This window comes from Euprymna scolopes, chromosome 12 (genome assembly GCF_053919585.1).
Source record: "Euprymna scolopes isolate OS-2025 chromosome 12, ASM5391958v1, whole genome shotgun sequence".
NCBI lineage: Eukaryota > Metazoa > Mollusca > Cephalopoda > Sepiida > Sepiolidae > Euprymna > Euprymna scolopes.
The window spans coordinates 54,570,608-54,642,696 of NC_136493.1; positions in this window are offsets into that span (position 1 = coordinate 54,570,608).

Here is a 72,089-nt window from a genome sequence, read left to right on the forward strand (position 1 = left end):
TTATCCATAAATCAAGGACTTTATAATGGAAAATAAAAGAATGTCATCAAAACAGCATCACTGCTATTTTAATTAATGGATCTAATAGAGGTTCCACAGTTATCATTCCAAGAATTAAGTTAAACCCAAATGATACAAATGTTCCGTTTACATTTCATCGGATACAGTTTCCAATACGATTAGCATATTCACTGACCATCAATAAGGCACAAGGCCAAACTTTTGATAAGGTTGGTATATATCTTCAACAACCTGCATTTTATCATGGTCATGTGGCAGGTTCAAGAGCTCGATCTAAGCACAGTGTGAAATTTAAGATAATGCAACTGCATAGAAATGATAATCAGGGCAGAAAGCGTGGTGTAACATATACTAGAATATTGTTTACTGTGAAGTGTTATGAAAAGAATCAGGAACAGCTATGGAATCTAAAAATTAACTTGGATGTAAATATGATTTTGGAAAAATATTTTTTAAAAATTGCTTTCCTTATATTTAAAATTCATAATTTGATGAAAAAGTAGTGTACAGTTTGTTTAATTTTACTTAATTATATAACATTGACATAAATTTGATAGTTACAACCTACCTCACATCATTTTGATTATCAAAAAATCCAAATTTAACTGTACTTCGTAAGATTTACAGAAACACTTCATTTTCTATGCATGTAATACACAAGAATCTGAATATTATAACAGATTACAATGTTTTTATGGAAAAAACTTTTGTACAGAAAATTCAAAGTGTTCTATTTATATTATCAGGAAGTTGTGATGCATTAATTGAAATCTATATCAATAATTCGACTTAAAAATATTTGTGAATTTCCAAATCTTCATCGAATAAAATTCAAAATAAATAGAAAAGTCTATTGCATATGTAAAAGTGGACGGTTGCTTATTTAACTTCATTAAAAGCTATCAAAGTCAACCGAGAGCTGCTCAATATTCTGGCTTAATACATCATTTAGCAAGGAATTAAGATGGTTATTCTGGTGTACCAGTTATTCTAGCATCTACATTCACAGGAAGTCCTAGGAATCTACAACAGCTTTATCAAGATGCAATGGCAGTTTTCTGTGACCTATTCATTACGTACACGTGTAATCCAAAATGTCCTGAAATATTAAACAACTTGGGGGTCATCAGAACTTTCACAAAATCGATGTCAACAATGTCACACAGTTTTTTTAAATTCATAGTCTGACTCCCAAGAACCTGCTGACTCACCACTATTCTCACTCCAAGCAGCTAATCGACGTCCCTGTCACCGCCTCAATCATCACCAGCACTTCCTGACAATATCAACAGCATCAGTTACGATCGCATTGACCTTCAATAAAAGTTTAAACTAAAGTTCTTTGTTTGTTCTACTTGCTTCCATACGTTCATTTTTATAATATAACAATAAGGAATTTCTTAGCGATGTGTTTTAAAAGATTTTAACTACCGTGGAATTTTCACGGGTCCTGCTAATAATAATAATAATAATAATAATAATAATAATAATAATAATAATAATAATAATAATAATAACTAAAAGGTGAATACAATTAAGAGGTACAAATAAAGGCAAGGTCAGAATAACACATGCAAATACATAAAAGGGATAAAGGATGAAGAGTGAAGTAAAAAGAACAATAAAAAGGAAAAAGAACAAAATTAAAAATTAAAAAATTAAAAATAAAGTTTCGTTAAATTGGGGCAGAGTTGGATAACTAGTGTGTATGCATACGAGAATGAGGTACAAGGGATTAGAATAGTAGATATGCACACACACACACACACACACACACATATATATATATATATATATATATATATATATATATATATATATATATATATATAGTAATTTATAAAATATATATGGCGATTAAGCTACATTGAATATTCGGCGTTTCATCCACTCTAGGACTCCTCAGGCTTATATATATATATATATATATATATATATATATATATATGAGATTAGCCGGCAAAACAAAAAGTTCGGCAAAAAAATATCCTGGGGGGTTTAAATCTCCTTTACAGGAAAATGTCTGCAAAAGTTCACAATAAAGTCCCGAATTACCCGACTGCAAGGGCCAGCTATCTTTATTATTTATGAATGAGCAAGACATAAGTAGCGGAATACATACATGCTGGTTTTTAAACGAGAAAAAGTTTCTTCCTGAGTGTCGCTTCGTTGAATTGTTTTATTATTCTTAGAGATATGTAGAGGAATTATCTCTGTCCGTTAAAATTTCTGTGTTTGTCTTGCATATTTCTGTTATATGGTTCCGTTGGTATTCCTTAGTTGTGCTGGTGCAATGTAGTCTTTGTTGCTCCTTTGTGCATGAAATGGCAGAATCGGGTTTGGTTCAAAAACTGTGACGGATTATCTTCTAGATAATCCGTCACAGTTTTTGAACCAACTTTATTTAATACTGGAAGCGAAATCTACGATTTGCAAGATTTTTCTACTTATTGATTCTTATCACATCCGGTCTTCTTGCTTGGATGAGTTTATTTGCTGAATTATTTTACGATTTCTTTTTTATTATTATTATTGACTAGTGTATTTTGTCTGTATCATTTGTCTGTCCAATTTACAAAGGTTTGCACGGATTACATTGCCGACGTAGTCACGTCCGTTTTTACTTAACATTTAAAATTGTTTTATGAATTCGCTTACGTGGTTTACTGTTCCGCCCTTTTGTCCAGAAAATCTACATTTACTTTTTTAAAGTGTGCTTTTATGTAGTTTGTTCTAGTTACGTTTTTTTTTGATGAGTAGTAACGATACGGTTTCTCTGCTTTAATGTATTTTTCGTAGTCATGCCCATCTGTTATTGCGTGACATATCTTCAAAATGGAAATAGAAAGTTCGTATGAATGTATATGCAACTCACAACCCGACAGGTGGTGATTAATCACGTAAATAGTGCTATGAATATTCACCATTTCCGTATTGTTCCATGCAACTGCGGCGAATGAAATTCAAAATGGCGACGAATCATCGTGTGTTTTCTTTTTGTTTTGTTTTTTTGTTTGTTTTGTTTTCTTCATAGATCGGTAAAATATTGACGTGTTTCTGTTAGCTAAATTTCAATAAAGCCAGCGAGGCGATTAGTGGAGGCAAAATATAACATTTTTTATATGTTGTGAAAACCAACAACGGGACGTAAACTCGGTCGATTACGGATTTTTCCGCTGACACAAATAGATATTATTGAAAAATAGTAATTCAATGAAATAATGAATATTATGACATAAAAGTATCAATTTGCTAAAAATTGGATTTTTTAACCAAAATCGGAAAATCTTTCTGTTGCTGAAATTTATTTTTTGTTGATGCATCATTCGGCATTTGTAAGTATTTTAAAGTATTTTAAAAGCATTTGACGCATTCTAAAAGCACTTTAAGTATTTTATAAATATTTTTAAGTGTATGCCAAACCCTTCTAAAAAATACTTGTGTGCTTTCTATGAGAAATGACAGAAAAGAATAATGAAAATAGAAAAAATAAGTAAAAACAGTCAGACCTCTACTGCGATAGAAAACTTTTCACGCTTGCCTGTAACATATGCATCTATAAAGCTAGCATCCACCTGTGTATAAAGCTTTATTGCCACATCTGGTATAGTGCCTCTACCACTAGCTTTTCACTCTGTTTAAGCTAATCCATCCTGTATTGTTTGCCAAGCTCTAGCTCCTGTCGCTTCATCATAGTGCTGAATTTGTGTGATTATTTTACAATTACTTTTACATAAAATTCTAGCATGCAAAAATTTAAATCTAGCATAAACAAACATCTTTCTGTTCAACTCCCCAACCGGACTGCCCCTATTACGCTTCATTAGAAATATACCTTGGTTGTGGCGGATAAGTTTGTTTTTTTTTAGTAAAAACAAAACTGCGTACATTTTAAATAATCGAGTGTGAATCCGTTTTAAATTTAACTTGATTGGTTGTAATAAAAGAATGATGTTGGAATAATGCATCAAATACATTTTTAAAAAAATACATATAATTCATGTTGGTAAAAAAAAAACTTTGCTTGTTGGTATTCGCTTTTTAATTCTGAAATTGGCAAGCGGTGTTTATATGAAAAGATCCACTCATCATTTTTTGCACGCTTTGTGTTTAGCAGATTTTTTCATTTTATTAGTTTGAATGAGTAAACTATTTTTAAATACAGGGCGTCCACAAGATCTGGCTACATTATGCAGCCAGACTTTGTGAGCACCGTGTAGATTATGTAGCCAGACTTTGTGGGCACCGTGTAGATTATGTAGCCAGACTTTGTGGGCACCGTGTAGATTATGCAGCCAGACTTTGTGGGCACCGTGTAGATTATGCAGCCAGACTTTGTGGGCACCATGTAGATTATGCAGCCAGACTTTGTGGGCACCGTGTAGATTATGCAGCCAGACTTTGTGGACACCGTGTAGATTATGCAGCCAGACTTTGTGGACACCGTGTAGATTATGCAGCCAGACTTTGTGGGCACCGTGTAGATTATGCAGCCAGACTTTGTGGGCACCGTGTAGATTATGCAGCCAGACTTTGTGGACACCGTGTAGATTATGCAGCCAGACTTTTTGGACACCGTGTAGATTATGTAGCCAAGCTTTGTGGACACCGTGTAGATTATGTAGCCAGACTTTGTGGAAACCATGTAGATTATGTAGCCAGACTTTGTGGACACCGTGTAGATTATGCAGCCAGACTTTGTGGGCACCGCGTAGATTATGCAGCCAGACTTTGTGGGCACCTTGTAGATTATGTAGCCAGACTTTGTGGGCACCGTGTAGATTATGCAGCCAGACTTTGTGGGCACCGTGTAGATTATGTAGCCAGACTTTGTGGACACCGTGTAGATTATGTAGCCAGACTTTGTGGACACCGTGTAGATTATGTAGCCAGACTTTGTGGACACTGTGTAGATTATGCAGCCAGACTTTGTGGGCACCGTGTAGATTATGCAGCCAGACTTTGTGGGCACCGTGTAGATTATTTAGCCAGACTTTGTGGGCACCGTGTAGATTATGCAGCCAGACTTTGTGGGCACCGTGTAGATTATGCAGCCAGACTTTGTGGGCACCATGTAGATTATGCAGCCAGACTTTGTGGGCACCGTGTAGATTATGCAGCCAGACTTTGTGGACACCGTGTAGATTATGCAGCCAGACTTTGTGGACACCGTGTAGATTATGCAGCCAGACTTTGTGGGCACCGTGTAGATTATGCAGCCAGACTTTGTGGGCACCGTGTAGATTATGTAGCCAGACTTTGTGGGCACCGTGTAGATTATGCAGCCAGACTTTGTGGGCACCGTGTAGATTATGCAGCCAGACTTTGTGGACACCGTGTAGATTATGCAGCCAGACTTTTTGGACACCGTGTAGATTATGTAGCCAAGCTTTGTGGACACCGTGTAGATTATGTAGCCAGACTTTGTGGAAACCATGTAGATTATGTAGCCAGACTTTGTGGACACCGTGTAGATTATGCAGCCAGACTTTGTGGGCACCGCGTAGATTATGCAGCCAGACTTTGTGGGCACCTTGTAGATTATGTAGCCAGACTTTGTGGGCACCGTGTAGATTATGCAGCCAGACTTTGTGGGCACCGTGTAGATTATGTAGCCAGACTTTGTGGACACCGTGTAGATTATGTAGCCAGACTTTGTGGACACTGTGTAGATTATGTAGCCAGACTTTGTGGACACTGTGTAGATTATGCAGCCAGACTTTGTGGGCACCGTGTAGATTATGCAGCCAGACTTTGTGGGCACCGTGTAGATTATTTAGCCAGACTTTGTGGGCACCGTGTAGATTATGCAGCCAGACTTTGTGGGCACCGTGTAGATTATGCAGCCAGACTTTGTGGACACCGTGTAGATTATGCAGCCAGACTTTGTGGACACCGTGTAGATTATGTAGCCAGACTTTGTGGACACCGTGTAGATTATGTAGCCAGACTTTGTGGACACCGTGTAGATTATGCAGCCAGACTTTGTGGGAACCGTGTAGATTATGCAGCCAGACTTTGTGGGCACCATGTAGATTATGTAGCCAGACTTTGTGGGCACCGTGTAGATTATGCAGCCAGACTTTGTGGGCACCGTGTAGATTATGCAGCCAGACTTTGTGGACACCGTGTAGATTATGCAGCCAGACTTTGTGGACACCGTGTAGATTATGCAGCCAGACTTTGTGGACACTGTGTAGATTATGTAGCCAGACTTTGTGGGCACCATGTAGATTATGTAGCCAGACTTTGTGGGCACCGTGTAGATTATGCAGCCAGACTTTGTGGGCACCGTGTAGATTATGCAGCCAGACTTTGTGGACACCGTGTAGATTATGCAGCCAGACTTTGTGGACACCGTGTAGATTATGCAGCCAGACTTTTTGGACACCGTGTAGATTATGTAGCCAAGCTTTGTGGACACCGTGTAGATTATGTAGCCAGACTTTGTGGAAACCATGTAGATTATGTAGCCAGACTTTGTGGACACCGTGTAGATTATGCAGCCAGACTTTGTGGGCACCGCGTAGATTATGCAGCCAGACTTTGTGGGCACCTTGTAGATTATGTAGCCAGACTTTGTGGGCACCGTGTAGATTATGCAGCCAGACTTTGTGGGCACCGTGTAGATTATGTAGCCAGACTTTGTGGACACCGTGTAGATTATGTAGCCAGACTTTGTGGGCACCGTGTAGATTATGTAGCCAGACTTTGTGCACACTGTGTAGATTATGCAGCCAGACTTTGTGGGCACCGTGTAGATTATGCAGCCAGACTTTGTGGGCACCGTGTAGATTATTTAGCCAGACTTTGTGGGCACCGTGTAGATTATGCAGCCAGACTTTGTGGGCACCGTGTAGATTATGCAGCCAGACTTTGTGGACACCGTGTAGATTATGCAGCCAGACTTTGTGGACACCGTGTAGATTATGTAGCCAGACTTTGTGGACACCGTGTAGATTATGTAGCCAGACTTTGTGGACACCGTGTAGATTATGCAGCCAGACTTTGTGGGAACCGTGTAGATTATGCAGCCAGACTTTGTGGGCACCATGTAGATTATGTAGCCAGACTTTGTGGGCACCGTGTAGATTATGCAGCCAGACTTTGTGGGCACCGTGTAGATTATGCAGCCAGACTTTGTGGACACCGTGTAGATTATGCAGCCAGACTTTGTGGACACCGTGTAGATTATGCAGCCAGACTTTGTGGACACCGTGTAGATTATGTAGCCAGACTTTGTGGGCACCGTGTAGATTATGCAGCCAGACTTTGTGGACACCGTGTAGATTATGCAGCCAGACTTTGTGGACACCGTGTAGATTATGTAGCCAGACTTTGTGGACACCGTGTAGATTATGCAGCCAGACTTTGTGGGCACCGTGTAGATTATGTAGCCAGACTTTGTGGGCACCGTGTAGATTATGCAGCCAGACTTTGTGGGCACCGTGTAGATTATGCAGCCAGACTTTGTGGACACCGTGTAGATTATGCAGCCAGACTTTGTGGGCACCATGTAGATTATGTAGCTAGACTTTGTGGGCACCGTGTAGATTATGCAGCCAGACTTTGTGGGCACCGTGTAGATTATGCAGCCAGACTTTGTGGACACCGTGTAGATTATGCAGCCAGACTTTGTGGACACCGTGTAGATTATGTAGCCAGACTTTGTGGACACCGTGTAGATTATGCAGCCAGACTTTGTGGACACCATGTAGATTATGCAGCCAGACTTTGTGGGCACCGTGTAGATTATGCAACCAGACTTTGTGGGCACCGTGTAGATTATGCAGCCAGACTTTGTGGACACCGTGTAGATTATGCAGCTAGACTTTGTGGACACCGTGTAGATTATGTAGCCAGACTTTGTGGGCACCGTGTAGATTATGCAGCCAGACTTTGTGGACACCATGTAGATTATGCAGCCAGACTTTGTGGACACCGTGTAGATTATGTAGCCAGACTTTGTGGACACCGTGTAGATTATGCAGCCAGACTTTGTGGGCACCGTGTAGATTATGTAGCCAGACTTTGTGGGCACCGTGTAGATTATGCAGCCAGACTTTGTGGGCACCGTGTAGATTATGCAGCCAGACTTTGTGGACACCGTGTAGATTATGCAGCCAGACTTTGTGGACACCGTGTAGATTATGCAGCCAGACTTTGTGGACACCGTGTAGATTATGTAGCCAGACTTTGTGGACACCGTGTAGATTATGCAGCCAGACTTTGTGGGCACCGTGTAGATTATGCAGCCAGACTTTGTGGGCACCGTGTAGATTATGTAGCCAGACTTTGTGGACACCGTGTAGATTATGCAGCCAGACTTTGTGGACACCGTGTAGATTATGCAGCCAGACTTTGTGGACACCGTGTAGATTATGTAGCCAGACTTTGTGGACACCGTGTAGATTATGCAGCCAGACTTTGTGGACACCGTGTAGATTATGTAGCCAGACTTTGTGGACACCGTGTAGATTATGTAGCCAGACTTTGTGGACACCGTGTAGGTTATGCAGCCCGACTTTGTGGACACCGTGTAGTTTATGCAGCCTGACTTTGTGGACACCGTGTAGATTATGTAGCCAGACTTTGTGGACACCGTGTCGATTATGCAGCCAGACTTTGTGGACACCGTGTAGATTATGCAGCCAGACTTTGTGGGCACCGTGTAGATTATGTAGCCAGACTTTGTGGGCACCGTGTAGATTATGCAGCCAGACTTTGTGGGCACCGTGTAGATTATGTAGCCAGACTTTGTGGGCACCGTGTAGATTATGTAGCCAGACTTTGTGGACACCGTGTAGATTATGCAGCCAGACTTTGTGGGCACCGTGTAGATTATGTAGCCAGACTTTGTGGGCACCGTGTAGATTATGTAGCCAGACTTTGTGGGCACCGTGTAGATTATGCAGCCAGACTTTGTGGGCACCGTGTAGATTATGTAGCCAGACTTTGTGGACACCGTGTAGATTATGTAGCCAGACTTTGTGGACACCGTGTAGATTATGTAGCCAGACTTTGTGGGCACCGTGTAGATTATGTAGCCAGACTTTGTGGACACCATGTAGATTATGCAGCCAGACTTTGTGGGCACCGTGTAGATTATGTAGCCAGACTTTGTGGGCACCGTGTAGATTATGTAGCCAGACTTTGTGGACACCGTGTAGATTATGCAGCCAGACTTTGTGGGCACCGTGTAGATTATGTAGCCAGACTTTGTGGGCACCGTGTAGATTATGCAGCCAGACTTTGTGGGCACCGTGTAGATTATGTAGCCAGACTTTGTGGGCACCGTGTAGATTATGTAGCCAGACTTTGTGGACACCGTGTAGATTATGTAGCCAGACTTTGTGGACACCGTGTAGATTATGCAGCCAGACTTTGTGGGCACCGTGTAGATTATGCAGCCAGACTTTGTGGGCACCGTGTAGATTATGTAGCCAGACTTTGTGGACACCGTGTAGATTATGTAGCCAGACTTTGTGGACACCGTGTAGATTATGTAGCCAGACTTTGTGGACACCGTGTAGATTATGCAGCCAGACTTTGTGGGCACCGTGTAAATTATGTAGCCAGACTTTGTGGACACCGTGTAGATTATGTAGCCAGACTTTGTGGACACCGTGTAGATTATGCAGCCAGACTTTGTGGGCACCGTGTAAATTATGTAGCCAGACTTTGTGGACACCGTGTAGATTATGCAGCCAGACTTTGTGGGCACCGTGTAGATTATGTAGCCAGACTTTGTGGACACCGTGTAGATTATGTAGCCAGACTTTGTGGACACCGTGTAGATTATGTAGCCAGACTTTGTGGACACCGTGTAGATTATGCAGCCAGACTTTGTGGGCACCGTGTAAATTATGTAGCCAGACTTTGTGGACACCGTGTAGATTATGCAGCCAGACTTTGTGGACACCGTGTAGATTATGTAGCCAGACTTTGTGGACACCGTGTAGATTATGTAGCCAGACTTTGTGGACACCCTGTATTTCAAACAAAAACTGTATTTAAATAATAAAGCAAATAAAAAAAACTACTTTAAAATATTTTCACACCAAAAACATTTCAATTATCAAACAAACAGAAAATAAACTACTTAATGTAATTGCAAACAGTAAGCATTCTAATTATAAAACAAACATAAAGTTAACTATTTAAAAATATTTTCAAACCAAAACAAACATTTCAATTGTAAAACAAACAGGGAATGAAATACTTTAAATATTTTCAAACAAAAAACATTTCAGTTATAAAACTAACTAAAAATAAACTACTTTAAATATTTTCAAACAAAAAACATTCTAATCATAAAACAAACAGTAAATAAACGACTTAAGAATATTTTCAAACAAAAAATAACAATCATAAAAAAAACAGAAAATAATTTACTTAAGAATATTTATAAACAATGTACATCTCATTTATAAAGCTAACAGAAATGAAACTACTTAAAAAATATTTTCGAACAAAAACATTTCAATTATAAAACAAACAGAAAATATTTTCAAACCAAAAAATCAATCCAATTATCAAACAAAAAGAATATAAGCTACTTAAAAATATTTTAAAACACAAAAAAAAATCTAATTATCAAACAAACAAAAAATAAATCACTTAAAAATATTTTGAAACAAAAAAACATTACAATTATAAAACAAATAGAAAATAAATAAATTTAAAATATTTTCTAGACCAAAAAATCATTCCACTTATAAAACAAACAGGAAATAAACTACTTTAAATATTTGCAAACTATGAGCATTTCAATTATAAAATAAACAGAAAATAAACCACGTAAAGCATTTACAAACAATAAGCATCATAAATTATAAAACTAACAGAAAAATAACTACTTACAATATACTTTCAAACAATAAACATTCCGATGTAAAATAAACAGAAAATAAACTAGTTTAAATATTTTCAAAAGAAAAGTTGTAATTAAAAAAAAGGTTTAAGTTATTTGCAATTTAAAATAATCCCAATTATAAGACAGTTTTAAAATTGTTTATTAAAAATTACCTATTATAAAAAGCAGTGTGCTTTTTTCTGTATCAAACCATAAATATAATGGTTAACAGTTTTATGATAATCACTGCTTGTCAATTTCTGAATTCAACAACCGGAAACTGTCACCAAATTTATTGGGGGGTTTTATCTACATGTTTTTATGTTACAGTGACGTTCTGTACGTAGATTCCATGAACACAGCTTCTTTCTTAGAACAGCACGCCAGTGGAACTCTATTCCATCTGCCTGTTTCCCACCTGACTACAACTTGGATGTCTTCAAATCCAACGTAAACAAATTCCTGATGAACCGCCCCCTTAAGTAGACACTTTATGAAATCTCACCACTAACGTACAACGTACCGTACACGCAATGACCCTTATCTCTGAGTGGCTTCCGGGCCTTGATAAGTGGTGACCTCCTTGAAAATAAAGTGTTATTTTTGCAATTAAACATACTTTGTATTTTCATCGGTATTTTTCAAACCCAGTATTCAAATAATTTTTGGGGCATATTCCATATTATTGCAACTGACGGATTCATTACAGCTTGTCCAGAAAGTAAAGATATTGTGTATAGTGTTACATTCGCCCACAAATAATAGATTCCCGAAATTACCACTCAGGGAATCGTTAACATGTGACATTATAACGGCTTCAGTCAGTAAAGTCAGAAACTGCACAAATTGACTGCTGTCGGCTGTTTGCTATGAAAAGATGAAAACAGATTAAATGGGGGTCACATCGTAGCTTGCTTAAAGGTTGGTTGGTTAGAATGTTGAGGAAGTGGATGAGTGTGACGTATCTTTCTAAATTGAAGAAAGGCGGTCGCGAGCAAGAATGCATACCAAATGCACATCGTTAGCAAATCATATAATATTACATAGAAAAATGCGAGCATGAAAAGTAGTATGGTTAAGATTAAACTTAGAAAAGTAAAAGGACTAGTTGTTGAAACTGGAAAAGAAAAAGACAAGATATTCTAGTAAAAAATAGAATGAATTTGTATCTTAAAATATTACAACATTAAGATTTTTTTAAATTCAATTTAAAATTATATAATCAATTCTTAATGCTTCAATATTCTAGGTTTTAAATTTATTATATTTTTTACTAGAATATCCTGTCTTTTTCTTTTCCAGTTTTAACAACTAGTGATTTTACTTTTCTAAATTTAATCTTAACCATATTATTTTTCATGCTCGCATTTTTCTATGTAATCCATGATTTTCCAGGCTTTGCTTTGTCAACAATTCATAAAAAAATATAACCAACTTCTTAAATTGACTAAATAAAAAATTCAAAAGACGTAATTAAGTAAATAAATAGTCAGCAGTCAGTTTTGGTCGGTGAGGAAGGCAAAAGGTAGGTTAGCGATTGAGCACAACGGCGGTGAATTATCAGCGACAGTAAAGCTGGGGGACAGATTGGGGCAGCGGTGATTTATTAGCGATAGTAGTAGCTTAATCGACGTAATCGTATCGACAGGGCGAACAACGCGGGCGGACAACGAATGAAAACGTTGTTAGGAGGGCAAAATATAAGAGACAATACACACACACACACCAATATATATATATATATATATATATGTGTGTGTGTGTGTGTGTGTGTGTGTGTGTGTGTGTTGTCTTCGAGAATTGGGTATCCCTATTTTTCCCTACGTTAGTACTTTGCTATAAACCCGGGGAAATATGTTCCCTTTTTACCTTGTTACATCATCCCCGCCGTTCTCAGCCAATTTGAGGAGGTAGCATAACAGATTTGGTTGCTATGGTAACCAATAGCCAATCAGAAAAAAAAACATCTCTCCGTTCCTTACAGATACTGGGAACATTTTAACACCAATAATTTTATTATAACTTTTGTTTTACTGAACGAAAACTGAATTGTTTTTTTTTTAATATAGCTGAGAATGTGACCTATGAACTGTAAAAATTGTTACTAATTTGGTCGCAAAATGAGTGAACGGTGAAGCTTTAAAGCAGTTCTAAATGATTAAAACTAACACTTAACCATATATTTAAACACGGTAGTGTTGGAATGGTAATAAAGTGTATATTTTCAAGACAACCCCATCTTTATTAATTTATATAAACAGACATTTTATCTTTTCGCAAACATACACTCTATAAGACAGAACAGAAGGGCTATTTATTGGATCAAGACAACGTTTATTTAGATAAAAGCAGAGAAGACATGTCCATCGGTGAATAATCCATGTTCCAGAACAGCGGTGCAATGCCAAAGTTTTAAACATCTTCAGAAACATAGTAGACGCAGAGATTTCTACAGATCGACTAATCGGAATGCATGGATAATCCCACAGATAAAACATCTGAGGAATTAACGTCGGATGAGTGAAGCCCAGAGACTTATTGAAGGGCAATAATACCGAGTCATGAGTAAAATTTGGTGGACAAGTAAATCACAGACATGTGTATTATATATAGTCGCATTGCAAACATCATTTTGAATTTTAGTAGCGACTAGCTGGACGCCCGGCGTTGCCTAGTCATACAATACGCTTAAACATGATATTTTAATCTATGTAGGTTGCGTATGTATATGTATTATTATAGAATCACTTCTCTATTGTATATTATATATTACGCGAAATAATTTATCTAGTGGACTAAATCTAAAAAAAAAAAGATAATAAAAACATAATAATAATGTCGTTCATCAAATTCGGTCTGTGTTTGTTTACAATATCACGTCAGCTGATATTTGGCTTGACGATGAATGCCCTAGAAAAGTTACTTTTGATTAACGATTAGTTTTAAAATATGCAAACGAAGAAATGATTTGTGGTTATTTTAAAAGCTACCTCTTCTTTTAACGTAAATTTAATTCATTAATAAAAAAAATTCAAATAGTGAGGTACACCTGAAGAGGGGATCATTCGATCTGTAGTCGAATGATCTACCACTCAGCTATATCTCCAGATGTCAATAATTCTGTTGTTGTTTTTAGCAGAAATGATTTGCTGAGATTTTATTATCTCCCTTGGTCGGTGTAACGTAAACTATTCCCCCGTAAAAATTCTTCTTTTTTATCTATAAGAAAGAAAGACTATTTTAAGATCGGATTTTTTCCATCTTCGATACTTATTAAATGAATTTCTGTACAAAACATATCTAAGAACACTGGCAGACACATAAACTACTTTTGTGTGAAATTTGCAAAAGACAGACTCAGCCGTTTCGGAACCTATGAGGAAGAAGCACACACACACATACACACACAAAGTGGTTTTATATAATAGTAGAGATTACATGAGTAACATTTTGGGGGCCACTCTGTACAAATAAGAATATAATTTATGATTCTCTATATTGTAAAGGTTTTATTAATCGAAGTTAAGTGGCGTGGAACCAACCTGATCAGTTCTGAGATGGGTGACAATTTGGGAATATCAAATCCTGTAAAAATAAAAATAAAACTCCACTCGGGTAGATAAATGAGTACCAGCTCTGCTGAGAATTTTCACTGACGACAGACTAGCTTCCGGTTATAGAGATGTCTTAAGTCATCCGTTCAGCTTAACGATGTAAGACCAGTGATACGCACCGGACCTAGGGATTTTCCATATTTAAAAAGTAGTAGTAGTAGTAGTAGTAGTAGTAGTAGTTTATATTGTTGTTAACACGATAAAGCATTAGTTTCAGAAGTTTCAGTAAGGAAATACGTTTTACTAGCAACAATCGAATAAACTTGTTCTCTCTCCCAATCTCTCTCTCTCTCTCTCTCTCTCTCTCTCTCTCTCTCTCTCTCTCTATCTATCTATCTATCTATCAATCTATTTATCTATCTCTTTTATATATATAATTCCATTTTTAACTTTACACTTTAAAATGCGACATTACTTTCTAGAAACAAACAACATTGCTTTCTTTCAGCTGGAAAGGCTTTCAAAACATATTTTGTTAAAATGCACTTCTCTGCCATTGCATCATATGCTCCATTGATCTGTAAGATATCAACATTTCCTTTTAACACCTCATAATTTTATCCAGTTTGTTGACAGATTGCCTACGGGAGTGTCCATTTTTATTTCAACTTCTCTACATCAATTAAACTAGCAAATACACGTTCTTCCAAGTCGCATATTATAAAAAATAAATAAATAAACATAAAACTCCACTCGGGTAGATAAATGAGTACCAGCTCTGCTGAGAATTTTCACTGACGACAGACTATCTTCCGGTTATAGAGATGGCTTAAGTCATCCGTTCAGCTTAACGATGTAAGACCAGTGATACGCACCGGACCTAGGGATTTTCCATATTTAAAAAGTAGTGGTAGCAGTAGTAGCAGTAGTAGCAGTAGTAGTAGTAGTTTATATTTTTGTTACCACGATAAAGCATTAGTTTCAGAAGTTTCAGTAAGGAGATAAGTTTTACTAGCAACAATCGAATAAACTTGTTCTCTCTCCCAATCTTTCTGTCTCTATCTCTCTCTCTCTCTCTCTCTCTCTCTATCTATCTATCTATCTATCTATCTATCTATCTCTTTTATATATATAATTCCATTTTTAACTTTACACTTTAAAATGCGACATTACTTTCTAGAAACAAACAACATTGCTTTCTTTCAGCTGGAAAGGCTTTCAAAACATATTTTGTTAAAATGCACTTCTCTGCCATTGCATCATATGCTCCATTGATCTGTAAGATATCAACATTTCCTTTTAACACCTCATAATTTTATCCAGTTTGTTGACAAATTGCCTACCGGAGTGTCCATTTTTATTTCAACTTCTCTACATCAATTAAACTAGCAAATACACGTTCTTCCAAGTCGCCTATTATGGCCGGCTTGGAAAGAGAATGTTATCGCGACGAATGAAGATATTACAGAATTTTTCCCAGTTCTCTATGTTTTTGTCCATCTTAGACAAGAACACAGAGAACTTTGTTTAATGAACATAACTTCTTATCAGTCAGGCTCCGCATCCTGGAAATTATCGGATGTCTTACACGGAATTCTTTTGACGATTCTCTTTTGGAGTTATATAGATATTACATTTTGTTATCCGAACATTAATACATTGTTGCAAATTCAGAATACGTGTGTTTATTATTTATAGTGATGAGATCGATTTGCTATATTCCATTTTCGAAAGTACTCCTACACTCTCAACATTATTCAACTCCTCGTTTATTTGACCCAACGAAGCGAAGTGAGTGTTTCTTCATCTTTTGAAAACTGGAGTGGCATATTCTTGTAGTTCAAATATAGCTAATACGGTATCTTCAGACATTTGCCCAGACTTCCATAAAAAACTTCCAATAGATTTTTCTTTTAGCTTTTTTATTTAAAAACAGAGAGTGTATTTTATTGGTAAGACTTCTAATTTGTTTTGCAGAATTAGTTTTTTCGTCTTATCAGTTCCGACTGATTGTTTTTTGTTTTGTTTTTTTCATTACAAAAACGTTCCTTTTTCGAATGTTTCCGTTGAACATAACAGTTGATATTATTTCTCTTCTTACTTTATTTTTTTACTAGCAGGGCTAACCGAAGTTATCCGAGGAAAAGCTATAATATATTTCTACTAAAAGCTACTATCTCTTTACCCTTTCTATCCGTCTATCTGCATTTTCTTCATTTTCTTCCTCCGTTGCCCTTCCTTCTTCTACCCTTTTTTCTTCTCTGCACAGCCCGTTCTTCTCTTTGGGTATACACACATAAAAATCGCTTTTATATAAATGAATGATTCGACATAAGGGAAGTAAGTATTTCATTTTAAAAAAAAAACATCTTTTAGTACATGAAATGACCGAGAATCCGACATTCTCTGACGAAGTCAGTGACAATTTAAGGTCAAGGAATAAATATTTTTTCTAACCTTTTGATATCATTTATCCAGGGCAACGCTGATAATGAATATACCAACCTTTTGTATATATATATATATATATATATATATATATATATATATATTGTAGCTGGACATACACACAGATTTTGTAACTGGACATACACACAGATAATTGCCTTTTATATAATAGACTATTTACGCTTCTCGTAATTCTGTTTGTCTTATACATTTTATGATTATATCTTATCTTTTCTAAGTGCGTCCATTAATAACTAATATATGTTAACCGGAGCCCAGTTGTAGTTTTGTACTTTTATTTCGCATTTTAACTCTTTTTTACTTAGGAGTCACCACTTATCAAGGACCGTGGGCCACTCGAGGATAAGGGTTAATAAATGTAAGGTGGTAGTGTACTAATCGTTAATAGTGTAAATTAGTTAGAATTTGATATTTATGGGGATGGCCCAACTAGAACTTGTTTACATTGGATTTGAAAGCTACTATGTTATATTCAACTGGAAAGTAGGATGACAGAATAGTGTTCCATCCTGGCGGGCAGTTCTAGGAAAGAAACTTTGTTCATGGAATTTGCGTGTAGATTTAAGCACAGGTAGATTTCATACAATTTAGATGTCCTGACTCGTCAAGTGACCTTAATAAATTTAACGTTTTTCATCTTTTACTTTTAGTTTGCAGTGCCTGTTTTTGTGGTTTACGTTTTTATAATTGAGATATTTCTTTGAGTTATACGAGCAATAGTTATACTAATGAAGAAATCTACAAGTGTAACATAGATTAAGAATTACACTAATTTTTTTGTTTGTTTGTTTGTTTGTTGCGTATACTTTATCATATGCGACATACTATTCTCTCTATTGAAGATTATATTAGAAGATTTTTCATAATCTTCTGCAAGTTGCTAAAATGTCGGATTTGTTCCATTTTCTAATTAATGTAAATCCCCGCTTCGAATTTCTGCATCTTGATTTGCGACTAATCATTGGCAAATAATTAACATTTGACATTATTAGTGCCTAATTCGGCAAGTTTAAAATCGCCATGTTTTATTCGCGTACATTCATACATTTCCTTCTTTTATGAAGTAAAGAAGTTTTAGCACTGAATATTTCAGAGAGTGGGGATTAGACTTCAACAGCCCCACTGAATGCCAAATCCCAACATTTTTCGGTCAGATGTAGTTATCAAATATACTCCACTTTTCCTAATTTACAAAAGAAGCAAGTGAACCGTCTGAAAGTCATTCCGGTTGGCAAAGTATGTATTGTAGAAACATTCATAACTTCTGTAATACGATGATATATATATTCTTCGGTGAAGAAATGAAAACTATCAATCACATTCTGTATAGTATGGGTTCTTTGGGAGGAAAGCTACCATACATTACGACACAGTAGAGTGCCTAAATATCTCTACTGGATAATTTGTAAATTGTTTTCTATCGAATGCAGTAGAAAAAACAGTTGAAAATAAGTCATACATCATCCACCAAAAACTGAGTCATTTAACCTGATACGGTGATATATAGAAAAAAAGGAGAAAGAAACAACCTTGTCAAAAGTTAGTGTTTCCAATGATGCTGAATTGAACAGAGTTGATAAGGAAAAGATAATGAAATATTAAGGTCTTGTGTACGAAAGGAAGAAAAACTCGAATCTCGGAAGATCTCCATCATTCCAGCAATTATAGGAGAACCCCAACTCAAGAAAAGGTATTTCAGAACAACCTGGTAAATATACTCAGTGAACCAAATGCAAGAACGATACAAACAATTGCACTTAAGGAACTGTTATAATCTTTAAAAAAAATTTTATACGTTCGATTCTTAATTTATCATATTATTATTTTCTCCATTCTGGGCGTGTTTTATTGTGACGTAACGAGAGTCGTTGTTTGAATGGAAAAGTTTGAATAGCACATTCAGGTGGAAATGTTTAATTTTTCACATTTATTTACCTTTCATAAAATCGATAATGGATACTGCGTAATTTATTGCACATATTGTACTTCGAAGAAATCAGTATGGTATGACCTTTGACCTGCTCTATACTGTTGTGGTAGAAGCAAGTAGTTACAAGAGTGATACATAGTAAAAGTGGTGTTATGGAGCCGAAATAATTCGAATTTGGCCCCTCCATGTTGCCATCCCTCGGTAATGCACTGCTTTGTCGTGAAATTCAAGATGGTCGCTGTTATAAAAATAAAGTTATCGACATAGCACGTTAGACATTATTATCGCCCAATCGACTCGCACATATATCAATCAATATTTTCAAGTGTTTATTTTGTGTTGCTTGAGTTAGAGGACTCCTTGATTTCAACGTATGAATGCAGATAACTTTAATGGCACACCTTAAATGGTTGGTTTGAAGAAAGGCATTTGTGCTTAACAAGTGGATGGTAAGTAATTTCTGACGTACTTGATTTTGAACCAGATATTCCATATTTTGTTTTATATTCGTTATCTGATATCCAATTTTCATATTATTATTACTGGCGTGAACTATCCGTCAAAGGAAACAGAAAAAATATGCTTCAAGAGTGTTTGCACTAATATTCATATAAAATCATATTACGTTTATAATTTAATTGTTCATATATAAATTAGTATTTAAATTTCTGATGACCTACAGAAAAAGATAATTACATTTGACTTTTGATTTAAAATAGACAATTTGTTTTCGGATTTATTTTAGTTTGCAGAAGTTGTCTGACTTGCTATTTGCCTTTTCACTTCCCCTCGCAACTTGAAATCGATTCGTTCGATGGTAGAAAAGATACGTTTATTTTTACTCGCCAACATTTGTGAAAGGAGACGTATTTATATTTATTTATGTACAAATAAATACACATCGGTCATTCTATAATGGGAATATTTTTTTATCTTAGGAAATTTATTGGTCTATGTTTCGATATCTCAGTAATTTTCCTGGTTTCATCTTTAAAAATGTCTACCAACAAAAGTTTCATATTAAACTTATTTAATATTCAGGCTTATAGCTTCTATGCAAGTCGGGTATTTACAGATGCTTATAGCCGACGATCATGAAAAGAGAAATTGTTCCGACGTCTAATAATGAATAAATTACCTTTCTAGGAAACATAATTGATTCCAGTGTGAAAACTGACAAAACTATATAACAACGTATATCTGCCATGTGGAAAGTCTTCAGGCAGCTGTCAAGAATTTTACGAAACACAGAAATCTCATTATATGCGAGAATAGCAGCATACAAAACAAATGTGTTGCCTGTATGCTTGTATGACTGTGAAACATGGTGGACGATATAAGGTCACGACGACACGATTCTGGTTGCAGCGCATCAGATGGAAGAAATGCCAATCCCACGGCTTCCATGAGAAAGTATGTCGCACAACGTCTCAACTGATATATATATATATATATATATATATATATATATATATATATACATTGTTAAAGACAACAGGGAGCTTTTGTTTAATTATACCTTTTTTTATTTTTCAATTTTTCTGATGGTGTTTTTGCGTATAGATCAAAGGTATTAATAAATGTTTCATAGTTAGATTTGTCTCTTCGAAGTATGTCGCGATTTTGTTGCTCTCCGTCTTTCGTCTCGATGTCTTGACATTTGCGACATTAGTCGAAATCCAGGAAATTGTCGCAGGTGTCTAAAACGTCCATAAAATCACCTACTTATATAACATAATTGATACCAGTGGGAAAACTGACAAAATTATACAATAAAGTCCATTTGTCACGTTTAGCATCCTCAGGCAGCTATCAAAAATTTTACAAAACACATCATTATATACGAGAATGGCAGCATACAACACGAATGTTCGGTCAGTACTCATGTATTGTTGCGAAACATAGTGAACGACGAAAGGTCAGAATGACATGATCCTCTCAGAATTGCATTTGATAGAGAAAATTGCCGGTCCCAATTTCTGGTAGAGGTTTGTCGAGTATGGCTCACAATGACGTCTAAACTAGTACGAACATTTTACCCATCCGAAATACTTCAAATGTTCCATTGTCGAGAGTGTATATAAACGGGGTCAATTTATGAATTCATATAGACGTCTATTTACAAGTCTATTTACTGTGTTAGCGTGTTGTATGTTGGATGTATATATAGCGAATCTATATATATATTCGTGTATCTGTAATCGTCTAGTATTGTTCCTTGCGTTAAGTTCGTTGTGGGTGTATCCAAGTACTCCTGCATGTGACAGTCTTTAGTGTTTGTAATCGTCTAGCTTCTCTATTATTCTCTAGTCGATGCGTGTATAACATGCGTTTAACAGGACATATAACAAACACGGAAAATACAAATGGACGAAATACAGTTCTGTAGAGTTTATATTTGACTAATAGGAGAAACACACCTTCTCCATTTTTAAGTCTTGCTTGACAGATTCGTAAACTGAAATGAAGATGACTCCCAAGAAAACGATTTTAAATCTCGGATTGTATTTTCACAAACTCTTATTCCCAGAATGTTTCACCACTTGGAAAGTTGCACGCTTTCCTTATTCTATATATTTGATGATAATATACGCCGGACAGCTTTGCCGGCATACAGAGACCACATCTCCTGGCTGACTCCTAGCTGATTCCCCTCGTCTATTTAACTCGAGTGTCTCATCAATTCTGACTCCCAACTGACTAAACTCTACGTGTATATAAAAAAAACTATCTTCCTTCTAATTACGTCATCAATACACGTAGCCAAAGAATCAAATTAGCTGGCATATCTTCGTTACTTATTTTTGTTTATCATTCATGTTTGTTATAACATTTCAACGTTAACATTCCCGATATATTTCGAACATGAATATTTTATTAAAATAAGTTTTTCGTTTCGATACATATTTTCTAACATTTTTTTCACAAACATCAACAACGATCATAATAATAATTGTTCAAGTTACTCGGCGTTTTCCTGAAACCAACGATATAACACAGTGTTCCCACATTGACGTCAATGACCCATAGCCGTGTGTTATGTCATTTAAGACATGGCAAGTATCAGTTCATGACCACCTAATCCTGCTTAATGGCAACAAACAGGAACTTTTCGGAGTTATTCGTGAAACGTCTAACCACAGCACGAAACAAATATTTCATCTGAATTGTATGGTCCTGGATATGACCTTAAACTATATCCAGTGGTGAGGCCCCAGCTTCCGGGCTTTGGGGAGTGTGGAGCCACCCTTTAATTTCCATTGCTCCCAGGTCCACTCTGACCCGGAGTGGTAGTACCTGTTAGGGTCCCAACTATGGGTTGAATAGAAACCGACTTGAAAACAACAAATATATTCTATGAAAAAGTTTTTCTTCAAAATCTTTGGATTCGGCATTAAATAACCTGAAAAGGGTTGATATGCCGTAAAACAAAAACAACCAAACAAACAATCATCTGAATTGTAAGAATGCTGGATTTTTTTAGTCGATTCAAACGACATTGCTTAGAAAAGTTATTTCCTGCTTGTGATCTCCGGTTAAAAATTATCTGGGCGTAACAATTTCGCCTTTAAATTTCGCTTTTAATTTCTAAAATTTAGTATATTTTTATGTTTTATAATCTACGTTAGTTCACCCATGTATTTTCTTATAAAAAATTATCTTTTTACTCATTAAGCTATTTTCATAAACACTAAATAAATTAAATAATTATATTAAATAATGTAATATCTTTCTAAATATATTTTTTTTTATTGTCGAGTTCAAATTTTAATAACAGAAGCTGTCATCAGATATACTGTTCCTACTTACTGAGTTTATACTTCAGTTACGAATTCATACCGTCAAGGAATATCAACATGCGTTTAGTAAATCGTATGGTTATTTCCATAGTATGTGCTCGACTAAGTTCCAATTATTAGTTACTTATCATAGAAACATTCACGGTAAATATTCAATTGGTGACAACCATTGCTAAGAACTTTACTTTCTTATTCTGGAATATCCGAAACCAAAGGAAACTTTCTTAAATACGCGTGACTGCTTTCCATCTGACTACAACATGTACGTTTTCAAGTTAAGGAGAGTAAAAAATGAACCTTGGATTTACTTTCGGCAGCCTCATAACTCTCACTTCTCTTATTTTATTCATGTAATCGTTACATTATATGAGCGATATTTCTGACAAAGGAGAAAGAATTGCTATTTTTTAGGTCAGAATGTATCTATCTAATACTTAGTGTTGGTTTGTTTTTGACATTGAAGCAGTATTTTTCCTTATTATTTAAGCCCCTTACATGAAGTAGCTTCATGCTTTGTCTGGGGCGGTTTCCATAAAAAGAAATCTAATGTTAACGACATTAATTTGCTGAATCGTCCTCTGACTTTCCTACTAATCGTTTCAAATCCTCTCATGGTATTTTCATCATTCAGCTGGTAATCTCATTAACCTTTATCATCGAGTGATCTTTGACCTTGGTAAGTGTTGACTCATTAGTAAAAACTTCGAATACATTGAATCGCTTATGATATGTTGCGTTTCAGTATTAAATAATAAAACAAAGTAGTTGCTAAAAAAAAAATTTTTTTTTTTCAATTAGAATCAGCAATAAAAGAGGAACAGTATATTTGATGACAGCTTCTGTAATTAAAATTGGAAATTGACAGGCGGATCTATGGCGTAGAGGATAAAGTACTTGGTAAATTCAGTTTTCTTTATTCTTTGGGGTGATTTATTTTTTTGTTTTACTCTTGTTATCGCTGGTTAACTTTTGTAGCTCATGTGTATTAGTCTCTGCATTCAAGGGTTTTCCGTAATATTTCAGCCGTTTCCATTATTGTTATTGTTATTGTTAATATTACTACTACTACTACTGCTAATAATAATAATAATAATAATAATAATATGATAATAATAATTGTGGTTGTTATTATTACTGCTATTGAGATTTTTATTATAATTAGTGTTATTTATATTATTATTATTAATTATTATTATTATCGTTGTTATAATCATTGTCATTTTCTTGTTGTTATTATTTTTATTATTATCATATTATTATTATTATTATTATTAATTATTATTATTATCATATTATTATTATCATATTATTATTATCATATTATTATTATTAATTATTATTATTATCAGTAGTAGTAGTAGTAGTAGTAGTAGTAGTAGTAGCTCTTTTATGGTATCGTCAGAATATTGAATGGGAAATCTCAACACAAAGCCACATCCTCAAACTGACATTAAACACAGACAGCAGAAATAACGTTTGACCCGGAACTTGAACATACGTACTCTGCAAAATCACTTTCTCTCTAACTTCTGTCGTAACAGAATTAAGTCCAGTAATATAATAATTCCAAATAGTAAGGTACGCTTATTTTTGATCTAAAAAACGACTATTTCACATAACTCGATTTGCTGCCAGGAAAATGTTTATGTAACTGATCGTGCACAACGAAATATTTGCCTAAGCCGACTAATCTAGCCTTTTGATATCCCGGATGTTTGAAATAGAGACAGTTAGTCGTCATTGCCCTGGCCTGGCGTTGATGTTAGTTATAACTGGGTCAGTGTTCGAATCATTTCGTTTTCCATGATAAATGATGCACCTTCGTGCTTATTACAGTTTGTAACTCGATGCATTTGAGTATGAACAAGAAGAGTGAACAGCGGCTGTGAGTTTACTTTTAGCAGCATAGTAACTCTTTGCTTACTTTATTTTGTTTTTTAGTCCTCAAATTCGATGAATGATGTTTCTGACAAAGGGGAATTCTTGTTTTCTAGAACAGAATTTATCCATCTGGCTAGTTTTTGACCTTAAAGTATAATAAGTGGCTCCATGCCTTGTCTGAAGCAATTTTCATAAAAGAATTACTAAATAAATATATCGTCAAGCTGAGACAAAAATGTATGTATATTTTCATGATGGTAATTGAACGAGTTTTAACATTAAAATAATACTTGGCGTGTCCCCTACACGTGTCTCCTCTAAAATTGTTTCTTTATTCAACCTTCAAATTATTATCGAACGAATAAACGTCTTTAAACTTTTAAGTGGGAAAATATAGTTCTGGTGCAGCACGCACCTTGCGCGGATTGAGCTGGTTAATAAGTTCCTGGGGAATATGAACTTCAGAAGCGATCTCCAGTCGCATGCTCAGGTGAGATGATTTTAACGATGTTAATTTTGCAGTCCCTCGAAAGATGTCGCCATTCTCTCGCTTACAGCACTTGGTATTCTAAAATGGCCATCCATTTGGCACTAATCGGTCTTAGCATGGCTTAACTTCGATTTCTGTTATAACCCTTAAACAGGGTTATAAGGAAAACAGAACACGGGAATGGTAGCAAGAACATACAAAAGTGTGAGTCGTTTTTCTAGCCAACGAACAACCTCGGTTGGTCCATTGGATATGGACTTCCGCCTTAAGACCTTGTCTTCCGGTATTTATTGTGTATGGATGTGTTCATTCGTAGGTAATTCAGGTATTTACGCCGCAACGATTACCTAAAATAAACCGGTGTGTCAACATAATTTTACCGTATTTAAGTAAGTATTCATACGTTATTATAATTCTTACAACTAGCAGGACCTGTGGAAATTCCACAGCAGCATCTTTCATCTGTAATATTAGGTTGGTGCAAAAAATAATGTCATTTTTATCAGATATGTACACGTCAAAAAAACGTTAATATTTTGTACCAACCTAATATGTTGCTGCTGGGCATTCTGTTGGCGTTCAGCGTGAATGTAGACCCCACAATATTATTGTAGCCCTTTTGTTAAAACTGTAAAAGTATTTATCTAAGTAATCTAGTTAATATAGTGCCAACTACATCTAATTATTACGGTTTATCTCCAATATCCTTGTAGGAGTCTGTAACATATTTCCATTGTATAGACGCCCGGCGCAAACGGAAACCTTACGATATCATTATTGCATTTTTAGACAGAACATATACTACCCTTGGATCCTAGCCAGAAGAAGGTATATTTTAGTTTCATGTACAGCCCAAAAACGACAGCAATTTTTTTTTTTTTTTTTTTTTTACATTGCGTCTTCGGTGATCGGGAGATCCTATTTATTAAAAAGGAGGATAAAAGGTAATAACATACTACGAACATTAAATTAGTGTATCTATATACTAATTTAATGTCCGTTGTATGTTTTCATCTTCCATCCTCTTTTTAATAAATAGGATCTCCCGATCGAATAATCTAGAAACCGTCACACACGTACGTACGTTAAAGGTACTACGGTATTAATATATAGATTATTATGATTATCATTAGTAGTAGTAGTAGTAGTAGTAGTAGTAGTAGTAGTAGTAGTAGTGTCTCTTACGACAGGTTTTAACATGAGCCACAATCCGTTATCGCTCACTGGGGAAAGCAAGCGGAGTTCCCTGGAATCTGTAAAACTAAAAATCTCTCATAATTTCCAGTCTGTTCCGCTTAGCTCGATAACCGTTGTAAATCACATTACGACATCCATTTACAATAAGCTTCCTCATGTTTATAGTACTTTCCTATTGCATGTTTGGATTATTCTTTAACTAATTATGTAAGTTGGTTTTCGCAATAATTCAGTTTTCTTAATAATTCAGTTTTATTAATCAGTGTCATTTTCTGTATGATATCAATTTTTTATTAACTCGTGCTTCCACAGTTGCTTATATTACTGTAGTTTTCTTTAGTTTCTGTCTTCCTTTCAGCTATCTTGGACATTGATGTATTAAACTCTTATTCATCCCAAACAATGCATATTGCAACTTGGGCGTAAAGGACTACTATTTGAAACTATGCTCATAGGGTCATTATGTCGGGAGTTGAGCAGTGAAATGTTTGTTCACAGTACATTTAAATTAGTACAGCCAGGGAAGGAGAAACGATGAGGGAATTCCAAAGTCTAGCAGTTAGAAGGAAACATTATTAGAGTAGAAAGCTTTCCAGCATCCAGGGACCGCTACAGTGAATGAATTAGATTTGACTACCTGTCAGGTTAGTCAATGGTATTTACGTTTAGAGGCACAAGTGCTACGTGTTTGTCAGAGTATATACCATGAAAGTACTTGTAAAATGGGCACAGAGATGTAATGAGGCAAGGGTTGGGGCTTGGTTGACAATGTGAAACCTATTAGATTGGTGACTTTTTTGGAACACTGTCTAAGAGGGATAGACTAGTGGTACCTACAAGAACAAGACTACAAGAAACCTTCTCTGTCACCAATAGCAATGGCCAAGAACACATTTCTTGAAAGTACTTCTTTTAAACTCCTCGGTCTAACGTTTACATGGAATATGAACTGGAATAGATACATTGAGAGCATTGCTAAGGCTGCTGCAAGGAAGGTTGGCTCCCTCTACCGTGCTAATGGAGTACTATTGTCACATCTGGGCTGGCGCATCTGCTGTTTGTCTCTCGCTCCTGGACAGGGTTTAAAAGAGAGTCGCCAATCTGATAGGTACCGAACTGTCATCTAGGCTTGAGCCTCTGCCCCATCGACGAGATGTTGCATTCCTCTGCCTGTTCTACAAATACTTTAATGGTGAATGCTCTGACGAACTGCAAACACTTGTACCTCCCCGACGTAACTACCCCCGACAAACCCGACAAGCTACTAAGTCTCATCCCTTTACAGTAGAGATCCCTAGGTGCAACAAAGCCTTTTATTCCAATAGTTTCTTCCCCAGAACTGCGGGTCTTTGGAACTACCTTCCGGGATTCTGCTTTCCCAACTGTACTGATATGCAGAAGTTCAAGTGTAATGTGAACAAACATCTTTCTACTCATCTCCCTTCATAATGACCCTGCTGATTAAGTCCCTAATAGTAGCCCCCTGCTTCAAAGTGGTACTGTGCCTTGTTTGGGGTGAAAATTGAATTAAAAAAACCTGCACCATCGCAAGTGTAGCAATAATACTCTGTGCATTGACGGATGATGACTTTGTAGCGATACAGGATACTGGCAGGTGTGAGTAGTTTTCTAGCATAGTAAAAGGAGCCCACCTTTCTTGCAGCAACGTATATAATGTCTTCATTGAATTTGTTCCAATTCATGTTGACTGTGAAGTTTTAGCTTAGGAGTTTGAATAATGATCTCCTAGATAGTGTTATTAGTCATGGAAATCGCTAATTGAAATATCTTCAGTTGTTAAAGCAAAGAAACTTAGTCTTAGTAGCATAAAATGTTGCCATCTATTTACATTTCTAATCCCACCAGAAACTACTTCTTTAAGATTTCAGCTATTGTCCTAGATATATCCTCTCATCTCTGTTATAGAGCGTGATGTCATTAGCAAATATACCCTTACGGGCATAATTTTTTCAGCGCGGTAGTTTATGAATATTAGGAATAACAAAGGTCCAAGGGTCGACCACTTAGGCACACCTCACTTAATATTATTTTATTTTGATGTACAGCCATCAAGAACAGCGTGGATTGTTCTCTTTTCTAATAAGGATTTAATAATATAAGTATTTGTCCAGTAATGCCGTATGATTTAATTTTCAGAAGAAAAACTTCATACAAGATCTAGTCAAAGCCTTTGCATATATTTACTTTTCTGCCTCTTTGAACATCGCATAGCAGCAAAGTAAACTATTTTACAGGTTCTTGTGTTGTTGGTTATTATTAAGCCCAGTCTTTTTAAGCTGTTTGTACTTTCATGTTCTAGAGAATTTAGTTTTTTCCGTTTCCCAATACTATTTTCACTTGGTGTATGTACCAGTAATTTGCATATTCAAAATTTAGTCGTTTGCATGGTTAGTTATTAGACTACAATGCAGACGCAGTCATGACTGTTTCTATATTCATTTTGGGTGAGTTTGCTGAATTCATATATATTGTGGGTTACTGTTTCGTCTCATTGTTAACAACATCTACATTTACTGTTTGCTGATCGCATTATTTTGTGCGACTGTCAGTATTAATTCCGTTTTTCTTCTGTTCAAATGTCCTTTTCGTAGGAATGTGAATATTTTTTGCGCTATTTTTGATAGGACTTATGCGTAATTTGTCTCTGTAGCTTCTATTCACATTTTGCCTTTTTTTTGCCTTTTTGTTTCCTGTTTTATTGATTACCTTCATAACTCTTTTTACTGCATAGTTCTACGACATTCACTTTATCGTTTTCCCCCTCTTTACCTCAAGCAGTGCGTATTTTCTATTCCTATATCCTTAACTAAATATTTTGGTTACTTATTAGTGTTTCTAACTCTTTTTATTTATTTATTTATTTATCCATTTATTTTTTAAATTTGCAATTAGTTAAATTCATTCATATACTTTTTTATTTATGAATTTGTATCAAGGATTGCACTCCGTGAGTATGTAGCTCAGTCATGTCTTCATTCTGATAAAAGCAATGGAAACAGCTGACCTCCCAGGAAATGCCTTTCTGTATTTTTATTTCTATCTGATGTTGAATTCTAGCTGTAAGTTCTAGTTTTAATAGTTTCATAAAGTTCTTAATTTTGTCAGATATTTTGTACAGGGTAGAACGATAAAATTCTCGCCCAAGAAAAGACGACACGATTCCATTTTCGTTTGATTAAAAAAACAGTTTTCTTTTTCTGTTGAAGACCATCTACTAGTTGGCCAGTTGTGTGCAAATCGCAAAAGCAATAGGAGCTTTTTATCATGTCTGAAAGTGACACAATGTTTAACGAGAGAGATCGGAGATGCGTCGCTGTACAAATCATGCTCTCTACCGATCCCAGTTATGACAACCGGATCATTGACAGCAGCGTCAAAATGCATCGATGGATTGCCACAAATAAAAGGGAGAACCCAGGGTGATAAAAACAAAGTTTCCGACCACGGTTATGGTCTTTTTGTGTGGCTTCAAGTGAAGGCCACATTATGCCACCTCAAATCTTCGAAGTCTATTTGAAAATCAACACTAAAGTGTTCTTGGATGTGCTGAAGAGTTTGGTGATTACCCTGGTGTAATCAAGTGGCCGCTATCAGACCCTGGGTGTGACAGTAGGATTCAGCACCGGCTCACAAGTCCAAAGAGATCCAGGCTTGGCTTTAGAAGGAGTGCTACGACTTTATACCCTTCTCTTACTGACCGCCCTCTCCCCTCGACCTGAATCCGCTGGACTACTTCGTTTGGTTATACGCTTAAAACATCACCAACATGACTTCCTACAACACCAAAGCCAGTCTAATCAGTGTCATTCGCTGAGTATTCGCCGAGCTCCCGCCGGTGCTTGTGGGAAAGGCATGCTTCCGGTTATGGACTCGTATCGGGACAATGATTTAGGTTGAAGGCGGCTACCTTAAATAGATATCAGCTCTACTACATAATCAAGTTACCTGAATTGAAATGAGTTTTCAATAAAAGTTTGAAAATAAAGCTGTAGTATTGTTTTCTTTAGGGAGATAACTTTATCGTTCCACCTTGTACATCCTTTAGAATCTAACTATCGATGATTGATGATTGTGTCGTTAGCATTTTTGTAGATGATCCATGCCATGGCTATGTCTTTTTCTGGTGTTCCCGCCCGTATCTTTTGGTTGATTATGAGCATGAGCATCCTTTCTGTAACCCAAGGAGTAGTCCGCGACTATTAAGGAAGTGGTAGGTCTTTTCTCTGAGTTGTGCCCTTAAAATTTAATTGGTTAGCAAGTTATCGGTCTGCAATTGTTACGTGTCGTTACCTTCTGTATTTTTTTATTAATATGGCACCTTGTTAGTCTGAGATCCCTGTGTGGCGCATGCTTCTCCTTTAATTTTACTGACATGAGTTTTTAATGTAAAGTACTGACTTTCTTTTTTTTTTTTTTTCATCTACGTAGTCCTTTGTTGTCAGGTGATTTCTGATTTGCGATTTTTCTTAAGATCATTTTAGGTTCACCCACTAGACATTTCTGTTTTGGTTTTGTCGTTTTACCCATATATTACTTCAGAAGTGTCTTTTATTTGAGGGATTCCGTTTCTCAGATCTTTGCCTTCTTCCAGTTACATTTTAGTAAAATTGATTTTTGTTGTTTGCAAATGTTTTGTTTTATTTGTACTGCTTAGATTTGTATGTCTTTCTTCTCAACCACACCTTCCTTTTTAATATATTTTGTTTTAATTTTTCTTGTTTCTTGGTTAGTCTTTCTTTTTTTCGGCTATGTTTTTCATCTTCTATCCTGTCCTGATCTCTTTAGTTTTATTTCAGCTTTTTTTAATTTATTGATTTGGTAATCCAGTATAACCTAGCTTTTATTCCGGTTTTCGTTACTCCACTCTTTTGACGCGATTCTGTTTTTATGTTTAGCATCGTAAGTACAGATTTGACACCAGCATAAATTAAGTAGATTTTGCCTTTAAATATTTTCCTCTTGAATGTGTGAGAGAAGTCCGTTAATTTCTTTCATTTTTGTCCTGTTATCGTCCCTTGAGTAGTAGAGTTTCATTTTGTCATTTTTCATAATTCAACTTATGTTTTTTCTTCTTTGGCAATTAATGTGTTTTGTTTTTTTGTTGTTGTTTTTTTTCTATAGTTTTAATGCTTATATTGTGTACGGTTTCTACCTGTTAGATTTCATTGGAGGCCATTTTCTATTGTTTATTTACCTTTTTTTCTTATTTCCATTAGTTATAACTCAGTGAACCATCCAATTTTAATTATGTTTTGCTTAGTCTGCGATCTTCTGTTTCATTGCATGAAAGCAAACATGTTTGCCCGATTTGTTCTTCTTGGGACTTTTTTATGTAGACTTGCTTTTGTAATAACACTATTGCTAATATTTACTCAATAGTAATTCTCACATTGTCATTATTAGTGCTCGTTTACATGTGGTATTCTCTTGTCTCCAAATGAGTGACAAGTTTCGTCAGTTTTCCAGTAATCTTTGACATAAAGAAAAATTACATAAATGTTTCAAACTTGTTCAAATCACTTCACGTTATCACAACAGCCGTTTAACAATAAGTACTCACTGATAACCATCGTTGGCCTTTTCTGTAATTTGTATGATAATAAGATTTGAATATTGCTCTCAAGTGTTAATGGTCAGTGCCATCTGTTTCTATAGATTGGCTTCAGTTTCTTAATATTTAAACTATTTTCAGCAGTGCTTTCTATGGTGTCAAGCCTTCTTTTAATTTTCATTTATACAAGTCTTTTTTTCATGACTTGAAAACTAGTTCCCATGGTATCATTAGAATTACCGTATGTTCTTTATTATTATTATTATTATTATTATTATTATTATTATTATTATTATTATTATTATTATTATTATTACCTTTTACTCACTAGGAGCTCTCATATGAGTAACGACCAATGATCGCCACTGAATAAACAGATGGTACATGCCTGATATATACGTGGAAGCACGGAAGAATATCGCTTAGTAACATCTCCTCGTCGAGGGAAACAAGTCGCAAAGGAAAAAGGCTCAATGACTTACATACAAGCTTCCTCCACCTCGCACACGCATTCCCACTCATTAGCAACAGTCATACGAACAGAAATTTATTGCTGCTGCACAATTATACACTGATTAACAAGAATAAGGTAAACCAACACGCATGAACAATGCCACGCTGCCAAATAACCACATAGGGAAATTATTTACACGTTCGTATTCTTATCTCTTGTATAAAATTTATTTTTATTATGAATTTCGTTTTTCAGCATTTTTTTATTTATACAACTTCGTTAATGCTTTATGTAGCATTTGCTACCTCCTGACCTTTCTATTCTCTCTGAATGTTTCAGTGTTTTTTTTTTCCATTTTATATGCATGTATTCTCACTACTTTTCTTCATATTTTTCCTTAGCTAAAACATAACGTTTATACCCCGATTTTAATTAACTGTTGGTGTGGTTCTTGACAATAGAAAATCATGCCACAAATCAAGTTTCAGCTCACTGACAGCCGCATAGACAATATCCACCGGATATGGCCTATCAATCAAAGCAGAACCAAAGACCGGCCAGAAACAAATCTCAATTTTTAGTGGTTGTATACGGTGTTGTATATCGTCTAGTCTGTGACGACTTACTTGGTGAGATTGCTTGAAGTGATGACAATTTTCATCACTTCAAACAATTTTACCAAGTAAGTCGTAACAGACGAGACAGTATATAACACTGTAGCTACTAAAAAGTGAGATTTGTTTCTTGCATATTTTATTGGATACATGTTTAATAGACTTTAAGAAATTGAGATAACATAATAACATAAAGAAAAATTACATAAATATTTCAAACTTGTTTGGAGCAATTCCATAAAAACTACATAGGAAAAACTCTATTAAACTCATATATGAAGCTGACAATATTATTATTATTATTATTATTATTATTATTATTGTTGTTGTTGTTGTTGTTGTTATTATTATTATTATTATTATTATTATTATTATTATTATTATTATTATTATTATTGCATTAACTTCACAGCGTTGTGATATTTTACACCGGTTATTTTTCCTCAAGAGTGGGCTCTAACACCAAAGCTAGGATTATCAACGAGTCAATTAGGTGGAAAAAAAACCTGGCGTAGGATGTTTGCTGGGCCAAGCAGAACTGACTTCTGAAGTACGGTGATGTTTTATCTGATTCCCAATCTCTGGGAAGAATTGTTTGAGCAAGTATATAATACGCACTAACGATGTGTGACACTGTTTTAAGAGATATACCACACAACCTGCATTTATCAGAACAGTCCTTTTCAAAGATGTTTTTATTTATTGCATTTGTATCAAGTGCCTGTTTCTAAGCAGCAAATATAAGATTTTCTGTTTCTCTTTTCAAATCACTTTTAGACTGTGGCGAATTATCCTTGTGCTGGGTTTGAGACAGGGAGAAAGATGCAACAGGTTGTCCTGTTGCGACCTCTAAGGTCTGGAAGCACTAATGCGCGTCCAAACTCTCCTACTGCCCAAATGCCAGTGCCCAAAAAAACAACAACACCCCTATGCGGTATTCTGCCGCTTTAAATACGAAGCAGGGGGGGGGCATAACTTGAAATCACGTTCACACGTGATTCACGCATGCCCAAGAATTAGAAGACGGCACAGCAGACGCCCAGCGAAGTAGACGCTTACATAATTTCTCACACATTCCTGTCTCAAGACACAAAAACAGAAAAAGGAGTCTTAGAATATATTTCCTTTTCCTTTTTTCCAGAATAAGCCTCTAGGAAAATGCCTTAAAGATCACCTCACATTTAAACCCCTACTAGTCTCGCTTACCAGTCGACGCAAGATATCCCCCACCGCTAGCCTCGCTTACCAGTCGACGCAAGATATCCCCCACCGCTAGCCTCGCTTACCAGTCGACGCAAGATATCCCCCACCGCTAGCCTCGCTTACCAGTCGACGCAAGATATCCCCCACCGCTAGCCTCGCTTACCAGTCGACGCAAGATATCCCCCCCCGCTGGCCTCGCTTACAAGTCGACACAAGATATCCCCCCGCTAGTCTCACTTACCAATCGACGCAAGATATCTCCCCGCTGGCGTCGCTTACCAGTCGACACAAGATATCCACCCGCTAGTCTTGCTTACCAGTCGACGCAAGATATCCCCCCGCTAGTCTCGCTTACCAGTCGACGCAAGATATCCCCCGCTAGTCTTGCTTACCAGTCGACACAAGATATCCCCCGCTAGTCTTGCTTACCAGTCGACGCAAGATATCCCCGCTAGTCTTGCTTACCAGTCGACACAAGATATCCCCCCGCTAGTCTCGCTTACCAGTCGACGCAAGATATCCCCCGCTAGTCTTGCTTACCAGTCGACGCAAGATATCCCCGCTAGTCTTGCTTACCAGTCGACACAAGATATCCCCCCGCTAGTCTCGCTTACCAGTCGACGCAAGATATCCCCCACCGCTAGTCTCGCTTACCAGTCGACGCAAGATATCCCCCACCGCTAGCCTCGCTTACCAGTCGACGCAAGATATCCCCCACCGCTAGCCTCGCTTACCAGTCGACGCAAGATATCCCCCACCGCTAGCCTCGCTTACCAGTCGACGCAAGATATCCCCCCCCCGCTGGCCTCGCTTACAAGTCGACACAAGATATCCCCCCGCTAGTCTCACTTACCAATCGACGCAAGATATCTCTCCGCTGGCGTCGCTTACCAGTCGACACAAGATATCCACCCGCTAGTCTTGCTTACCAGTCGACGCAAGATATCCCCCCGCTAGTCTCGCTTACCAGTCGACGCAAGATATCCCCCGCTAGTCTTGCTTACCAGTCGACACAAGATATCCCCCGCTAGTCTTGCTTACCAGTCGACGCAAGATATCCCCGCTAGTCTTGCTTACCAGTCGACACAAGATATCCCCCCGCTAGTCTCGCTTACCAGTCGACGCAAGATATCCCCCGCTAGTCTTGCTTACCAGTCGACACAAGATATCCCCCGCTAGTCTTGCTTACCAGTCGACGCAAGATATCCCCGCTAGTCTTGCTTACCAGTCGACACAAGATATCCCCCCGCTAGTCTCGCTTACCAGTCGACGCAAGATATCCCCCACCGCTAGTCTCGCTTACCAGTCGACGCAAGATATCCCCCACCGCTAGCCTCGCTTACCAGTCGACGCAAGATATCCCCCCCCCGCTGGCCTCGCTTACAAGTCGACACAAGATATCCCCCCGCTAGTCTCACTTACCAATCGACGCAAGATATCTCCCCGCTGGCGTCGCTTACCAGTCGACACAAGATATCCACCCGCTAGTCTTGCTTACCAGTCGACGCAAGATATCCCCCCGCTAGTCTCGCTTACCAGTCGACGCAAGATATCCCCCGCTAGTCTTGCTTACCAGTCGACACAAGATATCCCCCGCTAGTCTTGCTTACCAGTCGACGCAAGATATCCCCGCTAGTCTTGCTTACCAGTCGACACAAGATATCCCCCCGCTAGTCTCGCTTACCAGTCGACGCAAGATATCCCCCGCTAGTCTTGCTTACCAGTCGACACAAGATATCCCCCGCTAGTCTTGCTTACCAGTCGACGCAAGATATCCCCGCTAGTCTTGCTTACCAGTCGACACAAGATATCCCCCCGCTAGTCTCGCTTACCAGTCGACGCAAGATATCCCCCACCGCTAGTCTCGCTTACCAGTCGACGCAAGATATCCCCCACCGCTAGCCTCGCTTACCAGTCGACGCAAGATATCCCCCCCCCCGCTGGCCTCGCTTACAAGTCGACACAAGATATCCCCCCGCTAGTCTCACTTACCAATCGACGCAAGATATCTCCCCGCTGGCGTCGCTTACCAGTCGACACAAGATATCCACCCGCTAGTCTTGCTTACCAGTCGACGCAAGATATCCCCCCGCTAGTCTCGCTTACCAGTCGACGCAAGATATCCCCCGCTAGTCTTGCTTACCAGTCGACACAAGATATCCCCCGCTAGTCTTGCTTACCAGTCGACGCAAGATATCCCCGCTAGTCTTGCTTACCAGTCGACACAAGATATCCCCCCGCTAGTCTCGCTTACCAGTCGACGCAAGATATCCCCCGCTAGTCTTGCTTACCAGTCGACACAAGATATCCCCCGCTAGTCTTGCTTACCAGTCGACGCAAGATATCCCCCCGCTAGTCTCGCTTACCAGTCGACGCAAGATATCCCCCGCTAGTCTTGCTTACCAGTCGACACAAGATATCCCCCGCTAGTCTTGCTTACCAGTCGACGCAAGATATCCCCGCTAGTCTTGCTTACCAGTCGACGCAAGATATCCCCCCCCGCTAGTCTCGCTTACCAGTCGACGCAAGATATCCCCCGCTAGTCTTGCTTACCAGCCGACACAAGATATCCCCCGCTAGTCTTGCTTACCAGTCGACACAAGATATCCCCCGCTAGTCTCGCTTACCAGTCGACGCAAGATATCCCCCGCTAGTCTTGCTTACCAGTCGACACAAGATATCCCCCGCTAGTCTTGCTTACCAGTCGACACAAGATATCCCCCGCTAGTCTTGCTTACCAGTCGACGCAAGATATCCCCCGCTAGTCTTGCTTACCAGTCGACACAAGATATCCCCCGCTAGTCTTGCTTACCAGTCGACGCAAGATATCCCCCCGCTAGTCTTGCTTACCAGCCGATGCAAGATATCCCCCCGCTAGTCTCGCTTACCAGTCGACGCAAGATATCCCCCGCTAGTCTTGCTTACCAGTCGACGCAAGATATCCCCGCTAGTCTTGCTTACCAGTCGACACAAGATATCCCCCCGCTAGTCTCGCTTACCAGTCGACGCAAGATATCCCCCGCTAGTCTTGCTTACCAGTCGACACAAGATATCCCCCGCTAGTCTTGCTTACCAGTCGACACAAGATATCCCCCGCTAGTCTTGCTTACCAGCCGATGCAAGATATCTCCCCGCTGGCGTCGCTTACCAGTCGACACAAGATATCCCCCCGCTAGTCTTGCTTACCAGTCGACACAAGATACCCCCCCCCGCTGGCCTCGCTTACCAGTCGACACAAGATATCCCCCCGCTAGTCTCGCTTACCAGCCGATGCAAGATATCTCCCCGCTGGCGTCGCTTACCAGTCGACGCAAGATATCCCCCCGCTAGTTTCGCTTACCAGCCGACGTAAGATATCCCCGACTAAGCACACCGAATTTAATTTCAAATTTCTCCTTAAAAAACGACGACTTCCTACATACAGGTCGACCGAGCTGCATTCTAAGTTCTTTTAAAAGCGACTTTTTTCTTCTTTTTTTAAACAAAAGCGTTCGACTCGAATCGTAGATTCATAAATAACTCTCGTTTATAAGCGACTGCTTTTTTTTCTCTCAAAAGACAACGGAATTTCACCCCCAAAGTCTACGTTTAAAACGACCACTTTTTAATACATACAAGTCGACCGAATCGTATAAAGTTCTTTCGAAACGACTTTTTTCCAAAACAAATTCGACTCGAACTTTATTTAAAAGGACGATTCTTTTTCCAACACAACAGGGTTTCATTTTAAACTCCGCATTGAAAACGACTTACAGGTGTACATGAAAAATTATCCCAAAGTCCGAGTTTCGAACGCGTGTTTAACTTCATAGCATCAAATTTTCATGATGACAATTAAAAAGGACAATCCAACGATTTCCTGTAAGAAGTCACAGAAGGTTCTCTCCGAATCTGCAGGCTGTTTAGCTCGATATTCACGGTCCTTCCAGGAAAGAGACATGCGCTGGCAGGCATCCAACCCAGAAAGACGCCATCACAGAAATTAATTCAATCCGGTATAGAAATTACCGACGGCAACCTGTTGCAAAACGTGGCGAATTATCCTTTTGCTGGGCTTGAGACAGGGAGAAAGATGCAACAGGTTGTCCTGTTGCGACCTCTAAGGCCTGGAAGCACTAATGCGCGTCCAACCTCTCCCACTGCCCAAATGCCAGTGCCCAAAAAACAACAACACCCCTATGCAGTATTCTGTCGCTTTAAATACGAAGCAGGGGGAGGGGACATAACGTGGAATCGCGTTCACACGTGATTCACGCATGCCCAAGAATTAGAAGATGGCACAACAGACGCCCAGAGAGGCAGACGCTTACATAATTTCTCACAAGGCAGAAAATTCCACCTATCTTGTAATTTTTGTGCCTTAGTATCTCGCTCAAACTCAACATGAAGTTTCATTCTTACCAACTCAGTCAACTTTTCTGCTTCGATTCTTTCCTTGTATGTCTGCTTATCTTCCAATGAATCTTTATCTAGCTCTTTCTCTTCCGCCATTGCGGCAAGAAACACTTTATGACAAGTAGTGGTTAACACTTCTAAGCTCTCCTCCGACATATTCTTCAACCCCAATCAGCTCTCTTCGCCCTTTCTTCTTGTGAAAGACTGTAACCAGTACTGATGAATTCCATCAGGTCCAGGTTCTTTCAATTAGGCATGAACGTTGTATTCTCAAATCCTCAACAGAAATGTGGATATCCTCTTGTTTGTGCCCTTCTAGTTATTTTAGTACTTTAGCAACCCAGTCAACCTTGCGGGAAGCCTCTTTTGTCGATTTGCTACCAGTGTAATAATCGACTTTCTTTGATTGGGCAAGTTCCATACTCTAGTGACAAAAGTGCTGCCCGTTTGAACTTCTGAGCCGGGGGGCTCGGAGTCCTGCACGAAAGGTGCAGTCCTCCCCAGATTCAGTTCATTTGTATTTGCATTCATCATAAGAATGAGTTATATTTGCATAGGATCGTTCCTCGGTATTTTTATCGAGATACCATCTTTAGATGACTGCCAATCACGGCTAACGAGCGCTTCCCATGCTGGAGAACTTTGTTAGCCCAGCCGGACGCCACAACCGGTACTTCCTTACCACAGGGTTTGAGTTTATGGTTGCAACAAACCTATCTTTTTATCGAGACACAAGCTCTAAAAAGATTGTCGGCCAAGACTCAGTGCTCTTTCTACCCAAAACCTGTACAAACGCCAAGTATAATCTACGACAACGACAATGCAAACATTTAAACATATTAATATGTGAATAAACATTTAAAAAATCCATCACATGTTTTTGTCCTTGGTATAAATTCAAACAGTGAGAATGTTACAAACGCCAAGTATCCTCGATTATCACACACACACACACACACACACACACACATACATATATATATATATATATATAGAGAGAGAGAGAGAGAGAGAGAGAGAGAGAGAGAGAAAGAAAGAGAGAGAGAGATTAACATACGAGTCAGCGCTCATGTATTTTTACATCGTATTTTTAGCGACCGTTCGCTTCATGCTTCCAAATTTATCCGCCAAAATTAAATCGCTCTTCGTAGTTTTGATCTCATGTGACGTAACATCCGGATATGCATGTCGCTTTGAGTCACATTTCGTAACTATAGAATAAACTCTGGAAGATTTATTTCACTGACAGGTAAGGTCACTGATACTGTACTCATTCACCTGCGTCAAAATCTATATAAGCAAATCCAGTTTGTTTATTGTTATGGTTGTTGTTGTTGTTGTTGTAACTATTATTATTGTTATTTTTATTATTTTTTTTATTGTTATTATTATTATTAATATTGTTACTTTTATTATTATTATTATTATTATTATTATTATTACTATTATTTTTATTATTATTATTATTGTTATTTTTATTATTATTGTTGTTGTTATTTTTATCATTATTATTATTGTTATTTTTATCATTATTATTGTTAATTTTATTATTATTATTATTATTAATATTATTATTATTATGATTATTATTATTTTTATTATTATCATTGTTATTTTTATTGTTATTATTATTATCATTTTTTATTGTTATTGTTATCATTTTTTTATTGTTATTATTATCATTATTATTATTATTAATATTTTTTTATTATTATTATTATTATTACTATTATTTATTATTAATATTTTATTATTATTTTATTATTATTTTATTATTATTTTTATTATTATTATTATTATTATCATTATTATTATTATTATTATTATTATTATTATTATTATTATTGTTATTGTTATTATTATTATTATTTCTGTCGCCACATTTTTTGTCTAACTTTTGTTATTGCTGATTCAATGCTGATAACAAACGAATATAGGCTATCAGTATCTTCTTTTCTCTGTCTTCCAGAGGTTTTCACCAGATTCTGGTGGTTCCCAACATTGCAATGGATACTAATTTCGACAAGCGATTTGTAAAATCCTTTTTATTGTTTACATGGAGGTCACCACTTATCAAAGCCTAGAAACCACTCGGAGTTATTTTGTGTACAGTAATCAATAGGATAGTGTTGCAATATTCAGTAGTATTGAAGATTTGATAAAGTGTCACTATTTAAGGGGGCGGTTCGTCAGGAAATTGTTTATGTTGGACTTGAAGACATTTATATTTAAGTCAGGAGGGAAACAGGCGAACGGAACAGAGTTCCACAGGCATGCAGTACTAAGAAAGAAGCTTTGTTCATTGAATCTACGCTTTGATTTAGGCACAGATAAAGAGTGGGGAAAATTATTGACAGTGGTTTCAGCTAGACGAGTGTTTATCGTGAAAGATTGGCGAGGGGGACTAGACATTGGAGCTCAGACGAGCACTTGCCATGGAAATAACGATAAAACAAAGATAGGCTCGCTACGTCTCTTCTGTGGGAGTGAGGTTGCAGGGAAGAGAAAAGGATATCCCTTACTAAGCCACAAAGTCTATTTTGTACTATGTCAAGGCAGGATATACTGTTTTTAGCAGCTCCTGCCCAGATGTGGCAGCAGTATTCCATTCTTGAACGTACTTGGCTTTTATACAGATAGAGAATTGCATCAGGAGTGATATATCTTCTGGAGCGGTAGAAGGATCCCACCATTTTTCCAGCGAACTTGGCAACAGACTTGATGTACGTGTTCCATTTCAGATCAGGAGTAAAGGTCAAACCCAGAAGCTTGTTAAAACATGGGGCCTCCCCTAGACGAGAGCCATCCATTTCAATTGATACCAGAAGGGGATCAGAGCGTTGATGATGTAAAGATAGAAGCTTGGTTTCAGATGCATTAAAGGTAACCAGCCACCTATTCCCCCACTGTACCACACGCTCGAGATAAGAGGAGAGAGAATCATAGAGAACTTTGTCATTTATGGCCTTTGATGTTTTGCCGTAGATGGTCGTGTCATCAGCATAGATGTCAACGAATGATTTAAGTATGTGTTTTGGGAGATCATTGACGTAGATCAGGAAGAGAGTTGGGCCCAGGATGTACCCCTGAGGAACTCCAGTATTAATATTGCTTGCCTCTGGTTTTTGCCCATTAACCACTACTCTTATGAGCCTATCAGAGAGAAATGATTTAATGACTGAGAAAATATTTCCACTTATACCGTAGCTGAAAATCTTGTAAAGTAGGCCTTTATGCCATACCTTATCGAAGGCCTTTGATATGTCAAGAGCAATTGTCCTAGAAAGGAAGCCTTTGTTAAGAGATTCGCTAATCCTATAAGATATAACCATTAGCACATCTGCTGTAGATCTTGCAGAGAGGAAACCATATTGCGTGTCACTAAGAAGGTTATTTCTGCTGAGGTGGTTGACTACTTTTCTATTTAATATGGATTCCAGCAACTTACTCATGACACACAGGAGACTTATTGATTTGTACTGAGAGGGAGATGACTTTTCACCTGAATTCTTAAATACAGGGCATACTGATGAGGTTTTCCAGGGTGTTGGAAAGCACTTCTCCTTAAGGCAACACTTAAACAGTTTTGTAAGTATGGGGGCAAGTTCTGGTTGAAGCTTTTTCAGCAGAATGATTGGAATGCCGTCAGGGCCAGTTGCTTTACTGGAATCAAGGTTCTTGATTAGCTTGGCGACCTTACGCACAGATATTTGTATGTTGCATAACGTCAAAATCTATAGAAGCAAATCCAGTTGATTTATTGTTATTGTTGTTGTTGTTATTATTATTATTATTATTATTATTATTATTATTATTATTATTATTATTATTACTATTATTATTTCTGTCGCCACATTTTGTGTCTAACTTTGTTATTGCTGATTCCTTTTGTCAAACTTTTCAGGGCTGCCATCACAAGCACAACTTTTACTTTCTACATCTGCCACAATCTTTTTCTCTCTTTTTTCTCTCTTTTTTCTCTTTTTTCTCGTCATTCACGTCAGCTGGTATTGCTATATCAATGATTATTGCTTTTTTCCAATAAGATTAAATCTGATCTCATTGCGTCAATCACATTGGATGCTTATATCCCTCAATAGTAGTTGTAAAAGGTTAGCTTAAAAGGAGTACAAGAGGCGGCATGATACCATTGCGATAAAGGTTCATATATAGGGATATATACAAGAAAAGAGGGTTTAAATCTCTACTAACCCTTCTGGAACATGCTAGTACATTTTTCACGCCATTCCAACCCTCTTTTCTTGTATACATCCCAATATTTTGTTGTTTTTTTTACATTTTCACTCTAAACAAGGCACAGTGCCACTTTTATGTAGAAGGCTACTATCGGGAACATAAGTTGCAGGAATACTATTAGGGAGTTGAGCAGCAAGATGTTTGTTCACATTACACTTGAACTTCTGCATGTCAGTACATTTGGTAAAGCAGAAACCCGGAAAGGAATTTCAGACTAGCAGTTCTAGGGAAGAAACTATAAGAGTAGAAGCCTTTCTTACGTCTAGAGATCTCTACTGTGTCGGGGTGGGACTTTGTTGCTTGTCGGGGGTATTTACGTCGAAAGGGTACGTCGGGTATTCACTATTGGTAAAACAGGCAGATGGATGCAACATTTCGTCGATAGGACAGAGGTTGAAGCTTAGATGACAGTTCAGAACCTATTAGGTTGGTGACTCTCTTTTGAACCTTGTCCAGGAGCAAGAGACTAGTAGCAGATACACCAGCCCAAATGTGACAGCAATACTCCATACATGGACGAATAATGTCTTTGCAAAGGTACAGGATACGTTCAGGCATAAGTAGCTTTCTAGCACGGTAGAGAGAGCCCACCTTATTCACAACAGCCTTGGCAATGCTCTCGATGCATCTGTTTCAACTTATGTTCCCTGTGAACGTTAAGCTGAAGAGTTTCAACAAATCACTTTCATGTAATGTATCTTTAGCCATAGCTACTAGTGGTTTAGAAGGTTTCTTGTAATTATTAAAGGAAACGAACTTTGTCTTGGCGGCATTGAACGTTATCATCGATTTTAGACCCCATTCAACCACAGCCAGGAGGTCTTCCTCTATTATTTCTGCCATTGCTTGGATATGTGTTCATTCATTTTCCCCTCGTGCCTGTTCTAGAGAGTGGTGTAATTAACGAATATGCCCATCTCAGAGACTATTTTATCAGGAAGGTCATTTATGAACATCAGGAATAATAAAGGTCCTAGGATTGACCCCTAAGGTACACCCGCATTTATATCATATTGTTTAGATGTACGACCTTCGAGGACAACCTGAATTCTTTTCTTATTTAAGAAGGATTTAATTATGTTAAGTATTCGTCCAAAAATAGGATCTGATTTTCATCAAAAGATCATCATGCCATACCCCGTCAAAGGTCTTAGATATATATATAGGGCTACTACCCTCTCCCTCCCTGCCTTATCCTCTTCATGGTATATACGTTCAGAAATTACAGTTAGGATATCTTTAGTATAACGGGCTTGGCCAAATCACTATTGATGGTCGGACAGAAGTTTAGCAACTTTAAGGTGGTGGACTAGAGTTTGATTAATAATCGATTCAAATATTTTGACGAAAAGCATGAGAAGGCTTATAAGGCGATAATTAAATGGGTCAGTTCTCTCGCCAGAATTCTTGTAAACTGGTACCACAGAAACAGTTTTCCAGCAGTCAGAAAAGCATGATTGTTTTTGTTGAAGAGTTTGGAAAGAACTGGAGCAAGCTCAGCGGAGCATTTTTTTAATAGTATAGCCGGGATGAGATCAGGTCCACATGCTTTTGAGGTGTCTAGGCTTTTTATGATATCATTTACTTTTAAAGGGGTAATTTTCAGATTATCTAGTGTGCATCTAATTTCTGTCTGCATAAGAAAAACCAGAAAGGGGGTGGTTTTCTGGGTCCGAAGTAGAGTTTGAGGCAAACTGACGAACAAGCATGTTAGCTTTCTCGGTTGCCGAGAAAACACCCTCATGATTGTTGGATAGTGAGGAAGTAAGCGAATCGTTGTTCGGGTGTGTGTCTGGTTTATCATGAATTTCATTTTATTTTGTAGTTTCAGTTTAGGATGTACATTTATCGCAATATTATCATGCCGCCTCTTGTGCTCCTTTTAATCTACCTTTTCATAACTACTAAAAAAAGTGTTGTACATTCTCACCTTTGTGCCCACACAGTCGACACTGGGGACTTTCAGTCGGTTTATCAATGTGATACTTAATTTGTCCTGAGCGTTTGTTCCTGTCCGGCACATATCAGGACTTTCAACCTTCCAACTTTCAATCACAGTTTGGACACCATAGCCAGGATTTTTTCCATAGGATCTGGTAGATCTCTACTGAATTGAATATTTTACAATATACATGTCTTTAGCTTTTTATTCATTTAGTGCACTTAAATTCCTTGCTCTTTACTAGTTCGTTTACTTGCAAATTTTTTAATTTTGACACACTTTTTTTTATAAGTTTTTCCTTATAGTTGGAGACGTAAACTTTCAGGCTATTTTTGGTCTTTTGCGCATCGTTCTACACTTAAAACTTCTCGTTCTTCCTCTTTTCTTTTAACATACAACCTAACCATATTTTCAGCTCATTTTTCCATTGAATAACACCCACCTCATATCGAAATATAGCTACGGCTCATATGTTTACCGCTAATATTTTGTTTTCCCCATTAAATCTTGGCCAAAGAACCAACCGTAGTCATCTCTCGAATTCTTTTCCTAAGTAGGTGTACGCTTCTTCTCCAACCACTTTTATTCCCCCATTCAAAAGCTTTATTGCTTCAATTTCAACAATTTCCCCTTTTCAATTTCAGAGTACCACATTTCTTAATGCCAAATCCCATACCTTTGTAATTATTGAACAACTCAACAGTCCTCACAAGCATACTAAGCTGGTCTTCGTTCTTTGCATACAACTTTAAGTAATAAATGGTTTACCCGATACCCCTTCTTTCCTCACAAACAAATAATAATGGCGACAAGCTGTTCCCCTGAAAAATTCCTCTCTTCACATGAATTTCTCGATCAAACTTCGTTTGATGTCAATGACACTTTCCATTTTTCCATACTTGTTTCCAAGAAATCTCGCACATTCGCTGCTATTTAAAAAAAATTCATATGTTCCTTTGTCCAGCTTTGCAGTAATCTATAAAGACATGCATGTATTTGTAGATCTTCTCTTACAATCTCGAAGTATTGTCCAATCAATAAACAACTAATCCTTGGTCCCTCTGCTACCTCATCTACATCCCTTTTGTTCCTCCGGTAAGATTTCTTGCTGTTCTAGATACTGGGGAATCTCATCTGCTAAAATGCCTGTCATCAGTTTCCACATCATTAGAAGGCAAGGGCTGATAGCTATCAACTGCAGTGCTCTTTGATGTATCCTTCTGTTTGTTCACGCGTGCTCCATTCGGAAATTGTATTCCCTCTTAATATTCCATCAATTTTAGATGCAATCCTTCTATGCAAGTTTGTAACGTTTTTAAACCGTACACTATCTGGTTCAGGGGCCTCTCAATTTGGAATTTTTCGACACTGTTTGCTTAATTTATCCTTGCTCACTTTCAACATATCCATAGGTTGCTTTAACTTACTTTATATTTCATTTTTCACATCTTTCAGTCATAAAGCACTTCCATTATGTTTCTTTTGTTTTTCAATCTAAATATCACCACAAACTTTGTACACGTTTCAGACTCTGGTACTTCATTTACGTAATTTGACCATCTATTAAATCCTTCGTAGAATTCATTCTGGTCCAGACCAAACAATCTAGTCTCTGAATTGTTCACCTCTCTGTTTATATTTCTTCAATTTTGCAATTTTTGCTGGCATTTTGATGTCTACTACGACAGTTTTAATTTCCTTTCTTTTCATTCTCTATTTTTCATTCACCTGTTTGAATTTTTGTTTTCCTTGCAAGCAGTTGCCCCTTCAACCCTCTTTTAAGCAAGTTCACATCTTTTCTTAATCTTTTATGTCATATTTTATTTTTATTTTCCATATCGATTCATTTCTATTCTAGAATTCACCTCTTTCTAATCCGAATATTTCCGCAGCTCAAACACTTCCTGATATGATCAAATTATTTATATCTGTGATGGTCTTGTATTTCATATACTTCATTGCTTCATGTACTTTGTCTACCTGCACCTTCAGAGGTTTTTTTCTGTCCAGTCTCTTAAGCATGATTCCATCATTTCTTATTTCTTCCATCATAATCTCTTTCAGTCTTTCAACGATTCCTCTCACTTCCTCAATTTCTTGCAGTACCTCATCATAAGTTTTACCATTATTACCAATATCTCACTTTTTTGTTTCCTCTCCATTATCTGCCGCTTCATCCAGATCTTCCACTTCATTCTTTGTCCTCTCGTTATCAATCTGCACATTGCCTTCGTTTGCCCTGTAATCCTCTATTACTTCTGCGTTTACCTGTCTTTTCATGTCCTCCAATTTCAGCTCTAATAACCATTAATTCTTCCGTTTTGCTCTTGCCTGAACACACACACACGCTGTTGTGCTGATTCAAACTTTCCGCGTTTTCTTCATCCTCAAAACATATGCTTTCTGTACTCATCCGACATGCTTTTTATTTCCATACTAAAATTTTTTTCTGAAGGGGCACGCAATGATTACCTTGTTAATTTCTTTTACTCCACTTCATTCTAGCAATTGCAGAATGACGACTGGATTCTCGCTGCTGCGCCGGGCGTGGGCCCTTCACTTTTTTCTTCCAGTCCCATTCACGTCGTTATTTTCGATAATTTTATTTGACATTTCATTCATAAAAAGTTTTGTGAAGATTAAGTTACACAACCATCGATACATCTTTTTTTCGAAACACCATCTCTAGTGGTTTTAAATCAGGGTTTTTATTCTCCTATACGGTCGATCTTACAAGCCTGTTGAGCACCATCTACCCAAAACTATTGGTTTTAAGGTACCAGTTACTCGTTTGATGCACCCTCTTTTGTCATTACCATAATTTCGCCAGGCTTAGTGACTAAACGATAGGAGAAGGTTATGAGTAGGAGTAGATTGTCAGAGGATATAGATTTGAGCATGCTTGGGAGTATTTTTTAGAAAAGTGGAGCTCATCCCGACTCCAAATCCCGGCAATATAGCAACCATTATTTTTTTTACGCTTATACTTCATCGCCCATCTGTAATTTATCTTTTGTGTCACCAGAACACTGGAAATTAAATTCAACTGCATTGCTAAAGATCCAAAATGCATTTATTTTTCAGTTTTTGTTGTAAAGATCGAACTAATTTTCCAGTTTGTCAGTGAAACCTAAAGTATGTATTGACGATCACACTAACGCATCCTGTTTTAATGTAATATCAATGATACGCTGTTTCACACATAATTTAACATTCTAATTATTCCTCTTCTAGTGTATATATATATATAATTATATATAGTTATATATATATGTATATATGTACATATATATAAATATATATATATACTATGACAATTTGAAAATAACATGCGATGAATTGTATGAATAATTTATTGATACAATAACGTTTATTGCAATGCGATGTTAATATTGATGTTTCCTGTATGTTTATTCAATAAAAAGAAAAAAAACAACTTATTATTTTCATATAAAACATGATAAAAAGAATGCTTCATAGGTTTTATCAAATATTAAATAATTCGCCTTTATTCAAATCAATATTGCATAAGAAACATCAGAAAAAAACAGCCACACAATAAATCAGAAAATTTTAGGAATTATATATATATATATATATATATATATATATATATATATATATATATATATAATTCCTAAAATTTTCTAATTTTCTAATATATATATATATATATATATATATATATATATATATAATGAACTTTGTGGTCTGTGTATTCATTCCTTATGGACTCGAAAACGGCTGAGTCGATTTTTCTGAAATCTCATACGAAAGTACATTATATGCCTTGCAGTGTTCTTAGATATGTTCTGTATCAGAATGTTTTCGATAAGTATCGATAATCGATAATCGAAATAATCTGATGAAATAAGGAACATGCGATTTTGACCAAAATAAACACCTTACAGAACCTAACATCGCAAGTGCATTTAAGAAGTTTTATTTTCACACAAACCGAAAACCCCGGCATAAAAAAAATTTACAGTAGGTTCTTTGATATGGCAGGGCGCGTTCGAAATGAATGTTTCACTTTATAACACAACTGAAACATTATACTTGACTTTGGCATTTTAAACTTTAATTCAAGCCATTATATATAAAACTAATTTTATAAAATCAACAATAGATTCTTGACAGTGAAATGTATATTACAATGTATTTTGAACTCAATTACTGCGAGAAATATGTGAGCTTCCTCCTGGTGCACCGCGATGGGTCCCTAACAAGAGCAGGTAATCGAACGATTTGATTGAAAAATGGGAGATTTCGCCGATTTCGATAATAAAATATGGGAGCGTGAAACATTTATCGACCATCATTCAATCCTGGACAACATCGGATCACCCTGTTAGTATGTATATTTATGAGGATCCGGTTCTTAACGGATCTTTTTATCGTCACTTAGGTAATCCTGCTACAGAGTGACATCTATAATTTTATATGAGTGCGAACGAAAAGACTAAAATAGTGTAAAAAAAAACAACATAAAAACTAATAGTGACGATAAATAAGGGAAAAATATTTTGTTTACTCTCTTTCTCTCTCTCTCTCTCTCTCTCTCTCTCTATATATATATATATATATATATATATATAGAGAGAGAGAGAGAGAGAGAGAGAAAGAAAGAAAGTGAGTATGTTTGTGTTTTCAGAGGCGGCAAACTTGAAATTGAACACACTATTTTTTAAATTACAGATTTGACTACTTTAAATTATTCTCAGTTTATACATTATGAAGAAAATAAAACCCGAAATAAACCTGTATACTGACCGCCTCGTTCGTTCGATTTAACTCCATTAGATTATATTCTTTGGGGGATATGTAAATTCTAATGTCTATACTGATAAACCAGATACAATAAACCATTTCGGAGACAGCATTTGTCGCGTTTTTGCCGAAATACAGTCTAATTTAATGCGTGGAGTTTGTGAAAATTGAACCTGTAAACACTGCCATATAAGTGCGAGTCGCAAAAAAACAATGAATATGTCTATATGTCCTATATCGATGCCTGTACGAGAAGTATAGCCAAGTAAGGCGTAATTTGCAACAGTATCTCCTTTAAATTTGAACTGCATGATTCCTGTTACAATGAGAAAACTAGGACAATTGGAAACAATATCGGGGAAAAGCCTGGAATAAGTGGCGTTTTTTTTTTTTTTGTTTTTTTTTTTTCGAAGGTTCCTTTCGATATTAGTCAAACAACACAAGATTCAGAAGTTAGTAGCTTCAGATGGATAAATGTGTTCACACCTTCCAAAGCAATGTGATGCAGTACATTCCTCTCCGATAGGTTTATAAAAGTAGTGGTTGATGGGCAGAAATCAGAAAGCTCACGGTATTAATGGACCCAACTCTCTTCTTGATATTCATCAATGGTCTCACATATCACATTCTTAGATCATTTGTAGACATTTACGCAAACGAGACTACCATCTGTGACAACAATTCAAAAGACGAAAATGGTCAAGATCTCTCTGATTCTCTCTTCTCTGATCTTGGGCACGTGGTGCAATGGAGAAAAATGGCTGGATAATTTCAATGCATCTAAAACCAAGCTTCTCACTTTCAGTCATCAACACTTTGACCCACATTTTGCCCATTATTGAAATGAATAGCTCTCGCCTTGAAGATATTCATGTTTAGATAAGCTTCTTAGTCTGACCTTCACTGCTGATCTGAAATCGAGCACATGCATCAAATCCATTGCCAAGGTTGCTGGAAAATTGTTGGATCATTCCACCGCTCTAGAGGATAGCTCTCTGTCAATTCTCTCTATATATAAGAACCATAAGAACCAAGCACGTCCTAAGATGGAGTACTGTTGCCACATCTGGGCAAGAGCTGCTCAGAGCACCCCACCCTACCTTGACAGAGTTCAAATCCGACTTCGTAATCTAGTAGGTGATGCCCTTTTCTCTTCTCTGCAACCTCTTTCTCACAGAAAAAAAAACGTTGCAAGCCTGTCTCTGGTCTATCATTATTTTCATGTCAAGTGTTCGACTGAGCCCCAATCCATTCCCCCCCTCGCCACAAAAAAACACTATCAACATCTAGCCAAAATCACTATCAACAAATTCCCCCACTCTCTATCAGTGTTTAAACCTAAACGTGGTTTCCATCAACAAAGGTTCTTTCCTAGAACTGCTTGTCTGTGGAACTTTGTTCTGGTTGTCTGCTTTCAGTATGGTCGCCTTCAAGTCCAATGCAAACAAGTTTTAATTGAACAGTCCTCATAAATAATATAATTATACCAAATGTCCACCACAAACGATTACTACGCTACTGCCCTAATGACTACAAGACAGACATTAACAATTACCCTCGAGTAGCATTCGAGCCTTGATTCTTAATGATGAAATTTAGCTATCATTCCATTTTATTAACACTTGGCTTCGATTTTAAAAAGATGCTTGTTTTTACGAAGTGTATTAGTGAAATTACTTCAATAGCCCTGATAGAGCACTGACAGAAGTCTGGCACGCTACTTATGATTGTCCGGAGCGAACACAGACTTCATGATGTTCATGTAAGACAGCAATCTTGTGGTTTAACAAGTTTTGATTGGAGTTATTGGTTATTGTGCTAAATGGATGGTTTTCATGTATCGGTAGTTGTGTCCCAATGCAAAAGTATACAACGTCCTTGTGTAAGCATTATTTAGAGGGCAGAGCTCTTTACTTTGGCAGTTACATTTATTTATACGGGCTGTATTAAGGAGAGGGGTGTGAGCTTTTTTATTTTCATGTTATTCGATGATGCTATTCTCTACGCTAAATTCGACATAGTATGATAGTTTATAGAGTTTTGTTTAATAATGTACCGTACTTATAGGGGTATTTAAAAGAGCTTTCTACTATTTTAAAAAATTCTTTAGCTATGTTTGTTTTTACGTTGGATTAAGCCACATGGATTTTGTTCATCTTAGTTGTTAATTTTTCTTATATTGTGTGCGGTTAGAATAGTATTAGTATCTTTTGGGATATGCTAATTTTTGCTCAGTATAGATTGTAGTATATTGTTATTAGTGGTCTTTAGGGTCATATAATGGGTAATTATTGATTTTAACTTTTTCACCATAGGGCTTTTTTGTTGTATTCTATATAATCCGTGTATCCCGAATTCCTTAAAGCATTGTTGCAAAACGTTGAGAATTGTTCAAGGTTTTTTTTTTTTTTTTTTTTGGTCAGCGGACAGATTTGAAATCCTTTTTGAGATAGCTCGTATTATTAAATTAATTATAGATTTTCAATGATTCCATTGTGTGTGTGCACATAAAATAGATTCTTATTAGGTTTGTGGTAAGGGGGGGAGGTAAGATGCGGAAGTTAAATTAAGAGATATATTCAAGGAATTTGGTTTTTTTATTTGGGTCAACTTCTATGGATAGGCCGTATTTTTTTTTAAATTCATGTAGTTTCTTGATGGTATTGTTGTACTGTTTTGACTTGGCTGTATGACAAATAATGCGTCACTACTGTAGGTTTTGGAATTCTTTGTATAGCTCTTTTAATAGGAATAGTTCCACTAAATCTGTAACTTATGCAGAGTCGGAGGGACCAATTATTCTATCAAAGTTGTTATGGGTATCCTTTCTTGTTCAAAATTTCCCATCAAAATGTATTAAGGATCGTCTTGCTGTTGTATATGGAAGGGAATAGATCCAAGTAATTAGAGCAACGACGTAAATAGGTTTGAAAATAATATTTATTAAAGTAAAAGGCTAGAATCGAACCCAGTAACCAAAAGTTGAAAAGAATACATATTGCAATTTAGATGCAATCCTAGGAATGTGAAGAATTGTCCATTATATTAAGAATAACGATACAAAAGGTCAGTGGAAATTAAATTAAGGAATGTCTTTGTGTTGCCAAACGTGTTGGAGAGATATGTGTATGTTAATCCACGTGAGAAAACATTCACGTGGTTGAGCGCGTTTCTGACGTCACAAAAAACTTAGATTACAATATATTCAGAAGCAGAGTAGTCAGAGAGTTGAGAGACACAGCTATGTGATTCGAGAGAGAAAGGAGACTTCCGGTTTGAAAGGGAGACAAGACAATGTAATTCTGAAAGGCAATCGAATCCTGATCATCTCATCCAGAATGAATAAAGATCATTATTTTATTTGTAAGTTTTCCTTTGTCATCATTTAATCTGAAAGTATAACCAAAAAAATGAGAGTCTAAATTCTCCATTCGCAAATGATTATGGCATGTTATTCTGGATAATTCATCGAATATAATTGGATGGTTCCTTCAATGTTCCAATCTTCAACCAATCTGGAACCTAATAACACTATTCTATTCTATTCACGAATTAATATTCTATTTGGATACCAAATTTCCATACCCTTTTTTGCTTCAACTCTTATTTTCTTTCTCTATGTCTCTTAAAGGGATTTAATCGTTAAAATATAGTTTCTCTGTATATGCTAAATAGCAAAATTATATAAAACCAGAATTAGTATGTTGCTAATGACTTTTCCGCTGAGGAGATGATCCTATATCGAAAATCTAGGGGTTAATCAAATTAATACAAATATTGTATTCTTTGTTCAAACAATACATTTTTGTTTGGAAAATTATATTTTTTCTGAATGAAATTTAATTTAAAAAACAGTAAATTATATATATTTATATATATATATATATATATATATATATATATGACAATTCGTTGTTAAATTATGTAGAATTACAACAAATGTTATTGTTTAACAAACGAGTACAAATAATTATTGATATATTTTTTCCTTAACTGATAGATTTTCAATCAATGTCGCATCTCATCGGAGGAAATATTCTTAACAAAATATATATTTTTAATTGGAATTCATTATTTGATGAGTATTGTGTCTTAATTTGTTTTATTGTTGGTATCATAAAAGGGGCACCGTTGTATGATCGTCTAAATGTTGCTGTCTATTTGTGATGTATTCATATCTAATTGTTCATATGCAGTTGGGTGTGTGTAATACATGTATTTTGGACATACCTTAACTTCATGCGTGGTTGATCTTTTCCACCTGGAATTCATCTTTTTCTTGGAGGGGAGACTGGAAACCTGTTTTGGACGAATATTCATTCACTCCAAGACGATGAAATGGTTTTATAGTTTTTATTCACCTTCCAGGTGTCGATCGCAGAAGAATGGAAAGTGAATGTCTTTGCTTGCGTGGGTACTTCAAGGTCCTATTTTCACACACGTCAGCATCCCCCCAGTGAAGAGTAGAGGACGACCTGTTAAGCCGCCTGCTCTTCTTTACGTCCAAAACCCAACTTACTGACTCCAGCAAACCTCATCACGTGACTCACATGCAGATCGGATCAGCTGACCCTCACTTCCGGTAAAACGTATCTACAATATAATTTACTATATTTTTTTCTTATGTTCGACCTATTTCCTAACAAATTTATTTATTGCGGACTATTATCCTCATCTTTCTTAGTTGTTGTTTCACGACGCCAATTTTGGGTCTAAACACTTGACATTTTAAATTTAGATTATTGGACATGGATCAAACATTTTAATTTGATTTGAGCCCCAAAAAATGAGTGTTAAGACGTCAAAATTGGAGTCAAAGTTTTAAAAAATTAGATCTCTACAGTCTCTTCCAAATTACTCAGCCAATTTCTGGTCTAAACATTTGAAATTTTACATAAAAGGTATTCAGAGACAAGGGAAGATTTTTAATCGGTTTGAGTCGAAAATTTGAGCTGCCAAGGGGTCAAAGTTCAAAAGAGTTTACGTTTGCGGTGTCTAGCAAACTACTCAGACAATTTTGAGTCTAAACATTTGAAATTTATACAGAACGGGTATTCAGACATGCGGTAAGCATTTTAATCAGTTTGGGGGCGAAAATTTGGCTGCCAAAAGGTCAAACTTGAAAGAGTTGACCTTTGCATATTCTACCAAATTCCTCCGCCAATTTTGGGTCTGCAGACTTGAAATTTTAGATGTAGGTAACTGTGACATGGGTAAAACTTGGTATTTTGATTTTAAACCAAAATAATAAATGTTAATGGATCAAAATTGGGGTCAAAGTTTTAAAAAATATACCTCTGCCGTCTCAACGAAATTACTCAGTCAAATTTTGGTCTAAACATTTAAAATCTTACATAAGTGCATTCATACGTAGGACAAGTTATGAGCAGTATATAGGGACCGAGCAAAACCGGGCTGAACTTCTGGTAATTGATATACAGGAGCAGTTGTAACATCCAATGAATACTGATATATTCCAGTATAAGTCGGGTATATTTAGTAATCCACAATTTTTAATGTGGCAGAATTCTTTCAGAAGTCTTTCAAATATCTCGATATTCATGCAGGTAAAATGCTTGAAAGAATTAACTAAAAGGCAGTTTCTTATTAACTTTTTGTCAACAAATTCTTGGGTTGATTTATATTATAGATTAATATATATTTTTTCTTATATTAAAGTTTTTAAAGGTGAATATAATGTTGTATATATATATATATATATATATATATATATATATATATATATATATATATATATATATATATACAACATTATATTCACCTTTAAAAGTTTTAATATAAGAAAAAAAGTATTAATCTATAAGTTAAAACTTACCTGTCTGTTTAAATGTATGTATGCATGTTTGCCTAAAATTTTCGACGGAGGCGACGGATTTTTGAAACATCAGTATCGTTTTAAAGTCCGATCCTTCGGGCGACAAATATCTAAAAATTGGCTAAACACATTAATTTCTTTATCTTCAACTGGGCACTTTTCTACTAGAAGAGGTCGCTATTTTCGCTGATATTTTCGAAAGTCATCCCCTCTTTTCGATTGACTAGCCTTAATTTAAACCGTTGCCACTTCCGGTTTGATTATGGGCGCAACGGCAAAGACGTCACGTTTTTTATGTTCTTTTCCTCCTTCGCGGTACGGGTTCAAGCCTGCCTGCCTACTACCACTTTTTTTTTTTGCTCAACACACACCTCCAAACACTCGGGAACACAGACTAGTCTATAATATAAGTCCTACCTGTCTTACCTGTCTGTTTAAATGTATGTATGTATGTATGTATGTATGTATGCCTAACACTTTCGACAGCGGCTCTAGTTAGAGCATGTAGAAGCTACAGACAACATCTAAATGAATTGTTCTAAGGATTATTACGGCTTTCAAAGGATGGACCATTTTAAGATTCATCTGCGCTACTTAAATGCTAGGTTTATTTATGGTGTCTTTTATTTTAAAAAAAAACACCCAATATTTTGCTGATGAGGAGACTTTGTTTTCATAAAAAAACTATATGCTGAAATATTGTCCTTGACTCAATGTCTGTCACAATAAAAACATCGTTTCCGAAACGATCGTACAATTTATGGCTTTGTTGTTCTCCTTCTTATGAGACGGATTTTTAATTTTTAATTTTAATTTTGAATTATAAATTATCAATCACCTTACCAAATATATATATGTATATCTATATATATATATATATATATAGAGAGAGAGAGAGAGAGAGAGAGAGAGAGAGAGAGACACACACAGACAGACAGACAGACAGACAGATAGACAGACAGACAGAGACAGAGAGAGAGAGAGAGAGAGAGAGAAAGAGAAAGAACAGGGGGAGGAGAGAGATTATTACGTTAATCAAGGAACTTTCTACATGTTTTCATGGAACAATATTTTATTTACTTGTAAACCTCATCCAAGTCTTTGTAATGGTTACCATAGCAACGCGATCATTATCTGATTTACAATCAACATCTTTCTCTATTTCATACACAAAAAGATTATTTTCTTTCTTTCTTTTTTGTTGGGTGTGCCGGTCTTTTTAAGCGTGACATACCCTCCTCCCCTACTATGGATTCCTGCTTCCATCTTATTTCTTTATTCGCCTTATTCTATTTTTAATTGCATCTTGCCTTACTTGATTTACCTTTCAAGAACGTTTCTTTGGTTTGAACAGCTACAACTTTAGAAAGATCAATATATCGATTTGTGTCGTGGAAAGCCGCCCGTTGTAACAATGGATCTGCCTCGATGAATTCGAAAAAAAAATTTTTTTTAATTTAGTCCTTATCATTTTTTTTTTCCTTTTTATCAAAGTTTTCACATTGTTTTAATCACGTTTTACTTTTGTTAGTTTGTCAGACGATAAACTCTACACTGACATTCTTTCATTAACTGTCGTGGTAAATCAGGCATTTTGTGCACGTAACTCTAATTTTTAACTGGAAAATGTTGCCTAAAATAATCATTGCGTCTAATCTATGTGCGGTCCTGGAATGATGACCTTAAACTATATCCAGTGGTGAGGCCCCAGCTTGCGGGCTTTGGGGAGTGTGGAGCCACCCTTTAATTGCTATTGCTCTCAGGTCCGTATTGACCCGGAGTGGTAGTACCTGTTAGGGTCCCAACTATGGGTTAAATAGAAACCAACTTGAAAACAACAAATATATTAACAAATTTTTCTTCAAAATCTTTGGATTCGGCATTAAATAACCTGAAAAGGGTTGATATGCCGTAAAACAAAAACAACCAACCAACCAACCTAATCTATGTGCTATCGTCTTTATATGTGGTTAACACTGTTTTCTTTACATATACATGATGCAGGTTATTTAGTTATTTTATACAACGTATTTATTGTAAAATATACACCACATATTCCAGAGACTTTTGATTAAATTTGAGCCAAAAAAAATAAATGTTAAAGGGTCATAATTGGGGTTAAAGTTTTTTTAAAAATTGACCTCTGTGGTCTCTACCAAATTACTCAGCCAATGTTTGTCTAAACATTTAAAGTTTTACATAAAGTGTATTCAAACATAGGGCAAGCCTTTTAAACGGTTTTTTTCTGAAAATTTGGCTTCCAATGGGCCAAAGTTCAAAAGACTTTACCTTTTCGGTCTCTAGCAAACTATTAAGGCAATTTTGGGTCTAAACATTTGAAATTTTACATAAAGGGTACTCACACATGCAACAAGCTTTTTAATCCATTTGTTGGTGAAAATTTTGCTGGTAAGGGGTCAAAGTTTACAGAGTTGATCTTTGCAGACTCTACCAAAATCCTCCGCGAATTTTGGGTCTAAACACTTGAAATTTTAGATGTAGGTAACTTGGACATGTGTCAAACATTTTAATTTCATTTGAGCCCAAAACAATAAATGTTGAGGGTCAAAATTGGGATCAAAGTTAAAAAAATAAATTGACGTCTGCTGCCTCTACCATCTTTTCTCTATGGCAGTTTAGAAAGCATATCATATAGAAAATCATTACCGTAGATATTCACACTTTTTAATATATACATATGCACAAAAAGTGATGAACAGTACATGGGGCCCGAGCAAAGCCGGGCGGAACTGCTAGTATATATATATATATATATATATATATATATATATATATATATATATATATATAATTGAAAGTGTCTGTGAGTGTGCATGTGGGTGTCTGTGTGTGTGTGTCAGTGTACATTTCCCTACGCAATAATTTTGTCAATTGTCAGTCTACAGTCTCAAATTTGATATACAGGGTAGTGAAATTTGGTAAAATCTTAGCAATCCGTTTTCGGCCAGAAATTTGACTGTTAAGGGGTCAAAGTTCAACGATTTGACCTTTGAGAACTCTACCAAACACCTCTGTCATCTTTTCGTCTAAACATTTGAAATTTTAGATATAGGTTCTTTGGACATGGATCTAACTTAATAACTTGATTTGAGCCCAAAAACAATAAATGTTAAGGTCATAATAGGGGTAAAAGCTTTTTTTAAATTGAATCTGCGGTCTATACCAAATTACTCAGATAATTTCTGGTCTAAACATTTGACATTTTACATAAAGGGTATTCAGAGATAGGGAAAGCATTTTAATCGGTTTGAGTCGGAAATTTGAGTTACCAATATATAAATGTATGTATGTATGTATGTACGTTTGCATGTCTGCCTAATATGAATATGAAATTATTATGCCTAATATGAAATATGCCAAATTTCGAAAAATTCGCTAAAAAAATTAATATCTTCACCTTCAACTGGGCACTTTTCTACAGGTGGGGGTCACTATTTTTCGCCGATATTTTCGAAACTCATCCTGTCCTTTCGATTGTCTAGCTTTAATTTAAACCCACGTCACCCCCGGTTTGGCGGTCGTCGTAACAGCAAAAACGTCAGGTTTTTCACCGTTTTTTTCCTCATTTGCAGTACGGGTTCGAGCCGGCCTTCCTACTACCATTTTTTTCTTTTTTTTTTTTTTTTTTGCTCAACATACACCTCTAAACACCCGGGCAAGGCCAGGCTGCAATGTTAGTATATGTAAAAGTGAAAGTGTATGTCTGTCTGTCTGTCTGTGTCTGTCTGTATACATTTCCCAACACAATAATTCAATTTTCAGTCTACAGACTCAAAATTTGATATACAGGGTATGGAGATTTGGGAAAATCTTTGTAATCGGTTTTCGGCCAAAAATTTGGCTGTTAAGGGGCTAAAGTTCAACGGTTTGACCTTTAAGAACTCTACCAAACTCCTCCGCCAATTTTGGGTCTAAAAACTTGAAGTTTTAGATATAGGTTCCTTGGACATGGGTCTAACATAATTACTTGATTTGAGCCCAAAACAATAAATGTCAACGTTTTAAAAAATTGGAACTCTGCGGTCTCTAGCAAATTACTCAGACAATTTATGGTCTAACCATTTGAAATTTGACATAAAGTGTATTCAGAGATTAGGGCAAGCATTTAATAGTCGAAAATTTGAGTTACCAATATATAAATGTATGTATGTATTTTTGCTTGTCCGCCTATAACTTTCGACATAGACGACGGTTTTTCACAAGATCAGTATCGTTTAGAAGTTCAACCTTTCAGACGACAAATACCGAAAAACTGCCTAAAAACATTCATTTCTTCACACTCAACTGGGCATTTTTCTGCAGGGAAAGGTCGCTTTTTTCACCGATATTTTCGAAAGTCATCCCCTCTTTTCGATTGTCTAGCCTTATTTAAACCTACGTCGCTTTCGGTTTGGCGCTGGTCGTAACAGCAAAGACGTCAAGTTTTTCCCCCGTTATTTTCCTCCTTCGCGGTACGGGTTCGAGCCTGCCTTCCTACTACCACTTTTTTTTTCTTAACATACACCTCCAAACACCCGAGCACCAAACACCCGGGCAACCCCGGGCAACCCCGGGCAACCATGCTAGTATATATATATATATATATATATATATATATATATATATATATATATATATATATATATATATATATATATATATATAAGTGAAAATGTCTCTGTGTGCGTGTGTGTACATTTCCCTAAAAATAACTCTGTTAATTTTCAGTCTAGAGACTTGAGATTTGACATAAGGGGTATTAAGATTTGAGAATATCTTTTTAATCTGTTTTCAGCCAGTTAAGAGGTCAAAGGTCAACGATTTTACTTTTGAAAACTCTACCCAACTCCTCCGCCAATTTTGGGTCTAACCACTTGAAATTTTAAATGTAGCTCATTTAGACATGGATCAAACTTTTTAATTTTATTTGAGCCCAATAGAAATAAATGTTAAGTGGTCATAATTGGGGTCAAAGTTTTAAAAAATTTGACATCTGCGATCTCTACCAAATTACTCAGCCAATTTTTGTGTCCAAACATTTGAAATTTTACATAGAGGATATTCATAGATAGGGCAAGCTTTTTAATCTGTTTTAGTCGAAAATTTGAGTTGCCAAGGGGTCAAAGTTCAAAAGATTTTATCTTTGTGGTCTCTATCAAATTACTCATCCAATTTTTAGTCTAAACTTTTGAAATTTTATATAAATTGTATTCAGACATAGGGCAAGCTTTATAATAGGTTTTTGGGCAAAAATTTCATCTTTCATGAAGTCAAACTTCAAGAGATTTGACCTTTTCGGTCTCTAACAAACTATTCAGCTAATTTTGGGTCTAAACATTTGAAAATTTACATAAAGGGTATTCAGACACGCAGCAATCTTTTTACCCGGGTTTTGGGCGAAAATGTCGCGGCGAAGAAGTCAAAGTAGAAAGAGTCGACCGTTGCAGATTTTACCGAACTCCTCCGCCTATTTTGAGTTTGAACACTTGAAATTTTAGATGTAGGTTACCTGGACATGAGTCAAACTATTTAATAAAAAAAAATCACAAAAAACTAAAATTATCAAAGCCAAACTAACAAAAAAAATGATTACACTAGTAATGTATTTTCACTCCTCAACTACATACTTAAAATCTCAAAAGTTTTTGGCACTAGTAACCACCTTGAAGTTTTTTTTTCAAAGTGTCCAAAAATATTGTCCGGCAACTGTACCTGTAAATGATAACCATTAGCCAAAAGGATGTCAGTTGTGCTTTGGAATTCCGCATTTAGAACAATTAAACTTATTTCACCCTGCATTGAAGTTTACTATGAAGTTTACTAATTACCATTCTTAGATGTTCTCATTGAAAGATCCGGTATGAGTTTTACTACTAGCATATATAGAAACCCCATATTTACAACGCAATACATTAGCTGGGTTTCGTTCTCCCCTAAAATCAGAAAATTAAATCTGATAAAAACTTTAGTGCATCGGCCTTTGTTAATCTGCTCTCGTACTAAACTAGATGCAGAACTCCAAAGCATAACTGAGATCCTTTTGGCTAATGGTTATCCTTTACACGTTATTTAAGAATGTGTGAGGGATAAAATCTTGGCGTCTAATAGTGGAACGCTTGTGGGCCCTCAAAAATGTCCCATATATGTGAAACTCCCGTGGATTGGTGTCAAAAGGCAGGAGTTTTTGCATAAAATTACTACAGCCGTTTCACGTTGCTATTTTGCAACGAAGATTCGAACGGTGTTTAGGACGAGAAATGCTTTCCCCTCCTTTCGAAAGGATGGTATCCCTACCACTCAATACAATATGGTTGTCTATCGGTTTAACGGTCAGTGTGAAGCTAACTACCTGGTCCATACCCTTCAACGTTTGGAGACTAGAATTTTCCAACATGCCCCCCTTCGATACGTAGGCACAAAAAATGGCCAACATCCGGGCGTTTACCAGCTCATACGTCGGTCATTAGTGAACTTTTATTACAGTGCCATATTTGCACTGACGGATATATGAATGAAACTTTCTCGGTTTTACACACTCGCTCGAGAATTCACTTAAAAATTCGCGAGGCTGTATCCATTAATTTGCGCCAAACATCTCTGTGTAAGCAAAGAGAGTATACCAATAAATTAAAACTCATGGCATTTGTTGAGATTGTTTCTTTTTTTCTCTTATTCCTTATACAATTTCTTTTTTTTTCTACCCCGTTGCCAATGTGAATCTTGAAAGGGGTTGGCTGAAAGACGTCTTGATAAGGTTTTTTTCTGCCCCACCCCTTATTTATCACTTTTATCGAATTTATGCTTAGGAGAAATATACTTTAGAAGTGTATTTTAGTCTTCTTTTTGAAAGTTTCATTTTAATGGTTTATGTTTAAATTATAGGAAAAAAAAACGAAACCTTCAGCAATTAATTATGGCACTAGGTTCGGCGTTATTCAAAAGTGTTATAAAATTATGGACCCATAATAATCTTTTTATACTTATTTATCTAATTTCAAAAAGCGGTTGTTGTTTGAATTTATTTCCGTAAGGAGAATAGGGCTAATGTTACTCTTTATTCGATGCAATCTCATTTTTCATTTTAAATTTTGGACTTAATTTTTTTTATTTTCCTTTCGTTCCAATCTATTTTGATTTACGGTTATTTGTTAGTTTTGACGTTGAAAGGGAAGTAACTCTATACGTTAGAAATTTCAATAGTTTTGTCATATTCTAAGTTGATTAATTCATATTATGTTGTTTATGATTTATTTATTAGTTAATCCACACAATTTAATTCTAGGCTAACCTGTTCAAATTATAAGTTTGTAATGTACATCCCTACCGGGATCCTGATTTATTTCCAAAGTTTTAATCTCAGTTTGCCACAAGCCTAATTTTCTGAGGTTGCAGATGGCTCTAATTTCAATCATGTCAATAATATCAATTCAGGATTTAAGTTCTTAAATACTTATCTAATAATGAACATCCTATTTATAAGTAATCTATTTATAAATATACTATTTAGCTCCACTACGTTTTACTCAACTAAAAGTGGAAATCCACCTTGGTTCTTGGATTTAACAATTCAAAGCAAAACTATTATCAATAAGCTATGATTTTTCGAGTTTTACTGATCTAAAAACAGTATTTATTAGTCTCCATTCTTTATTACTAATATTGTTTTGTTTGTTTTTTTAGTGTTGAATTTATATTGCTAATCTTTGTTGAGCTGTTTTATCGGTCTAAAATAAGTATCTTTATTTCTAATATTGTTTTTCTTGTGTTGAAATTATATTGCTGATCTTTGTTAAGATGTTTTATTGATCTAAAATTCTTATCTATTAATCCACTGTCTTCATTTCTAATAATGTGTTTCTAGTGTTGAATTTATATTGCTAATCTTTGTTAAGCTGTTTTATTGATCTAAAACCAGTATTTATTATTCCCTCATATATATATATATATATATATATATATATATATATATATATATATATATGCATGTATGTATATACGATGTACCTTCAATAAGTTTCCAGACTTTTGTATGGGCACGTTTATCGATAGTACACACATAAAACTCTAGTCCCCTTCGAAGTAATCTCTTCCGATTGCAATGCACTTGTTATACCGTTCCAACAACGTTTGTAAGGCCCAATGAAGTTCTCTTGGTGAGCGTGTCAAGGACCCTCGTCACAGCCTGTTTTATCTCCACAATTGTCTCATAACGACAGCTTCTACGGCTTCCTTGAGCTTAGGGAATAACCAAAAGTCACAGAGCAAGGTCTGGAATTTAGGGGGTCAGGAACTGCATTGATGCCTATTTTAGTAAAATAGTCTCTGACAAGGATGCAGTTGTAGGCTGGTGATTCTTGGAAATCGTCTGCAACTTCAGTTCCTCGCGAATAGATTGTGTTTATTGTCTCTAAAGAACGACGGTTCTTATCCATGAAATTCTTTATTCAGCCAATCAATACTGATGTTCTGATTTCCTTACTCGTTCAATGCCTCTCATCATCCCTCACAGACTTCCTACCTTTCTTGAATCTCTTATGCCACTAAAAAACTGATGCTCAATCCATGCAAGATGGTCCAAAATCAGTCCGATGCATCTCATACGTTTTTGTTGCATATTTTTCCAATTTAAAACAGAATTTTATTGCATGTCGTTCTTCTAATTTGTCCTCACGTCTGGATTGTATTTTTGAAATTCACCAGTTGTGACAGTAAGACTTTAGTATGGGTGTATTCTTATTTTTGCTGTAGCTGTTCATTTAAACCTGAAATCATAAAAATTGGTCATAAGATGTATAGCAATAACATACTGAATTTTCAAAAATCTACGACAATTTTAAATACCTGTACAAAAAAAGTAGGCAAACTTAATGAAGGCACCTCGTATATATATATATATATATATATATATATATATATATATATATATATATATATATAAGAGCAAGTAGTTAATAAAACATGGTAAAAACACTTTGAAAAAGAGTTAAAAACATATTTAATTTGAAAAGGAAACACTAAATAAGTGGATAGTCCTTAATCCGCGGAGTTTCGAAGAAACACTTTCCTTCTCATCAGAGGGTAGGATTTAGCAAAATGCGGGATTGGATTTTGCTTGCAAAAGTATTTGATGAAATTACAAGTAAGTCATAGATCTTACTTGATAACAAAAAGTGAAGTAGAGGGAATAGAGTGAAGAAAAAAGTGATTTCACGTGAATGGATAGTCTGGTGAAGGGTAAAGTATCCAATGATATATGATTCGCTTAAAATATAAAAAATAACAATAAAAATATTGAATACAAAAAGTAACATCGTTTTTCATGCTTCAAAAATCCTCATAAGCTTTAAATCAATATATATATTTACATATATATATAGAGAGAGAGAAAGAGAGAGAGATAAATAAAGAGTACACACACATATATATATACATATATATATATATATATATATATATATATATATATAACCACACAACCATCATTTTATATATATATATATATATATATATATATATAAAATGATGGGTGTGTGGTTATATATATATATATATATATATATATATATATATATATATATATATATATATATAAACATGTAAAATAGCGTACTTAAAGACAATTATATTTCGGTACTATTTGTACCTCATCGGGACAGAATTTGCTAATGAAAATAATTCATCTAAATGAGTCAGAAATTAACAATTTCAGATAATCCAATGTTAGAATCAATATCAGCAACCGTCCAGACGAAGACACAGTTACTAAGCCTCCATAATGTGGGATCGGGTTCAGGTGTCAAAACATAACACTTTCTGTTCTATCTTCAACTTTCAAATTAAACTTTTACCTAGCTGATATCTTAAAAAATAAGATGATTTAACTATTATCACTACGTGCAAATATATACACACAAGCAATAGAGCGAAGATACAGGCGCACGCTACACACATATAAAAAGAATATATATTTTGATATAAAAATTCTCAAAACACACTCACGCAAGTACAGATATATATTCTTAATTAAAATGTCACATATAATTATAGAAGTCATCACTGTGATACGGTTAACTGTTAAATTAAAACCTTCCTAAAATATTTAGATAAAAATGCATGCAGATTACACTCAATAGGCTCTAAAAGCATACACATCCATATAAGTTCTAAACGCGCATATGCATATCCGTATATAGATTTAAACGAATATATCTACAACGATCATTACAAATATATAAACTCTAAGACACACTCGCCTTAGCAAAATAATATTATAATATTATAATATTAATATTTTTATATTAAAATTACTGTCTAAAAATCTAGACAAAATGTACGGGAATTGAGTTTTCCACACTAGTAAACTCATACATACAAACAGGTGATCTTAAGCTAAACGCGATTATTGCCCTTCAACTCTGGTAACATCATGTTTTGCCACCAGGGGAGGGGGGCGATACAGCTACGTTGACTTCCGTTTTATATATTTCATCCTCTTTTTGCTGGCACTTTCAACAAGTGAAGATGTGACGATAACGCATTCTGGTCTGGCATGTCCAGTCCGCTTTCTGACCTCACCGTCAACCTCTCATCAAAATACAACAACGCAATTAACGGCACTCATAATCTCTTCTTCACTGAACTTTTACTATCTCTATTCTTACTATTACTCTTGTATTCTGCTGTAAATAAATGTGTTTTTGTTTTTATTGGATAACAGCATACCACGTGTCTTTATTACAAGACCTTTGTTTCTTTCACCTAGCTTTACAACATGGAGGATGGGATTGCCAGGCGGCCTCATCCTCCACCAAAATGAAGTAAAAAGTGGAATTTTCCATTTGAAATTATTTAGAGCTGTGTGTACAGAATGTTACATAACAGGAAGTTACTAGCAGGATGTGGTGAATAAGCTGGTCAGATCCTTCTCTTTTTTTCTTTTGGAATCGCAAGAGAGAGAGAGAGAAAGAGAGAGAGAGAGAGCAGTCATTTTTGTGCCAGCACACAAATGGAAGTGGGATGAGGTATACGCAGGAAAAATAAAACCTCTGAAAATTTATTTTATGTCATTCTCAAACAGAAAATGACAATAGGGACAACAAAACAAATTTATTTTGTGCCATTTTCAAACAGAAAATGACAAGAGGGACAAGAAGATAAATTTATTGTGTGCCATTTTCAAACAGAAAATGACAAGAGGCACAAGAGAAATTTATTTTGTGCCATTTTCAAACAGAAAATGACAAGAGGGTCAACAAGAGAAATTTATTTTGTGACATTTTGAAACAGAAAATGACAAGAGGGACAACAAGAGAAATTTATTTTGTGCCATTTTTAAACAGAAAATGAGAAGAGGGACAACAAGAGAAACACTAGGGAATCAACTCCTGCCATGTGTCATCTATACGAGATTCCAACTGCTAGCATAACGGCATACTACCTGTCTTTATTACGCAACCTTTGCTTCTTTAACCTACCTTTACAAGATGAGGATGTGATCGCCAACCACAGTAATAGGTAATCCTGTCCTCCACAAACGTTTATTCTTTACTTTATTTTACTTGTGTAGATTATAATGGAAGTATGATGTCCCTATCTATATAATAGTCTGCTTGTTCTTTCCTTAATTAGTCCATACGTTACACCTTGGGAAAAAGCCAAATACAAATTTTGAGAGCCAAACTGCTTCAAAAAAAAAGACCAAAATCCGCGAAATTTGGCTTTAAAGAGATCAATTTGGCGGCTCTGGACAATAATATAAGAGTGTCCTACCTTTGATGTAGGCTCGTTCTCGAATATCATTATAATAATATATCATCATTATTGTAATAGCGTGAGAAAGGAACTCGTAATAATTTCGACGTGCAGCGATTCTTCACTGAAGAAAATTCCAACGAACCGTTACGAATAAAAATAAATATTCAAAAGAAAGAGAGCAAAAAAGAAGAACATTATCTGCCAACAGGTGCTGGACTGAAGGAGTAAATTAAAGATTGTCTCTTACAATGAAATTTTATTATTTGTATTGAACTATGTAGTACAATATTACTTTCACTGATTAGTACTTATTAATTTATCTCATTTGGGTTAGTTTTTTTATATTTAAAACACAATGGGCGATATTTTCATAGGAATTTTTATAAACTCATATCTGCTGCGTGTTATTGGTTTTTCTCTCACAAAAACTATTTCTGCGCTATCTAAAAAAATATCAGCTTTATTATACGTTTAGTCATGTCGAGATAATTGATTCTGGAACAATCCATTTAAAATGGTTAAAACCTTAATTCTTGGCAAGCAACGATATCAGAGAATGAATATTTATTTTCAGTTCAGAGCTTTGGCGATCGGTCGATAATATTTGTTGAAATTGATGTGAAAGGTGTTAACGTACGTACAAACGAAAGTACAAGCGTACTATTATTATTCATATATCCACTATGCTTAGAAATTCTATTAATTATTTTGAACGTGCGAATTAAATAACCTCTGATATTTATATCTAATGCAAAAGTCTAGCTTGATTTGTCCAGTCTTTACCTACTATGAATCGCTGAAAACAATTATCGTCATTATCATCATCAATATCATCATCATTATCATCATCATTATAATCATCATTATCATCATTATTATCAGATTTGGTTTTGTGTCTGTTATATTTGTCTGCATGTGTTGTACGGTTTCTTTTTTTTTAATTATCGGTTTGTAGAGAAAAGTTAGAAAATAAAAGGACGGAGAAGTAATAATAAAAGTTTTGACAGAAATCAAGCTCTACAGTTGCTAAACTTCAATCTGACCATCAATATGGATTTAGGTAAGCCCTTTCTACTGCAGATATCCTAATTGTAATCTCTGAACGTATACCATGCACTGGATAAGGCGGGGGAGGGGGCAGTACCCCTAGATATATCTAAGGCTTTTGACAGGGTATGGCACGATGGTGTTCTCATGAAAATCAGATCCTATGGTATTACTAGACAAATACTTAACATAATTAAATCCTTCTTAAATAAGAGAAGAATCCAGGTTGTCTTCGATGGTAGTACGCCTTACAATATGTTATAAATGCGGGTGTACTTCAGGGGTCGATCCTTGGATCTTTATTGTTCCTGATATTCATAAATGATCTCCCTGATAAAATAGTCTCTGAGATGGGTATATTTACTGAGGATACTAGACTCTATAATAGACACGAGGGGAAAACGGATGAACACATATCCAAGTCAATGGCGGAAGCTCTAGAGGAAGAGCTCCAGTCTGAAGTGAAATGGGGTCAAAAATGGATGGTAACGTTCAATGCTGCCAAGATTAAGACTTGATTATAAGAAACCTTCTCAACCACTAATAGCTATGGCTAAAGATGCATTACTTGAGCGTATTTCGTTCAAACTCCTCGGTTTAACGTTCACATGAAACATAAGTTGGAACAGATACATCGAGAGCATTGCTACGGTTGTTGCAAAGAAGGTGGGCTTTCTCTACCGTGTTAGAAAGGTACTTACGCCTTAGAGTATCCTATACCTTTACAAGGCCACCATTCGCCCATGTATTGTTGTCACATTTGGGTTGGTGCATCTGCTGCTGATCTCTAACTCCTGGACAGGGTTCCAAAGAGAGTCGCCAACCTGATAGGTCCCTGATTGTCATCTAAGCTTCACCATCTGTCCCATCGATGAAATATTGCATCCCTCTGCCTGTTTTACAAGTATTTTAATAGTGGATGCTCCCACGATCTACAAGCCCTTGAACCCCCATATGTAAATACGACACCGACAAACCCAACAAACAGCGAAGTCCCACATGTACTCAGAAGAAATCTTTAGATGTAATAAAGCCTTTTACTATAATAGTTTCTTCCCCAGAACTGCTATACTTTGCAATTCCCTTTCGGGTTCCTGCTTCTCCAACTGTACTGACATGCAGAAGTTCAAGTGTAATGTGAACAGACAGCTTGCTGCTCAACTCCCTACATAGCATCCCTGCAACTTATGTCCCTGATAGTAGCCTCATACATCAAAGTGGCACTATGCTTTGTCTAGGATGGAAGTTTAATTTTTAAAAATGAGGATAAAAAAGAAGTAATTGACGTTTATTATTTTTAAGAGTAGTGAATGGCCTTTGGTTCACTTTTAGTGACCTCGTAACTCTTGCTTCCCTTATTTAATCCTTTACTCTTCATATTCCATAAGTAATATTGCTGACAAAGGGAAAAGAATTGCTGCTTTTTGTATCAGTATCTATCCATCTAACACTTATCGTTGGCTAGTTTGATTTTTTACCTTGAATTAGTACTTTTAGTTCCTAATATCAAGTGGTTTCATGATAAAAAGACGTTAAAACGTAATATGATTACGTTTCTGTCACGATTAAGACTTGGTGCGACAAAATATGGGAACATTTACGAGCTAAAAAAGAGAATGTCGTGATGCCAATCCACCAAAGTAAAAAAGAGCTTCTCTTAAAAACTGTAGATTCTTATAGATGTGATTAATTAATGTGCATGTGTAGAACCGAATAGATTCAAATGGAAGAACGAATGGTAAGCAGTGAGTCGATTATTTTCAGAGAGCAGAGAGAAGATCAGAGAGATCAACCAAGCTCCAACCCTTGTTTCATTGCCGCAATGTTGCATAATTTTGCTCGTTTAATAAATACTTTAATGGAACGTGCTCTAACAAACTCACACCACTTGTGTCCCTTCGACGTACATACTCCTGACTAACCCGAAAAGTAGCAAAATTCGACCTCTTCACTGTTGAAGTCCCTCGATGCCGGAAAACCTTCTACTGTAACAGTTTATTCTTTCGGACTACTAGTCTTTGGAATTCCCTCTCTGTTTCCTGCTTCTCAGACTATACTAATATGCATAAATTTAAATGTAATTCGAAAAGATATCTCGCTCCTCAACTCCCTGCATACTCTCCTGTAAACATGATCCCAAATAGTAGCTTCTTACACCCAAGTGATAATATGCTTTGCTTGGGGTGAATTAAGGTATGTGTGTGTTAGTCTGTTCGTTATAGATTCAAAAACGGCTGGACCGATTTTAATGAAATTTCACACAAAGGTACTTGGTGTGCCTGGCAGTGTTTTAAGCTAGGTTTTGGCGTCGAAATGTTTCCAACAAGTATCGGCAACAGATATTCGCTATGTATTATTGTACGTATGAAAATGAAAATTACCGGCCATTTTTCCAGGTCGTTACTTAGAGACGAGCCATACCGACACTGTACCATTATTTATGTTATAGAATGTTGCGTACTACTAGTACACACTTCACAGCAAATACAAATTCATTAACTTACCAGAAATGATTTTTTTCTTTTACTAACTAATAAAAACAAAACACTCCTCATAACAACAATAAAACCACATTGTTTATATATTACTTATTCATTTACAAACACTTATTTAAAATTCTGTCTTTTCTTATTTAATCTTCTAATAAATTTAGATTTAGATTTTTTTCGAAATTTATATTTTTACATATTTATTTTATCTTCCACTTCATAAGCATAACAATGGCATTAAATCAACCCCCGACCAAGATCGGGTAATACTGCTAGAATATATATATATATATATATATATATATATATTATTATTATTATTATTATTATTATTATTATTATTATTATTATTATTATTAAAAGTTACAGTCAATATTTCGAATTAATATTATTAAGAATACATTATGCAAATAAATATAAATGGCAACGATGGACTTTTGTTGCTGGTTTCTATATATACATTTTCTCATGCCTTAAATTATATTCAATTCAATTTCATACTTGACTTTTAGTTGGTAAAAAAAGGACTGATTACCATAATATATCCTATCGAAGTAATTTTTCTTTTTCTTCATCGAATGAAACATCTGCATAAAACAAACGAATGATAAATCCATTTAATAGCAGTCATTTGTCTGTTACGAACGAATTTCCTCTTCCCCGCGCACATTAAAAGCATTTACGTTACGAGCAACTGTTTGATGAAAAAAATAATAAATAAAAATAGAAATAGCAAATTTATGCTTTTCTAGTAATTAGGTGACACAAAACGTATCACGTGACTTGAATCGGTGGAGTTGCTTAAAAACTTCAATCGGGAATTGTAGTTAATTGCCCGAGTAACCTTTATTTATATTTTGTTCTTTTGGGTTGTATTCTGACAGCCACCATTTCACGCACATCATATATATATATATATATATATATATATATATATATATATATATATATATATATATATATATATATATATACTAAATGAAATACTCTACGTAAACTGACATACATTAGTTTTTTGTTTGTAATTGCTTTGAGCGACAGAGACTATTTGAACAAATTCACAACCGCGCACATACACGTATATATATATATATATATATATATATATATATATATATATATATATATATATATATATATATATATATCTTTGTAATTGTTTAGAATCAAACTGTTGAAGGGAAATTAGCTTTAAAAACATCAGCCTTCCAAAGACATTTTTTTTTTAAATTAACCGCCGTTAAAACGAGGAAAAATTAAAAAAAGACGTGATCATATTCTGAACTTCGGCTAGTAAACGTTTTAAGAAATTGCGAGATAAAAAAAGCGGGGGGAGTCTTCCGGAAGTCAGCTAGTGACGTTTTAAGGAATTGCGAGATAAAAAGGAAAGCGGTGGAAAGGGGTTCTGTAAAGAGAATATAATGGTTGAGTCTATGCTGTATTTAAAACCAACTTGGTAGGTATAATACACAACATTTATGGATGAGAAAAGCTATTATTAAATAAAACAATCAAAAAATAAAAATATAAATTGAATACTGAAATAAAATAAAGTTATT